The sequence below is a fragment of the Podarcis liolepis genome (assembly GCF_965112155.1).
Source record: "Podarcis liolepis genome assembly, chromosome: 7".
In the NCBI taxonomy this organism is placed as follows: domain Eukaryota; kingdom Metazoa; phylum Chordata; class Lepidosauria; order Squamata; family Lacertidae; genus Podarcis; species Podarcis liolepis.
Window position 1 is genome coordinate 64,478,889 of NC_139561.1, and position 71,102 is coordinate 64,549,990.

Genomic DNA, 71,102 nt, shown 5'->3' on the forward strand with positions numbered 1-71,102 from the left:
CAAATTTGGGAAGTGCTGGTGTAAGCGATCTGGCAAAGCCTGACGCTTTTAGCAGCAGGGGATACGGACGGGATTAGATCAGTTTAAGAATAATGTCTCAGGGACTTCGGAAAGCCGTGATCACAATGTAAAAACGGCAGGCAGGTGGAGGGGCTAAAATTAGGAGCCGGGATTGTCTGCTTCGGCGAGGAGGAGGCAGGCAGAAGGCGATGGGTAAATTGGGGGTGTTTGCGCCGGCGCAGCCGCTGATTGGCTCTCGCGTTATATTGGGTGGCGCCTCCAATTATGGGCACAGGAGCAAAAGACGATCAGGGCTGGTGGGTGTGCGCTGGGCAGCTGCCAGCCCCCACCCACCAGCCCTGGGGCGAGGGGAGGGGGCGTGTCTCACGAGTAAGAGGGCGGGGCTCCGCCTGCAAGCGTGCGAATGAAATTCAATCCGCCTCGAGCCGTTCATTCATTCAGTCACTTTTGGGCGGCTTCGAGCGGGACCTTCGCCTTGGGAAAAGCGAAAGGAAGCGCCACGCCGCTCTGTTCTGGCGAGCGCGCTTATCTGGCCATCAAATACGTGGTGCTGCTTTGTCGACGGGGTACTTTCACCTGCGAAAAGGCAACCAATCGAGCAACAAGAAGAAAAAAGCGAAGGAAGCAAGCAAGCAAAGAAGGAAAGGAAAGACCAGTGAAGGGGATCGGGTCAGGGTTTGGGGTTGGTTTTTTTCTTTTTCTTTTTGCCAAATGGCCAAAGGAGAAGGAGCGGAGAGCGTTGCAACTGCGGGTCTTTTGCAGCAAAGTATCTTGAAGCAAGAAGAACTGATACGTCCCAAGGTACGTAAGGAAAAATGTGAGCGGAGGGGGGGTTCCCCTTTGGGGGGTCGGGCCGGGGTGGGGAGTTTAGAAACCCCCAAGGGATTTGAAGCCGCGATCCTCGCGCGCTGGGCTCGGGAGGAGGGGAGTTCCATCGGGCGTTACTCCTGAGGAGGCATGGCTAGTAAGACCGGGGCTGCCACGTGAGTGGATCCGCATGGCTCGATCCGGATGGCCTTTGGGAGTTTCTTCTTCTTCAAAGGGCCGTGCATTGTGTGTGCAAGAGCGAGGCTTTGGAGCAGAAAGCGATTCGCCCCAACGCCGGAATGCGGATCGTGGCGTCAAAGCGATGTGGCAGATCCGAATCCCGTCGGGATTGGGGCGTGGGGGTGGTGACGGGAGGACTCCTTATAAGGTTTATCCGTCCAGATGAGAGGAGGGGAACGGCCCACATCTCGGATGATTACTGTGGCGGGTTGGAGGCGCTTTGTCCGGGCTGGCTTTTCTCGGGAGGCGCCGGGGCCATTAGTCTGGGCTGAGCTCTCTGCGCGGGACGCTGCGAAGTCTCGCACCGCCTGCTGCGCGAGGGGTGCTGCGCCCCCTGCCTTTCTTCCCCCACAACCTTCGAGTGGTAGTAAATCGGCTCCAAAGGCCTCCGAGCCGTTCAAGTTCATTCATTAGAGACAAGGGCAAACTTTCCTTAAAGGCGCCGCGTTCGCTTTACTCTCGATGGGTGGGGGTCGCTCGCGCTGTTTTAACTTCCTGGCAAATCAGACTTGTTCCCGCTTTCTCATATGCATTTAAAATATATACATAGCGGAGTGGGAGGTCCACGTGGAAGTAAAGAGGATAGGGAGCATAAAGTAATAACTGATTTATAGGGTGTTCGTACTAATGTACAAACTTATTACGTTTGTTTTTGTAAACTATATGGAAGGGGGGTGTCTATGTCTAGTTTTTAACTCTAAAGTTTAGAGTCTAAACTTTGGAGGAAAAGGCTATGTTCCTTCTCCCCCACTGTCAGAGGCAATATTCCTCTGAACACTGAGAATCACAAGTGGGGAGAGTTTTGCTGCTGGACTCTGGTCTTGGCTTTCCATCTGGTTGGTCCCTGAGAACAGGATTCTGGACTAAATGAGCCACTGACCTGATCCAGAATCTAACCATGACTTCCAAGGTGGGATTTTGACCTGTTGGCTTCCTCATGACTCTTGAAGACTCTAGAGAATCTGGGGCAGAGATGAGAGAAAGCTGGTCAAAAGATAATAGCCCTGGGCACTAAATAAAAACTGCCAGTACTGATAGTAGATGGTATTGATCCTTATTCCAGGACTCGAAAGGGTATAGTTGAACAGTTTGCAGTATGTTGAATGGGTGCAAAATGTGTTTGGAAAGTTCACCTACCCAAGTAGGTTCTTGTGTGAATGAATGGAGTAAGGAGGAGTGTAATTTAAGGGGTTTGGAACAGCACATGAACTGCATTACTAGGATTAGAGACAATGACTTTCAGCGAACCCTGGGTTAAAAGCAGAGAAGCACAACACTTCTTGAATGGGACCAGCCTCTTGTATAAAGCAGGGGTGCTATTTTGCAGTGTGTGTGTCTTCCCCCCTATAAGATTTGAAGGTCCATTCATTCAAGCTTGAATTGCAAAAAGTCAATATGCTACAAGAGCATGTGTGGTTGCTTCAGAGTTAGCAATGTTATCACTCAACATAGGTCAGAGTTATTAAAAGGGGTGGTGGGATTCTTGCCTTTGGCATGCACGCTTCATACCCATTTTAAAGTGCTCCTGAGGAGCAATTCTGTGGAGCCTGCCACACGGCTGGTGGCAGGGGCAAAAGCATCCCCCACCCCATGAAATGCTTTGCAGGCTTCTTCCAGTGTTAGTTGCAACATCCCTACTGAAGATGTTGACTCCTTGCAACAGAAAGGAAAGGCGAGAAGCACAGAGGTGCCTTGCTCAAGGTTGCCTGTTGTTGAATTAGTATCAGGATTGGCTTCTGATAGTGGAAAGCCTTACTCCTTGCAAAGGCTTTGGAGACTCATTGTTACAGCAGCCCCTTGTACTGTGCTTCATGGGGTGAGAGTAGCTCATAACTTCCCACAGGGCACTATTGATGGAGCCCGCCTCCTGGGGAAAGTGTACACCAGTGCCGTTGAAGTACGTGTCTCTTTCAGGGCCTCTCCCTTTCCAATTGCCAATTCCCGGGCTTGGGGGGTGGGGAGCTGCCCCAGCTGTTCTCCCTGCGAATGCAGCTGTGCCGCTAAACTTGGCAGCTGGATTACTTTGCAGAATTAGGCTTGTGTTAGTCCACTGGCTCCATTCAAAGCAGTTGGTTTTGCTGCTTTCTAGAGAAGTTTGCTTGTTATCTGTAAACCAATCGCCCGTTGTTAATCTTCTAGATTAAATATGGTCCAGTGGATCCAGGGAGCTGTGCGCATTGTTCTTTTTTCCTGCTTCCGAGTTTACTGTATAGATAGATGGAGCAGTTGCATTGCCAGGCAGCCACGTGGAGCTTATGCTGAATAATCTTACTGAAAGAGTAAGGCAGGAAATGTGTGTTTGTGTCTTCCCTGCCCACCAATTCAAATCTCACTTTCGCCATAGATTCAGAACGTAGGCTTTTGTGGGTTGCCATCTGTATTTCAGCTGTGTCTCCATCTGAAAAATGGTGATAGTAATACTGGCCTGCTTTATGGGGCTGCTCTGAAGCTTTTCTGAGGGAGCCCATGGCTTTTCAGTGCTCTGAAGCAAGCAGAGGGAACTTGAGTTGTTGGACTCCAGTTCACATCATCCCCAGCCAGAGATGAGGAATGGTGGGAGTTCAGCAACATCTGGAGGGCCACAGTTTCCCCATCCCAGCTGTAAAGTGCAATGTAGTGATTAAAAACAATTGTGGTGCAAACCTACTCAGAAGTATATGGAGATCAGTGGGGCTTACCTTCATGGAAGGAAGTGCATTTTAGGAGTGCAGCCTTAAAGAGAGCACCACCGCCAGGAAATGAGGACTTGGATCGCAGGTGGTACTTATGATGGAAACAAAGTGGTGCTTCTCTCCAGAAAAGGTTCATATGGCTAAATACTATATATTTGTGGTGGGAATCTTGGTTTAGACAGCCAGCACCTGCAGAGTGTGTGTCATCAGATGCTTCATGGAGAAGAGAACCCATTTTATGTGGGTTTTTAAAAATATCTTTAAGCACTTCATGTAACTGTTTAGAGTACTATTGCATTATCTGACCACAGACTGAACTGCAGCAGGTACATATCTGATCCCTTCTATGATATTCAGAAGGTTTAAGGCTGCACAGCTGTCCCAAACTCCATAGGAGTAAACCCCACTGAACTCAATGCATCTTCCTTCTGAGTAGATAGTGTGTGTGTGTGTGTGTGTGTGTGTGTGTGTGTGTGATTAACTGTAAGACCCTGATTCTTGAGAAAGGGAGGGAGCAAACATGATGGATCTCTCTGGATTCTACCTTTAAAGCTGCGTACACACTCTACATTCAAAGCTCATTCTTTTTCTCAAGGAATTCTGGGTACTGCATTTCACTAAGGGTTGCTGGGAATGGGAACACTGTGAGGGGTAAAACATTGTGCCCAGGATTCTTTGAAGGAAAGAATGTGATATGAGTGTGCTTTAAAGGTAATGGTGTGTACAGTGGTACCTCGAGTTACAAACACCTCAGGTTACAAACTCCGCTAACTTGGAAGAGTTACCTCGAGTCAAGAACTTTGCCCCGGGATGAGAACGGAAATCGTGTGCTGGCGGCGCAGCAGCAGCAAGAGGCCCCATTAGCGAAAGCACGCCTCTAGCTAAGAACAGTGTCAGGTTAAGAATGGACCTCTGAACGAATTAAGTTTGTAACTAGAGGTACCAATGTACACAGCCTTACTTGGGACTGCTGCTGCTGATTGGGTGTGGGGTAGGGTTTTTCAGTCTTCCAAAAGGCTCTGGGTAGCTTAACTGGTCTGGTCTGCATAAAAACTCTGTGAGGTAGGCTTAGTCTGAAAGACTGTGACTGGCCAAAGTTCAGCAGGTAGTCTTCCAAGTCCACTGCTCTACCTTTGGGGAGGGCTGCTGCATAGAGAGAGAGCACCTGCTTTTCCGTACAAAGGGTTCCAGGTAATCCCAAGTATCGCCTGGTAGGGCTGGCAAAGACTCCCCTCTGAAACCCTGGAGAGCCACTGGCAGTTGGGAAGGCTAAACTGTGGCTTCCCAGATGTTGCCGGGCTTCAGTCACCCCAACATTAAGAGAACCAGATATAGGCTAGCGGTGGGGAAGCAGTGGTCGTAGAGTCATAGAACTTGGAAGGGACCCTGAGAGTCATCTAGTCCAAGTCCCTCCAATGCAGGAATTTCAACATGCATTCCCCCATCCAATTTGAAATCATACCAGACCCTGCTTAGCTTTGCAAATGTGCTAGCATTTTAATGAATGAATGATGATGATATTGCTGCACCACTAGGAAATTGGTCGGTTCTGAAATTATTACCTGTTTAAGAAGTAGGCTTGTCATGGCCATAGTTTTGTATGCCATGATGAGCTTATTAAAAGTAAATGGCCTGTAAATGCCATATAAAATAAACATTTCACCCCACCCCCTGAATAGACAGGGAACAAAAAGACAGGGAGAGTTTTACTTGGTTAGCAGGAAATTAGTGTTGTGGTGTGGAATGCATTGCCACGCAGGCACAAGCAACACACCCACTCTGGGCAACTTCTGTTGTCTGTCCTTGATGCAACTCCATTGTCCGCTTGAGGCAGAGCTGTTTGCAAACGTTGAGTGAGCAATGTAAATCTTTGCTAGTAAGAGTGGGGAGTAGTAAAGCTCTCTACTCAAATATGCCTTGAGCTAATACAACCAGATATGACACATTGCTTGGAAGTCATTCAAGGCTCTGGACTGATAAATGCAAGAAAGTGATTAAAAAAAACACACACAACCTCAACTAGTTGCAAAGTTGTTAGGTTGTCATGCTGTTCCCACAAGAAGCTGAATATGCCCAGGAATGACGGTGGCTAATTTAGTACGTCCTGTCCTCTATTTTCCAGAGAGAAAGCAAAGGAAAGCTATCGATATGCAACAAAGTGTGTTATGCCATTGGCGGAGCGCCCTACCAGATCACTGGCTGCGCCTTGGGCTTCTTTCTGCAGATTTACTTGTTGGATGTGGCTCAGGTAAGTCTGACCAGCTTGTATGTTTGCTTTTTGAGGGGTGGCCCAAAGGTGATGGAATGCAGCACTCCACTGAGTAACCTGCAAATTGAAACAGAACGTTGGCAGGAGAAGGGTTTTGGCTATGCCTGACAGGCACTTGCATGAAGGCTGCCTTTGGATATGCTGTAGCTAACAATATAGCAGAAGAGAGCGGTAGAGTTCTGTTGGTGGAGGAAGGTCCATAGCTTAGTGATGGAGCAGCTGCATTGTATGCAGAAAGTCGCTGGTTCAATCCCTGGCAGGTAGGGCTGAGAAAGACTTCCTGTCTAAACACCCTGGGAACCACCTTCCATCAGAATAGACAACATTGAGCTAGATGGATCTATGTCCTGACTCGGTATAAGGCAGCTTTCTATATTCCTGTGTAAATTATGTTGTTCGCAGGAGTAACATTTCATGATACAAGTTCCTCTTCCAAGGAAAATGTGCCCTACTAGCCACCTGGGGCTTGAAAACCCTCCAGTTTTTTGATGCCTGCCTGAGGGGTTTTTCCAAGCACCTGACAGGCTGCACTTTGGAGCTGCTGGTTTTTGTGTTATGGTGTCATCTCTCCCTGCCTGCTGAGCTTCTGTAATGTGTGGCAGGTCACAAGTTGTTCAAGCTTAGTGGGGGCAGACAAAGACCACCTGAGATGACAAAGAAAAATGGTGCATTTGGAAAGCATAACTGATGGAACCTCACCTTGTACTCACGTGCTTCCACACCTTCAGTCATAAACTGCTCGAGCTGAACTGGATCTCTTCCTCTCCCGCATAGCTGGACCCTTTCTATGCATCCATCATCCTTTTTGTGGGCCGCGCATGGGATGCCATTACTGATCCACTGGTGGGTTTCTTCATCAGTAAAACGTCATGGAGTCGCCTTGGACGCCTGATGCCCTGGTAAGCTGGTTTTTGCCAAAATTTGGGGTTCGTAGAGCTAGTCAGTGCATAGTGCTTGTCCCTATGTTGAGAAGCACATGCATTTGTGAATGGAGTGGTGGCCTGTCTCGGGGCAGATCTTTCATAATACGGCTCCCCATGTGAAGCCAAAATTTGGTGATCTTCTCATATATCCTTTCAAGCTTCAAACTAAGCCCCCCTCAGCTTAGTCTCCTGTGTAGGGGAAACTCCTGAGGCAAGCAAGAGGCGTTGTTCGAGATAAGGACAAATGACCCTAAATCAGCGGCAGGGAGAAAAGGAGCCCACCAGCTGCAGGAATAGAAGTTTTTGGATTAACTATCTGCAGTCTGGATTCAGACTGTTCTTCCTAGATTGGAAAAATGGCTTTTTTCTTTCTTGGCCTCCCCTGCAAAATGAATGAGCTGTGTGTAGTTGTAGCTATGTTATTCTGTCTGATAACAAGGAAAAGAGAGGGCAGGCATTTGGTTTATGCCCAACAAAGGATTTAGCAGTGTTTTATTATTCACTCCCCACTTGGCTGAGGTTGAATGGGCTTTATTTAAATTACCTCAGGACTGAACCAGGAGTGTAAGGGAGCAATTCAGAGTAAGAAGATGAACGGTTGCTTATTCAGTCTGGCAAGAGATTGCATTTGTGAACAGGCTTTGATTTTTAAAAAACTGCATGCTGAGGAAGAACCCCAGAGTGGAATTTTAATGGCGGAGATGGGTCATTCTAGTCTCCTGTGTAGGGGAAACTCCTGAGGCAAGCAAGAGGCAGTCTCCCAGTGCAAGGACACATTGCAGCCAAATGGTGCAATGCAAGGGCAGTGAGGGGTGTGGTGAACGTCCTGAGGGCCAGATAGCTAAGTCTGGAGGGCTACATCTGGCTCCCAGGCCAGAGGCTCCCCACCCCTGGTATAGGTGAAAACTGGATAACAGATCCTTTTAATAATACTGTCATCACTGATAGTCAGAGGCTCCCTGTCAGGCAGGGTTGAAGCTCTTTCTGGAGATAGAACCTTCAAACTATAGCTTTTCCCATCTAGTACTGGAGAGTGTAAATGACTGGAAAGCTTTTGGTGCCCGGGCAAACAGCAGCCTTTCCCCCCCTTGAGGACTAGGAGAGTGTTGCCACCTCTTTCCTAACAGGCCTACGCCTCCACAATACTCTTCACACATTGGGCGCAGAAGAATCTGAAAGGCAGTATATTACCCAAATATTTCCTGTTTTCAGTACTTGGAGAAATTAGGGAAGAGAGAGGTTGTCTGAAGGGTGGAAATGTGCTTAAATTAGAACTTGCAGTGGGACCAGAAACCATTGTGGCTATTCGGATTCCTATGGATAAAGTGGAACTTCTTGATAAATCAAAGTTGCAGCAAAATAAATAAAAAAGGGCTAACTAGCACCCTGGGATTTATAAGGAAAAGCTTCCTAGGAGACAGCTGCTTGTGTCTCAACTCTCCCAATCCTCTTTTGGCTGACAGTCAGCAATAGCTAGTTATGGCTGAGGTATAGTGGCAGCCTCTGAATCTGGGAAGTATTTGCATGTGTTACTAGGACCGCATTGCTCACTGGCTGAAGGGCCTAACGGTGGATAACATACGGAAAAGGGTTGGGCGGGGAGGAGCTGCCCAGGGAGAAATTAGATATGCCTTTCCTTGGTAGGGCATGATTATACTCTCCACCCCACCCTTTGGGGTTCTTAAATTTGCTGGTGCAACTTGGTGCTTTCTGTTTTGCTTCTGTTGGCCTTAAACCCAGGCCCAAAATATCCCTCCCCCACTGCTCTTGCCTTTGCTGAGGTTCCAGGACTGGAATAAAGGGCGGGTGTCTGCCCAGCCAGCATGCAATGATGCTATTTGGGTTCAGTCCAGGAAGGCCAGTCAGAAGCCAGAAAAAACTCCTGTTGGCGTTTCACATAGATTGGAGGGGCCTACAACAAAATGTTGCTGTGTGGAATGTTGCTGTTCAGGGTACCTGTCAGTGAATTGGGCCCCCCTTCTTGTAATTCCATTTCATTCCCATCTCCTATCCCCTTCCCCGCTTTGCCTCCTCATTTTCTGGGTCAGCTTTCTGCTCAGTGCTTATTGTGTTGTTCTCTGGGTTGTCCTCGTGGTGGTGGTTTTGGTACTTCTGCAGGCCTTAGGGTCCATATGTCTATTCCCACCCCCCACTCCCCGAAGTATGCCATCTGTGGGGAGGGTGTACTTCTGTTTTTGCTGTATAGGGATTGGCTATTGGAGAAGCAGTTAGCCATTGACATACTGTTTTGCAGCGATGGAATTTGCAGTCGTACCTCGGAAGTCAAACAGAATCCGTTCCTGAAGTCCGTTCGACTTCCAAATCAAGGCTTCTGATTGGCTGCAGGAAGCTCCTGCAGCCAATTGGAAGCCCCATCGGATGTTCGGGTTCCAAAAGAACATTCAAAAACTGGAACACTCACTTCTGGTTTTCGATCGTTCAGAAGCTGGAACGTTTAACTCCCAAGGCGTTTGGGAGCCAAGGTATGACTGTAATGGGATTTATATCCCAACATACTCTGGAGTGCCCAGGCTCCCCATGTTTGCTGTATATAATATAGATTCTATATATAATGCTGTATATAATATAGATTGGCTTTTTATGATATGCTAATAAAATGCTGGCCAGGATGTCAGCAGGAAGTGGGTGGGGGCTAATTAAATTTGTTGGGAGTAGTGGACTAGTTTATTTTTGGGAAGCAAAAAAAAATTCTGCAGTTAGGAGAGTGGCTCAGCCAGATACCTTGTTGGCGTTAGTAAATATGACTCACAAAGACAAAAGGGTGCCAGTAGTGTCTGGAATGTGTTACGAATATGTAGAAACAAATGTGACTTCATCTTCACCTGTACATGATCTCATGGAAATCTTTTGTAAGCGGGCCCGTTGCAGAACAGAAAGCCTCCCCTAGCTGTGACATTGTCTAGGCCATTGTTAAGCTAGAGCTGATTCTTTTAAACCTATTTTAGTAATAACTTGCCTGGCAATTTATTGCAGCTGAGATATTTCTGGGCAAGGCTTCCTGCAGTTGAGCTGAAGTTTGTGTGAGTGGGCTTAACAGCTTCCATAGCACCAGTGCTTCTCCCTCACTTTTGCCTCTCGAATGGTGAGTTGCAAATACAGTATTGAAAGTCCAGAATAGCAACATGTCAGAGAGCAGTTAAGTTTAGTGATTTCTGATGCGGTAAGTGGGCTGAGGCAGATGGCTTATGAGGTCGTGTCCTTATCAATCTGAGTCGGCTTGCTTCTCTCTAAAATTGGCTCCCTCTCCATCGCACGTCTCTCCTGTCAGGCTTGCAGGGAACAGGGCTCGCTCCTGCGATGCAATCCTGTGCCCATCTCCTTAGAAGTAAGTCCCACTGTCTTTGATGGGGCTTAGCATGCGAAGGCTTGTAGCCTTATTCTAATATTGCCCACAACATCTTTAGCATGTTCTCTGCAGTGGCTTTTGGGCGTCTTCCCTCTCCCAGAAGTAGCCACGAGGAGAAACATGGGTGTGAGTGGGTGTTTCTGGAACACACGCTCAATTTGCGGACAATGACTGTGGGGACCATGAGTCCATGCACCCTAGAAGGTGCCCCAGTAAGATTTGCAGGGGTTCTGTGTGGTAGGTGATTGAGGACTTCTCTGTACAAGTGGTAAACCAAGAACAAACCTTGGTTACAGCTCATGGTTTGTCTACATGGTTTGTCTACATCATGGTTTGTCTGGCCCTAGTTTGGTTCTGGTAGCAGCAGCAGAAGCACTGTGGCTGCGATCTTTGCTTGGGAAACTTGCTCATTTGTGCTAAGCTGTGGTTTAGCACAGCATTTCATGAAAACTGAGCCAGGGTTTTACTACTCAATAATAATATTGGGCGGTATTATTATTGCTTGGTACCATGTTATGTATCTTTGTGTTTTTTACATTGTAAACTGCCCTGTGCTCCTAGGATGAAGGTTGCTATAGAAATTTAATAAATCTTAATAATAATAAATAAAACACTAATAATAATAATACAGTGAAAATTTTGCTTTTAAAAACTTCAGCATGGAAGCAAGGCTTACTTTTGAAAAATCTGCTTTTAATTTTTAAAAAATTAGTATCTCCTCTGCCCCCACCTCACACTTTCCATTCTGATTTGAAGCTGAAAATCAAACTTTTTCCCTTTCCCCAAGAGCAACGTGTGTGGAAGGAAGCTATTTCACACATGGCAGAGGAAACGGTTAAAGCCGGTGGGCGGGGAAGGAGAAGAGATTGCAGTGGAACACACCATCGGAGCTCAGCCAATGGAAAGCCAAGGGTGTGTGCCTGTCTAGCCTGTTTCATATATCTCTGCGGATCAGCGGGTGGGGGTTACTAGAAGTCAAACTGCTGGGAGACTCTGTCACTCTTAGAATGGGTTGGAGAGGAGGAAACGGATGAAGCTGGCCGTCCGGTCTTGAACTCTGTAGCAGTCATTCTTGCTAAAAAGGTGTTTTACAAGGGGATCTCCACAAGGGCATCCCCACTGTAGGGTGTGGACGCTCCTCCACTTTCCGCACCACTATCAAGCTATGTAGAGTTTATGGGGATTTTTTTTTAAAGCCCAGGGGCAAGAGGAAGGCTATGCAAATACTGAGTATTCTAGTTCAGAATATCAGGACGCTTGTGATTGTCTTAGTGTCCTACACACGTCCCCTTTCCTTTCCGCGTCATGGGAATTGGCGTGCTGTGGGGCAAAATGCCAATGAGTCACATTAAAATAATTTCTCTCTTCCGTCTGCTTCCCTTGCCAGATGGAGAAAAGTAGTCTTGCACACACCCTGAGGGATGAATTTAATTTTCGGCCACATGGCTACAGCCCCCAAAAGAGAAATGAGATTCCTAAGAATTCTACCAGGATTGCCCATGCCTGTTTATTATTATGCATAATATACGCACAGAAACCTTTTTTAAAAAAGAAAAGAAAAACTAATTCAGACTTGCTCTCCACAATAGCTCTTGTTACCCTTGCACTCACTTAACAGTGGGGCAGTTCCTGCCCCACATAGTCCTTACAATCCATGTGAAGCAAGACTGGTGGGCACAGCCCCCTAGCTATCGGTCACATGGCATCACAATGACATCAAGTGCAAAGAGCTTTGAAGTGCTAAAGCTGGGACTTCAAAGCCCCTTTCAAGGCGCTGCTAAAACTTGTTTTCCCAGGGGTTTCCATTCAAATCCATCCTTGAATCAGGAAGGGGTTTGTCTGGAATCTTGCTCATTTCAGCTATACTGCTATGTTCCTGCATGAGAAACATTCATGCCCGCACAGGATTTCTCCTCCCCCTCCTGCCCATCAGATAACTGAAGTCAGTTGAAGAATGGGTGGGCATTTTCTGGGGAAAGTTGCCTCTCAGACCAATTCAGACCCCCTGGAGAGCCAAGGTTGGCCTACAAGCTGGAGGTTTTGAGAATGCAGAAAGTCCAAATGACAGTACACACATTTCTAGCGTGTACAGTCCACAGAGAAGTCCTACACAAAGGCTTAGTGAACCAAATGAGAACTGCGCCGAGAGAACAGTAAATGTGTTCTTGCAAGGCTCCTCTTCATTTTAATGAGGCCTATGCAAGAGCACATTCCCATTATAGGTTGTGTCTTCTAGATCTCTCTTGGCAACCTTGAGTTTAGTTATCAAAGGGTGTGTACACGTGTTGAACCCGGTGCCACTTTTGATTTTTGCCTCTGTGCATTAGCTAGCAGGTGAAAGGCAAGAAAAAGCCAGCCAGTCCTCCCCCAACCCAACCCCACCTGGATTGAGCATCCACTCTTCTCATGTTAGCCTCTGCTTATGTGCTGGGAGGGGGGGGAGCTTTGCTTGGTTGGATCCCTATTCTCCATGCTTATTAGGTTGGAAAAGCTGGGGAAAAGTTGACGAGCATTGGGCCAACTTCACTTAGGAGGAATATGGTTCTTCCTCCCCTGTCGGAGGCACTGTGCCTCTGAATACCAGTTGCTGAAAACCACGGCAGAGGAGATGGGCTGTTGTGCTTGGGTCTGGCTGGCTTGCTTGCTTCCTGCAGACAACTGTGAGACCGGGATGCTCGATTACTGGCTTGATCTAGCCGGCTTCTCTTACGTTCACCAGGTCCTTTCCTGTAAAAGGCTTTAGCAGTTTCTCTCCTAGGGAATAAATGGATATCTTCCCCTTTGTCTCTTCACCCCAATCCCCGCCCTCCGTCTCTATGTACTCCTCTGTCCTGTTGATAACGTATCCTTGCTACAGAGAATGTGCATACAGCAACGCACTCCGGTTTCCTGGAGGACCAGTGACACAAGAGGCGTTGAATGATAAAGACCTAGGTTTCCAGTTAAGGGCGAAAGCTATAGCCCAAGTTGCCTATGTTGCAGGATACCCCACTGCTTTCCAGCATGCTGCCTGCATTTCCCCCCCTGGGCTTTTATTTGTTCTGGGGTGTATGTAGATCTTTAGCTTGTTTGGGGGAGGAATTCTGAGCATTGCCAGTTTTCCTTCTGTGAAATGTGTATCTTGTGGAAATAAACCCACCTGAGTTGACTAGCTTGCAGAAATATTTGGCCTTTCAAGCCACACTTATTTATGCTAGTTTTCTGTGGCTTACAATAAGCTGGCGACCTACACCTAATTCTTTGTCACTGGATGGCCAAGTGGCTGTTTAAAAGTCTGTCTTATCATGTGGTCCTGCGTGGGAAGTAGATACACAAAGAAAGCCAGTTCGCTTCTCTTTTCTGAGCGAGGGAGGTAGTGAATTCCTCTCTTTGGGTGGAGAAGGTGGCACTTTAGTTCCTTGGTTTAGCTTTCCTCGCCTCACACGCACAGCATGTAGACTTCCCCTGCCTCCCTTCCAGTCCTGCAAAATGCTTAGCTCCTCCTGAAGCAGACGGACCTTCTTGCCAAATCTCTGCTTTGTTGCTCACAACAGGTTCTAAAGCTCAGCAGGCCTGCTCCTGCTGCCTCATTGAGGGGGACTGTGTGATCAAAGCCCCACTGCACAAAACCTTACTCAGCTCTTTATGCTCTCTGGAACTTTGCCTCTTCTCTCTCTCTCTTGTTTCTCTCTCTCTCCTCCTACCCACCCAGTCCCGCCCAAGTACTGACAAGCCTGGAATTATAAGCTTGTAGGACTGCAAGCTGAATCTGAAGGTCATCTAATCCCTTGGAGCTGAACCAAGGGTTCTGACCATGAGGCGGGGCTCGCAGGGACACATACCGCAGCCATAGAGTGAAGAGAATGACAATTATACTTGGCTTTGTTTCCAGTTGTCTTAGCGTTTCCCAAGGATTGTGTCAGTATTTGCTTCCTAAAAGTAGGCCGGTATAATTATCCTTTATGATTCAGGTCAGGGACTTGGATTTGGTGGCTTTTCCAAGGCAGCCTAGTAAGTTCACGACTGACATCAGCTTTAACTCCTCCGTGGTAATGAGAACTGCTGTGGCCCCCAGCAGCCATTGAAAGGAACAGGAAGGTGAAAACCCTGTTAGGTCAAGACCAATAGAACTTCTACAGAGGTGGTCAATGGACTACGTCCCTTGCATTTGAAACCAGACGAATTCGTATCAAATTATACTTTTTCTCTTCCTTTTCCTCTCTCCGAACCCCAAACTATATCAGGTTTTTCTCATCTTGCTTCAATTTTCAACAGGATTATATTCTCCACTCCTTTTGCTGTGATCTCCTACTTCCTGATATGGTTTGTGCCCGACATCTCTCAAGGCCAAGTGATGTGGTATCTCTTCTTCTACTGCATCTTCCAGACCCTCGTGACAGTGAGTCCCTCATCTTCTTGTGCACAGCCTGCATTTTGCTTTTGAGCAAGGGTGGGAAACTTCCAGTCCACAGGCCAGATTTGGCCCACAAGGCCATTCCCCCCAAAACTGCACCTCATTTAGCTCACACCCGACATCATATGGGATGTGGCCAGACCAGCTGCGTAACTGAATTCCCCGTGGGGCAACTTGATCGTATATCACCAATGCCTGCAGAAAGTGGCTTTGCCAGTTCTCTGCTTAGTGTGCCTTGCGGAACGTAGGCCTGGCAGAGCCCTTGCAATGTACTTCCCGAGTGCAAGAGTTCCTTCCTTCAGTTGGCACTGCTAGCAGAGGGACTCGGGAGCGGTTTCACCAGCAACATGTCATTGAGTGAAACCGCCATCCCACTCTGCCCTCATACGATGGAGAGGGAGGAACAAGCTGTATTGGTGAGGAGCCAATACAGCTTGTTCCTTCCTCTGCATCTTTAAACTGCACAGCTGCCCTTGCCTCAGTTGAGCAGTTAAAGGAGCCCCCAGTTAAAGGCTCCCGCAAGCCAGTGGTGGCTTTGTGAAACTGCTCAGCTGAGGGGATCGTGGTTGCTGCTCCCCACAGCAAGCAGTTAAAGGAGCCCTGATGGTCTGGCCACTTGTGCGCGCGCCCCAGGGTTGTCTCAGCGGGGGGGGGGGGACCTTCTCTCCCCCCCAGCTGAGCAGTTCAAACAAGCTGCATTGTCCCAGACTGTGAGCCTGGGTGAAGCCGCCTTGGCTCCCGAGGTGAGAGCTGGGGCAGTTTCACCTAGTGTCTCTCAGGCAGAGTCAAATGCATCTTCTTTTTTCAACATCACAGTATATCGCCAAACCACAATGTTCAGTTGGTGATACACCGCGATGTTGAAAAGCTGATATCGCCCAGCCCTAATCTTAAATAATAAAACTGAACAAGTGTGCACCGTATGAAGGTGTGTGTATGTTGGTCTTGTTTGCCTCTAAGCACCAGGCCCTCAGCAGGTCCGTGAGCCATTGGCTGCCTGTCTGCAGTGACTGCACCACAGAGCAGGTTGGGGGGGGGGGCGGGATGCTTCAGAGACCGAATATGCTACTGGCCCCTGGCACACTGGGGGGGGGGGGGGGAGGAATGCCAGCCCACCACATCAGATAGTTTGAGAAATGCTGATGTAAAACTTTCTGTAAATGGGAAAAGTCTAGTCTAGTACCATTGAGAAGGATTTAAGGCCTTTTCTAGCTAGGCATGTGCTTGCCACATGTTGTTGTGTATCTTGGTCTGGTTTTCATATTTAAATGCCTGAGGAGGAGGGGTTCCTGCTTGCCACAAGATGGGATCCTGGTAAATCTAGACAATGGAAGTTGGGCAGATTTTGAGTTATGCTCTATTTTTGCAGGTTGAGCAGTCTCTAAAGTTACCCTATCTTATTTTGAGGGCTTGGCTTGTCCAGTAGGGGGTTTATCCTCTTCAGGTTGAGAAGCTTGGCACGCATCAGGCCCCGAAGCCTTGCTTACCTCTTCTTCTACATCACCCCATCCCCACCACACCCTTCTAAAATAGCATCCACTTCGCATTCGCTTCTCCTTTTGTATATTGTAATTGCAGGTTGGACAAGGGTATGTGTAGTCTGACTTCCTTATTTGCTTGTTCTCCTCTGCAGTGTTTCCATGTTCCGTACTCGGCCCTCACCATGTTCATTAGCAGGGAGCAGAGTGAGCGAGATTCTGCCACTGCCTACCGTAAGAACAGCCACTTCCTTGAATGTTGAAATGCTTGTGCTCCTTTCATTTGAGAGTCTGTCTACTTCTTCCCCCCCACCTCTGCTCTCTTGCCCCAGCTAATTGTGTTTTAACTGTGAATTGCTGGGACTTCAGCATGAAATTTGCTCATATGCCCCGCTCAGTTGCATGTGGAGGCTTGAAATTTTGGGTGTGTGCCTCTGGTTGCTATGGCTGGAGGTCTATACGTTTGCTGATGATGGAGCGTCATCGTTGTTACGTCCAGTAAGGTGTGCATTTGAGTGGAAGCAACTTGCTGAAAAGGGGACTTTTCAGGCTGTTCCTGTCTACTTTGGAGTGTTTACTTAAGACAGGAAGAACACACCTTTGCAAAGCTTGTGTTCAGTGCCTAGTGATCGTGGATGAATTGTGCAGGACAATTTGGAAAATGCAGGACAGGAGCATTCAAAATACTTTTTTTTTTCCAATGGAAATTGGACATTAAGATTCCCGGGTTGTGAATAATTACCTTTTCAGAAATCTCTCCTCTCAGCATATCTGTACAGGTGATCTATTTCTCCCACACTTCTGCTCTCTCCCAAATTTCAGGAAGTTCACCACTGTTAAGTTCCTTGGAATGGATGCAAATCAGCCTCTCATTACAAAAATAAATATTTGCATTGATCTGGGGCTGTTCTGCACATTAGTCAGAACAGCCCCAGATCAACAGAACTCTGGGGCAATAGAACTCTGGTTGTGCCACTTAGAAAGGTAGGGGGCATGTTATGGGGAGGGAATTCACATACCTCACTTGCAGTCTTCCAATATGCAATAAAGTAGGCCACTCAATTTTTCACATGGGGGAGCATTAAAAATTAAATTCTTTGCTCCCACTACAGTGGTAATGTCCAGATTTTACCTCTTGATATGTAGAAGAGTTATTTTCAACAATTTTAATATTTAGACCAGAGACCAAAATGTAACCTCACTCAAGAGGAGCTTTTGAGCAACTGCAAGAAAAGGCTGAGGCTCAGAGGCAGTTCACATTCCTCATGGATCCAATTTTCCTTCTACATTATGAAGGAATTCTATCTCTTGACTAGGAAATGAGGGGCTGAATTCTGTTCATGTTTATTTACTATATTTATTTATTGCCCATATTTGTTTCCTGCATTTCTTCCAAACTCAAGACAGCATACTTAATTCTTCTCTATTTTATCATCCCAACAACCCTGTGAGATAGGTTAGGTTAGACTGAGCAATGGTCACTGGCCCAAGTCATCTGGTTATCTTCGTGTCAAAGTGGGGTTTTGAACCTGAGTCGTCTTGGTCCAAACATCTACACCCCACCGGATATTTGGGAATATCCATTTTAAGTAGATGCTGACTTGGAAATAGCTTCCCAGGAGACTGTTGGGAGATGACTGAATACCTTTTGCAAAATAGGCTCCGTTGCTAAGTGGGTTAAACCAGAAATGGGCTTGTTTAGCCAACTTGTGATAGTTAAACTTGCTGGGCGAGCTAGGTTTTCATACACTGGCTCAACAGTACACTTATTAGCCCTAACCACCGCTTGTGCATCCCTTTCCTGCAGGCATGACAGTGGAAGTGCTTGGGACCGTCCTGGGAACAGCCATCCAAGGGCAAATTGTGGGCAAAGTGGGCACGCCTTGCATTCCAGACCCGCTCTTGTTGAACATTGGCAATACTTCTTCAGTGGCCATGGAAGAGGTCAACATCACCCATGACACTGGCTCACTCACGGACACGGTACAGATCCCTTTTGAGCATTCCCTAATCCCACTTGGTTGGGATAATATAGTAAGGGGTTTAGCGGAAGCCCGTGGCTGCAGAGCTGGGCTGGAGAGAGAACTCTTCCTCCTCCTGCTTCTTCGTCAAGAAGACCGTCTAGTAGCCAGGCTGAATACACACTGATCCTCCCGGTTCAGAGGAGGCAGCATGCCTCCAAATGCCAACTGCTAGGCAGCAGCAAAAGGAGAGAGATCTCTTGGCTACATGTCTTGTTTGTGGGCTTCCCAGAGACATTTGGCCACTGTGTGGAACAGGATGATGGACTACAAAAAGGATGGGAAATTTGCATCTCTCCAGCTTGTTGGACTTCATTTCCCATCAGCCCCAACCAAAACACTCAGTGATGGTGGTTGATGGGAGTTGTAGTCCAGTAACATCTGAAGGGCCACAGGTTCCCCATCCTTGGACCAGATGAACCTTTGGGTTCTTATGTTATTATGCTATCATCCCAGGTTTCTTTTGCCTTGATTACATTGAACTTTGCCATAGGACCATTCTTAACTAGAGGTGCAGCAATCAAACCTGATGTGGTTTCTTGATGCTTTAATACCGCCCTCCCATTGAATTCCAGGTCAGTTTATATGAAAGGAAAGCTACACTTTCATCTCAGCCTGTTCATAGTGCAAATTTAATGCTTACTGTGCTTTGGGCAAAGAGCTGAATGCAGATGTAATAATAATTAAAAGCTGTTGGGTTTTTCTGGAATGGTGCCTTTGGTTTTACTCCATTGTCAGGCAAGCATATGATGGCCTGTTTTGCACATCACACCATAGAGGCTTCAGGCGAACCAGAAGCTGTAACCAAGGTTTGCCCTATGGTTTACAGCTTAAGTTTTGTTTGGAAGACTGACTAAACCATAAGTCCAGACTTGGAGAAAGGTGCCAAGCCATGGCTTAGCTCAGCACTTCGCAACTCCCAGAGCAGCCAGGGAGAAGCAAAGCCACCACAATCTCCTCTCCTGACGCCCACATGTTCATGCATTTGTGCCAAGCCATTCTGGAAAACATCACCTCTCATCTGGATGTGCCATTTTTGTCTCCCCCCACCCCCCCAACCTTGTTTCCTATCCTTGTACAGAGAAATGCCTACATGATCGCAGCTGGTGTCATCGGTGGGATATATATTCTTTGTGCTATCGTCTTATCTGTGGGTGTTCGAGAAAGACGAGGTGAGCAAGGACAGCTTAAGTGACCTCTGCAAAGTGGGTGGAGGGGGTGGGCTCTAAAAGGAAAAGTCCAGGCATAATCTGCCAAGAAATCGACTTGCTTGTGACAAAGATGGATGCAAGTTGAGTAGTGCAGAATTCATACTGGCTCCCAAAGGAGTCCATCAAAACCTGCCTTTTACTTCATCTAGCTGAGTATTATTATTGTTTATTATTATTATTATTATTTTATTATTATTATTAAACTGCTTAACACCGTAGTGTCTACTCTGACTGCCAGCAGCGCTCCATTGTTTTTGACGGGGTGTTTTTCCCCAGCCCAAGCTGGAGATGCTAGGGATTGAACCTGCAACCTGTTTAATGCAAACTGTGTGCTCTGGCACTGAGCTAGGTCCCCCTCCCATTATTTACACAGACCTATTTTAAATATGTAACAACCAAACCATGGTTTGGCTTTCATAAGCGTATTTCCACTCACATGCATTCCTCTTCTGTTCCACCCACCTCATACTTCCAATTCATAGAGTTTTTTTCTGGTTTGAGAGAACTAGGATTATCCATGAAGCATTCTGTGCACTCCTATTGTGCTGTATAAGCATCTGATCTCTCCCCCCCCCCCCTAGAAAAAAGAGACATGCTTTGTCTTTTCTTCCCATTGGGCATGTAATCGGGCTGGTTTGATAGTTGCAAAGAATCTCCTCCTTGCCTCTTGGAGATGGATGTCCTTATTGTGCCTCTTTGTACATGGGCCAATCCCTTTTAATACATGGGCTGACTTCAAGGGAGCAAATGACACACAGGGCAAGAATTTCCATTGCAAGAATTTCCCGTTGCATAAACCAAGCGTCACCTATGCAACTCCAGCTCCTTGTGGAAAAGCCCCTGACTTTTGCTGGTTGAAACCAGCCATTGGGGAGGGAAGCTGGCTCTTGCGATCTTTGTTCTGCATTCTCAAAGGCCTCCTTGTCACTCAAGTTCCTCTTGAGGTTTTTAATCCACTCAGCCTCAAGGTGTGCTAGAGGCCAGATTTGCAGGGGGCTTATCAAAAGAATCACCCACATCTATGAAATATTGTCCCTCTTCTTAGGTAACTAAGCCTATCATCACCCAAACACTCCACATTCGTGAAATGATAGTTAGCTAGCTTTCAAGGGGAAGTCCTGCCAGTCTTGCAATCCATTTGTCAACAGTCCTAAACCTATGATGGAGAGGAGGTTTTACTGACAAGGAGATTTCCCTGATAGGTTTGTTTGTTTGTTTGCTTGCTTGTTTTTTCTTTCCCCTCACCGCCCCAACATGATGTAATAGAGTCCTGGACAAATTGTAAAATAGACTTGTTAGCCTAAATACAGTTGTACCTTGGTTTTCGAACAGCTTAGTTTTGGCTCTTGAATGCCGCAAACCCGAAAGTGACTGTTCCGGTTTGCGAACTATTTTTGGAAGCCGAACGTCCAAATGCCTGCAGCCAATCAGAAGCCGTGCTTTGGTTTCTGAACATTTTGGAAGTCAAACAGACTTCCGGAACAGATTCTGTTGAACTTCCAAGGTACGACTGTAGTGAGTAGGGCTGAGGGGGAATATATATCCAAAATATGCAAGTAATGGAAGTATCAAAGAGCAAGCGCCTTGGCCATCAGAATATATTGCAAAGGCATGGAAATTCCCTTTGCCGTATTCCACCCGAAAGGTTTCAAGCTCTGGTTTTAAGCTGCTAAACTGGAACATAATGGAAGGGTCATGAATCAGTTCCCAGGTTCAATCCCTGGCATCTCCATGCAGGGTTGGGAGGGAATCCTGAACCCCAGGAGAGCCCCTACCAGTCAGTGTGGACAATACTGATCTAGAAGGACCCCTGGTCTGACTCAGCAGTTTCCTGTGTTCCTAATTCATTTGCAGACTTGAGCTTATGGGAACTGGGAACAATTTGCTCACCGCAGAAAAGAAGTTGTCTTTCTCTATGCCTTTGCAAATTCATTACCGTTCTCTGTAGTACTGTGAGATACCTTATTTTCTAATCCACGTACATGGCATTCTGAGGGCTGCCACTTCTTGCTTTCTCTCTTTCGCTAAAATGCAGCAACGCATAAGCTACAATTCCACAGTAGGGTGGATATACGGTAGGATCTGATAGTGGGGGGTCAGTGTTTAGCTCTTAGGAGATGACAGCCACTAGCCCTTATACAGCATGATACTGTGGGAAGCATGTTAGGGAGGCGGCTGAGCAATCTTTTCCTTGGCTTGGCCTTGGGCTCCTTGCTCCTCACAGCCAGATCCTAAAACCAGGAGCAAAATGATGAAATGACACAAAACAAGTTAAATAATGAAGGCATTGTAAGGCATTCGTTCATAGCATTTTATTTTGCATTCAAATTTATTTATGGTACTTACGTATCTCCCAACTAACCAGTGTGTTCTAGACAATTCACTAAATCAAATAGGAATATAAGAATCAAAACAAAATTTGCACCAGCACAAGATTAGCATGAAAGTGGTGTAAGGCCTGTCTGAAGATGCTTTGATGGGAAATAACTTGACCTAGTGCTTCTGTTTTGCTCCCCGCAGAGTCTTCCGATCTCCAGCCAGAAGAGCCAGTTTCCTTCTTCCAAAGCTTAAAACTAGTGATGAACTATGGCCCCTACGTCAAGCTGATCGCTGGCTTACTCTTTACCTCTCTGGCCTTTATGGTAAGGAAACCATCTTTTACACACACACACACACACACACACACACACACACACACACACACCCTCCCAGTGATAAATGCACCGTTACTACCCAGCTTCAGAGGTGGGTTCCTTTCTCTCCTCAAACTGAGGTGAGGTCTGCCTGTTTGAGGCCTCCCTACCCCAACTTGGTGACTTTCTCTCCCTGAGAAGAACAGAAGTTCCCAGGTGAGCACAGAATTTCCATTTCCCCGAGTGCTTAGAACCTTGTTGTTTCCTTGATGGGGAAATCCTAATCCCGAAATCCACCACAACACCTAGCCAGGTGGCACTTGGGATTTGCATCGGTGAGCCCTGTGTGGAAGTTGCTTGTTCCTATGTCATGGGCTGCCTTGACCACCTCTATTTAAGATGATGATTTTATATGATATCTCCAGGCAGCCGGCTGGCTGGCTGGCTGAATTAATTAATTAATATACTGCCCTTCATGCAAAGATCACAGGCTGGTTTATTTCATTGCAGCCTTCAGACTTACTGTTTTTTTCTCCCTTGCCATGTGGATTCTTTCCAGGTTGGGAAAATAAAATGCAAGCCTTATAGTATTTGTCAACTTTGCTGGGACCCTTTGTTGGGATTGGTAGCTAAGAAGTCAAGACATATAGCTGGATTGCCTAGTATAGGTCATAACACGGGAGAGTAGTGTGCTGTTTTAGACAGAATAGATTGGTTCAGGAGTATTCTTGTTAAAAAGGGAATAAGTTATAATAACCATAGTCTGCCAGAAGGGTTTTTACGACAACTGTTGTTGGAACTCTTTCCAGAAATGGAGACAAAACACGCACAAAATCTGAGTTAAGAGTGCAACCTGGTGCATTTAGTTCAGTAATACCCTGGTTGCCTTTTGGAAACCTGAGTTGGTAATAGGAATGCCACAAATTGTTAAACTTGATCAGAGACCCACAGAGAAGCGTGTTGTGTGTCCTAGTGTGTCTCCTGTTTCCTTGAAAACAAGCGTGGTGTTAGAAGCCAGATTGCAAAAGAAGAATAACATTTTAGTTCCCATTGAGTTGATGGCACTTTTCTGACTAGCTTTGGGGAAGGACCACTCAGCTCTGTTTCTATCAGTAATACAAGATAGCATACTAAACTGAGCAAATGACAAGGTAAATTAGTTTGAAACAGGCAACTATCTGGCAGAACCCAGGGCAAGATGTCTGCTAGCTAGAATGTTAATACATACTAAGGCCTCATATTAAGGACTAAGGTTTAACAAAGAGTGCTGTGAAATGGGCTGCTCTCAAAAGGAGGAGCAGAGGAAAACAGCTGCGCTTAATGAATGAACTCAGACCTAGATCTATTTCTGGATTATAGACACATTGGTATAGAAGCAATCACCGGACAAAGCTGAAGAACTTTACCAGAATCTGGGCCCTTAATACCAGATTCTTGCTAAAGAGGCAAACTTCTTAACCTTTTCTGGAATCTGCCCTAGTAGCAACAAGCTGCAACAGCAGCAACGCTGAACTTGCTCCTTGGCTGAATACTTCTCATTTAGCTTTTTTTTTACTTCCAGCTCAATTGTGAATAGTGACTTTTCTTCTCTGGCCTTGGGGAATCTGCTGAATTCTTCCACTTTTGTTAGCCTTCCTTCCCCTTCACTGTGGCAGTCATCCAGTAGCCTTCTCGTCTTTTTCTCTCCCTCCTCCACACACACACACACACACACACACACTGCTCCAGCTTCTAATACAGAAGTTTATTTTAATACGCCTCTGTTTCTGGAGTTACCGTATGGGTCTGAATATAGGCTGCACTTCCCTGCTCCCCCCGCCCGCCCCCACCCAAAAATCTGGTTTGTATAAACCTCAGTGTATATGCACACTCTTAGAGGAGCTGTGATTTAAGATATCTTTAGGGGCAGTGTTAGAAACTCAGGTATATAATCCTAATTGCCAAATGCCACCCTTAAACCTAGGTTACGGTCACCACAATAGAATGTCTCCACACACACACACACACACACACACACACGATGAAGGTTGTTCTTGTTCTTTCATTTCTATACAGCTTTATATTTTAAAGTACAAATCTCAACGCGGTTTACAACACATTAAAAAAAAAAAACAATCCAGGATAAAACTAATTCATACTTCAAGGAAAATATTTCACATCCTTCTCTAAGTGACATTTTGCTTTCCCTAGTTGCTGACCTGGCATCCAGAGATCTCTGTGTGGCCCCAATTGAGCCCATGCCAGTTGCAAAACGCACCTGGCGCCTGGCTAATTTAGAACACTGTTTAGGGACAGCCTATAATTGGGGATGACTTATATTCATACCAATATGGTATGTTCAGGAGCTCTCTCTCCACCTGTCCCATAGGTGCACTTAACACTGCAGCTGAACCTCCACCCCTTATGGGATGTTGGCAAGTCAGTGAAGTATAGTGGTTAGGGGGTTAGACTAAGACTGGGGAGACCCAAGTTTACATCCCCACTTGGATTTGAAGCTCACTGGACAGCCTTTGACAGTCTCTCTCTCTCTCTCTCTCTCTCTCTCTCTCTCTCTCTGTCTAGCCTACCTCACTGGGTAGTTGTGAGAATAGATTGTATAAGGGGGAAAGAGCTAGATATGCTGCTGTGAGCTCCATAGAGGAAAAACAGGATAAAGAAGTTACTTCAGGCAGAAATCAAGAACCTCCCTTCCTTTCTAATGAGATTTAATGAGAGTTCCCAGGATCTCTTCCCTTAATGTCATCTGCTCCACTTCTTTTCAGCTGCTGGAAGGCAACTTTGCTTTGTTCTGTACGTACACCTTGGGCTTACGCAATGAGTTCCAGAACATTCTCCTGGCCATCATGGTATGTATATGGCAGTCAGCATGACTTCTACTCACATTTCTCTTGCTCTTTATCTGTTTCAAAAGGGAGCTCTTTTTTGGGGGGGGGTAGACCTCTGTCATGAACCTGCTTAAGTGGTTTTGGGAAATCCATTTCATCTTGACCTCTGCCCTCATTTTGTTCAGGTTATTGCAGAACAAATGCTTTTTACAAACTTTTAATGTTGTTCTCCTGCCCCCTGCCCCCACCTGCAACTTCCTTAGTAGTCATGTAAATGGCTGTACCAGCATAGTTTCATGGGAGGGGGAAGGCCCAAATTTCCAGCTGGAATCCAAGGTAATCAGTTTTTCCAGACAATAGGATACAGCAGCACAGAAGTGAAGGTCTGTAGCTGTTGGCCAGTGTGATGAGGGAGAAGACTCTCATGAATAGAATTCTTCTTTTTCTTTTCTTTATTTTATCTAACAACATTTATATACTGATCAGTTGTAACAAAGCCTCTAAAGTGGTTTAGCGGAAAAATTAATATGATCAATAAATAGATGAAAACAAGTAATTAAAGCATTTAGAAAACAATTAAAATCAGTAGTAAACTAAAAGATTAAAACAGTGGTGTGTCTGGATGGACTTGCGTAAACAAAAATGTTTTAAGCAGGTGTCAAAAAGAGTACAGCAAAGGCAGTGAATTCCACACTAAAAAAATCTGTTTTACACAAGTGCAGAATGAACATTGTGTGACATCCTATGTGTGGGTGTCCCAGGTTATTTTGCAAATACTCACGCACGCCAGTCTGTGTTGGGGAAAGCTGTAGCTTTCCAAGCTGACGAGAACTAATGGTAGGAGGAATCTAAAATCTTATTGAGGGCTGTAGGTCCCCATTGTTTTACTTAGCTAATACTCGCTTTGAATATTGGAAGGTAAAGGATGCTGCCCTTTGCAAAGGCTGCTCTTCTCCTGGACAGCTGTACTCTGTGACTATCCAGCTCTGTATCTGTTTAAGGCATTTTGGGGAAATGTTGAAGAACTTTGATGTGGTTTGCCCAGCAGCAACTGAACACCAAACTACCACTGAACTGCAAACCAATAGTAATTGAGGCACATCCGGCAATAAACCGGTCTTGAGCTGCCAGGGTGCAAAGAGTCCAAGGAGCACGTGGAACTTGGAGAACTGAGCCACACACTCCTTGGAGAGCCACCATAGAAGCATTTAAGCTGCCTGACGATTGTGCAGGAGTTGGAGGAAGCTAAAGGATGGGCAACCTTAGGGAAGGGAAGGGCAGTCACTTTACATGGTTCCTGGAACAGTGTGTTCTTTGTTAGGCATTTGAAGGAGGCCATGAAAAGGGATGGAGAATAAAAGCCATGTGAGCCTTTTGTCCCAACCCGGCCATTTTTTCTACCCTTAATCATGAGAAAAAAGGAGCCTTGAGTGTTTATCGGAGAGAGGCACTGAATGAAAGGAATGGAGCCGATTTGTCTGGGAAAGCCTTTCCAGGCTGATGGATGTGAGGAGGAGGGGTGGGGGTGGGGAGCAGGCAGTGGGGGGCATTGTGTTGTGCCAGGCTAGAAAGTAAGTGAAGTGAAGGGAGAGGGAAGAACCCCCTTCCTCTCTACGCCTTTAGGAAACACAGGGACTTGAAAGTAATTCAGGCAGTAATAGCATGGTGGGCAAAGAGGCTCTGTTCTGCTTCTCCAAGCTCACAAAGGAGTCAAACTGTGGCCTGATGCAGACACCGTAGCATAGTATAGCCCCACCAATAACTTGCTGTCTTCCTCTTCCTTCTCCTGTGTGTCGCATTTACAAAAAGGTTTGATTGCACTGGTTGCAGACAACTGTTTTGCCACATGCTTTCATCTGATGGTGTGGTAAAAAGAAAATTCCTTTGCAACCTGGCAGCCTAGTACTGACTACCATGCAATGGTGTTGCATTTAGCTCGGGGGGGGGGGCGGCTCTGTAAGCTTTCTCTGTGAAGCAGATTCAGGGTAGGCCAAATCCTGAGCGCAGTCTGGCTTTCTGTTTACCTCCTCCCAGCCCCCCGCCAATGGTCTCTGTTTTCTCATGGCTACAGAAAAACTCAAAACTTTGGGCAGGTAAAATGCCAACTTTTTTGATCTGTTACCAGATCCAGTGATTCACTCTTAAGCCATCCTAGAAATGCAAAACACACAAAAGGAAATGGTATGTTTTGAAGGTGCCATTGTTTCCCATATAAAATACTTCTGCACATTAATGGTGTAAGTGTTTGTAGAGGAGGTGCCATGGCTTGGACTATACCACTTCAAACAGGAGGACAGGAGATGATAGATCTAGATAGATAGATGATATAGATATTCACCACATTGCTAAAAAAAACAAGAAAGTTTCTTTTCTTTTAAAACGACACATTCAGGAACGTGCATTACTGAGGCCTCATCCATATTATACATTTAAGACAGTATTGCACCACTTTAAACAGTCATGGATTTCCCCAAAGAATCTTATAGGTGCAGAGAGTTGTTAAGCTCTGGGAGGGGAATGAGTCTTATTACTCCCACAGAGTTCCCAGAGCGGTTTAACAAGCAATCCCTCTTCCCAGGGAACTTTGGGAATTGCAGCTCTGTGAGGGAAATAAGAGTCTCTTAACAATTCTCAGCACCTATGAGAAACTAGTCCTCAGGATTCTGGGGGTGGGGTGGGGGGGGTTGTAACCATGACAATTTAAAGGAAATTGCTGGTTTTGAAGTTAAGCAGGGGCAGCATATGTAGCACACCCACCTGGAGCAGAACAGGATGAATTGGATGTTTTGGAGAGGTTGGAGATGAATGTTAGAGAAGTGAGTGGGAAAAACCTGATCTATTTGCATTCAAGGAGCCATTACGAACCCTGCATGGAATGCTGAGTGTGTGTCCGGGCCGTTGTGGGGGAATAAAATGAACAGGGCTCTGGACTATTTGGAGAAGAGCTCTGAATATTTTGGAGTGGAGGGAGGCGCTGGTAAGAAAGGGCCTTGATGTATCTGAATACCAGGTGGTGACTCAGTGCCGTGTGTGTGTGTGTGTGTGTGTGAGAGAGAGAGAGAGAGAGAGAGAGAGAGAGAGAGAGAGAGACGGACGGACATGTGGCCTCTGTAAGGCAGTCCTGGAAAGTATGGTGTTTGTTTTTGTGTTTCCAAAAAGCTTCTGCTTAATCGGTGTGTGGTCTCCTGCAGTTTTACTGTGTTAATTTGACTTGGCTAGCATATTCATTCCTATTCTTTCCTCCCCACCCAAAACATGTGGCCTGGGCATTTGCAGCAAATTCATAGTCTGCTTATCTAGTGAGAGTTTAGGCCACCCCCCCTTCCCCCCCCACCCTTTTTGGGACCTCGTGGCCAAGTCGAAATTGAGAAAGAAAATAAAAATTAGCTCCATATCTTATTTTAGAGCCATGCAAGTTTGGGAAATAGTGTGTGTTTCTAAACCTGGGAGGGGGTGTTCATGGGCTCCAGCCCAATGACCTGCAGCACTTCCCCATGCTCCCCCCCCCCCCATATGCCCCTTGCCCAGTGAGATCACACACAGCTGTCTTACAGAACAGCCTTTGCCGGCGTAGTGCCTTCCAGATGTTTTGGAGCACAAATCCCATAGAATGAGAGGTGTTGTAATCCAAAGCGTCTGAAGGGTGCCAGGCTGGCAAAGGCTGTTCCGTAATCACTCCACCAAACCCGCCTTTTTCCATTAAGCCTTTGGCTTAAACCCTTTAATCCTTTTGACTGTAACCAAACCCAAGTGCTGTCCTGGGAAAGGGAGGAGGACATGGACCTGTGTCACTTTTTTTGCTTATGGAACTCTGTATAAAGTTCAGCGTCCACAGGTGGAGCTGTATTATATAATAATAATTTGCAACACCATCTCCCTGTGGTGTTTTGGGACAGTGCTGCTGAGAGAGGATGAGAGAAGATGGATGAGGGGCTGTGCTTGTCCTCAGTAGCATATTCAAGCTTCCCTTAGTTCTAGCCACATGCTTAGCTTTGCTGGATGCCACCACCGGCTGTGACCTCAGCCCCTCATTGCGTGTCCCTAAGAGAGGGGTGTGGAGCATGTTCTGTCATCCTCATGGCCAGCTCTCTTGGCCAGACTCCATCCAGTTCACGCCCCCTTTGCAGAATCAAAACTTACGCCAATCCCTGTTATGTAACAGACCCTGCCACCCTTCATTTCTCCTCTCCTCTTCCCTTTCTGACTCCATAGGAACGTAGGGGCGTGTTCTTGACATGCCACCAACAATTCCTGTCCTGTCCTAAGAAGAGGCAAGGGCAGAGACGCTGCCCTGAGAGGAACTTTCATGAGGAAAAGGAACTTGACACTGGCTGAGTTCTTGTGGGGAAACTCAGTGCTTTATAAGCCTTGCAGAATTCTGGCATTATTGCTATAGAACGCAGAAATAAAGAAAATCAACAATCAAATCTAGTACACGGGGCCACTTTATCTGAATTCTGTAACTCGGTTTTTGAATGAATTGTGTTATAAATTGGTATTGTTATAATGAGTCTATTATTGGACTTTAATTGAAAACTAATAAACAGTTATTATAAAAAGAAAGGGGGTTTCAGGTGTAAGGGGGCAGTGAAGGAGACTGGACATGATTGTTTGAGAACAGGAGACTATGGTGGGACAGCTGAGGATAGAATTGGCATTTGCGCTGGCTATGAAAGAAGCCAAGGAGCTGGTGCAGCCATTTGTAAATGGGCATCATGTAACCTGAGCATGTTTTTTGCCCTGCCATTATGCAACTGCAGGCATTCCTAAAAAAAAAATCTCCCATGATCATAACCTGCCCCGGGGTCCTTAGCTATGGTTGCTGTCAGAACATTTCCCCTTCTTTCTGTTCATGCTTATGAACGAACTGTGGATTCCATATGCATGATTGTGTTTGGAATCGGGGTTTTAAGTCCAGGTTAATCAATGCCACATCCAAGCGTGTGATCTTGCATACATAGTGCCCGAGGCTCCCGCAGAGCTCCCTTGGAGAGGCTGTTGCGAAGACTGACTCTGGCTGACTCGAGTAACAACTCTTTCTCCCATTCCCTTCTTGTTGCTCTCTTGCAGCTCTCTGCCACGCTTACCATCCCCTTTTGGCAGTGGTTCCTCACTCGCTTTGGGAAGAAAACAGCCGTCTACATTGGAATCTCGGTGAGTGAAAAATCTCCAAGGGGAAGCACAAAGCCGACTTGAGGTTTTGTGCCTGTTGCCAAGCCATGCAGGGAAACGTAGCGCTCAGAGCAAGTCTTTCCACTTGGCGCTGCTAAGCCTACAACAGCGAGGAAACCACGCGGCCCAAGTGGTCTGCCAAGCAGCTTCTCAATGAGCTGGTCTAGATCTTGATAAAACTATTAAGTCCAAGAACTGAACATGCCATGGAGTTATGGGTAAACACTATGGGCCTCTTCAAAGGTTTTCTCTAGAGGGGCTGTTAGTGGTGCAGTGTTAGCTCTGTGTGTTTCCCTCTCTGAGATGGCTGTTCTGCAGCAGATCTAAGGCCTATTGACAGTACAAGACTTGGGACCTCATGGGGCTCCTTTACTTTTCCCCAAAACAAGGCTGTTCCAGTGTGGAAAGGCCTTGTCATGGAGGAACAGGCCTCATGTGCTTGAGGCCTACTGACATCATAGTGTTGGGCTGTACCTGCTACTTTCTTCCTGTAAGTTACTAAGTCTATTCACTGGGCTGGACTACATTGCAATTGGCCTACAAATCAAGAAATGCAGTCTTCTCACATCTTTTGTGGTGTTTATGTTCTGGGGATGGCGTGGATACCCACAAATGCATATAGACATACCACCTCCTTGGAACCCCAGTCTTGCTTTCCTGAACCAGCACACCACATGAGTCTTAAAAACGAGCAGAGAGCTTTTAAGTGTTCCGCTTTGCTTACCAGACGCTAGGAGGCTTTCTGAGATCTTGGGAGACCGTCCCAGAGCCCGAGAAAGAGCCTCCCAGAGGCTGGTAAGCAAGGCAGAGAGCTTAAAAGCTCTTTCTGCACCAGCAGAACTCTGTGCAAAAAGAACTTTTAAGCTCACCAGTTTTTGCGCATTTAATTTGTTCAGTTTTAACCAGTTGGCCATCAACCCTGTAAAGCTGAAATCGCATAAATTAAACACGTGCAAGTTGTGAGGTGACTGTGTTAATATTAGCCCACCTTGTCCCTTAAAAATAAAAATATATATTGCAGGTATATAAATGAATATTTGTATACTGTTTTCAAGGTGCAAACAATTAAAGCCTAAACTATCATGGTTTTTTAAAAAAATAAATCTTTATCCACTATGTCTTGAGCCAATGGAAACCTTCAAATGATTATCTTTTTGACCATTTCCTCTCTTGATTCCACAGTCTGCAACTCCTTTCCTCCTCTTGATCATAATAATGGAAAGTAACCTTATTATCACCTATATAGTGGCTGTTGCAGCAGGAATCAGTGTCGCTGCTGCTTTTCTTTTACCCTGGTAAGTGTGTGTGTGTGTGTGTGTGTGTGTGTGTGTATTTAGTAAACATAGTACTATGTTTTCAGTGCTGAAAGCAGATTATGCTTCCACACCCCCCCCCCAATAACTCCTATGTTATGTTGAAACTCCCAACTCTATGTTGAAATGTGGGTGGCAAATAATGGGGCAGCCCCAAAACATGTTTTTCTGGTTATCATTGAGTGAAAAAGTGTGATTTGTAATTTAGGGATGCCATATTTCAGAGAGTGAAAATCCAGTGACAAATGTTGTTGAGCTTTTTGCAAAATCTCAAAACAAATTAATTTTCTTGACCTATTTTTTAGGAAATTTGCTCAAAACAAGTCCACTTCCAACATGGGTTGCCATATGTCCAGGTTTCCCCAGACATTTTAGCAGTTTTCAGAAATTCCCCCCAGATGCTATTTTTGGCGACTGAATCCAGGATATGTCCAGGAGAACTCGGACGTATCGCTGCCCTTTGTAATTGGACATCTTACTTCTTTGTTGTAACCTCCAGTTTGGAAGCTGAGGACAATTGGGGAGAATGAAATGGTACTGACTGGTTTGCTTCTCTCTCCATTTAGGTCCATGTTGCCAGATGTCATTGATGACTTCAACCTGCAGCACCCAGATTCCACTGGCCATGAAGCGATTTTCTTCTCCTTCTACGTCTTCTTCATCAAGTTTGCATCTGGGGTGTCTCTGGGAATCTCCACACTCAGTTTAGAGTAAGTCTTTGCCTGCCTGCCTCTTTCTCCCCTCCCCTTTTTTAGATTTGGTGGTATATATAGCAGAACGCCATCATTTGAAGCATTATTATTTTTACCCTGCTCTTCAGCCAAAAAGGCTTCCAGACTGGCTTTGTTTGAATAAAAGCAAAGCCCAATCCCTGCCCTTACAATATAAAAAGATATGATGCAAGAGGAAATGGGGAGGAAGAGGAAGACTATCAGATGCCAACACCATTTCTTTAAAATTGCATGGTAGTTTTCGTCATGATGGCTGGAATGGAGACATTTTAGGGAGAGGAGGATCCTGATGGATCTACTGGCGAGCTAGTGAGATCCACTGACTGGAATGCATCACCTGGGAGCCCTGGAATACCTGGGCTTGAAGCTCTGTGTCACCATTAATTTTACATACCTGTGTGCTGCATTAGGCAGTTTGTTCTGTCTTAGTTGCAGTTCGCCTTCTCTAAAATAGTGACTTAACTCACTAGATTGTTCAAAGAAGTTACGGGGGCTGTAGCAGGAGTGTATGTTGTTAAAAAGAATGTTAAAATTCTGTGCCCAGGCAGCCCAAGAAAAGAGTTATGAAACCTGTTGTGTGTGTTGGCTTGTTTATTGCAATTTGAGCCAGTTTGTATAATTTATTATTTTGTTTAATTTATTCTGGTTTTGTTAACCTGGCGATGTGGTAAGGAGCGACGCAGGGCTACTGGACACTTTACTTGGCCATCATAACAGTTCTTTCCTTGGTGTGTAGCTTTGCTGGCTACAAGACCCGGGGGTGCTCCCAGCCAGAGGAGGTGAACTTGACCTTGAAGATACTGGTGTCGGCTGCTCCTGTGGCTTTGATCATCCTTGGCCTGCTCCTTTTCAAGCTGTACCCCATTGATGAGGAGAGGCGACGGAAAAACAAGAAAGCCCTGCAGGATTTAAGGTGAGACCCCAGATGGCCACTTGGGGCGGGGCGGGGGGGTGCATCTATAACTTGGCAGAGATGAGCAACTATCAGACTGGGACTTTTCTCATGGGATGGGCTATCATGCCCTAGCCAGTAGTTGCAGGAGAACATTCACTTGCAGGGATGCTGTTGGCTCAGGAGCGATTGCCACAGATGCTATGCCTCCTTGATCCCTTCTGAACAAAATCCTTACTGTAGTCTCATAGGTTGAGCATGGGAGGGGCTCCGGAGAAGGATGGTTTGCAAAGGATCCGGAATCCCGTGTCTGGGTGAAGCTGCAGTGAAGGGGGGAGTGTGATCTCATGTTCCATTCAGAATCAGGAAGAATCCCCCCACCCACGGAAAACACCACTCTTTCAAAATTCCCCGTGTGTGGCAACGGGTTCAAATCCTGCAAGGACAGGTGGCTCTTCCTCCAGATGACCCTTTCCGTTTATTGCCAAAACTTAAAATAGAGCAGGCGTTTGATGGCCCAGGGACAAATGGGTGTCTAGTTTCTCTGATGCAGCACTCCATGGCAGGGTGTAGAGAGCTAAATATAAAATGCTGAGTGATCCTGAATGTTGGCCCTTTATGCACAAATCACTGCTTGGCTTCCTGATAGTTCTGTCTTCACTTGCTGGGATTCCTGACTGTTTAGAGTTGCCTCGGGTACCTCTTTTACTCCAAGATTAGTGGTGGCACATAACTGCATGATAGTTCAGAAGTGGGGGTAGCTCTAGTTCAGGGATAGGCAACTGGTGACCTGTGAATCGCAGTGGCCCACCAACCAGACTGTTTTCCTCTTTTTCTGAGTCCTTTCCAATACTGCGAACCTCTTTCATTCCCCAGAGGGAGGGACATTTGTCACATAAGCAGCAGGCTGTGCCTGGCACTCCCTGTCGAGTCTGGAAGAGGGCACCAGGGGAGTCATGAGCTGCATCTTAACAAGCAACCTGCATCTTCATAATGGGACAGATTAAAGGTCACCTTTTAGGCAATAGTGGAGGGTCTGCTGAAGCAGTAGCAGTCCCTGGTGCTTCCTAGGAGGTAAGAGAGGAGGAATGAGGCGGGAGCAAGGTCAGCATAGTGCAAACACACAGGAGCTCTGGATTGGGTGCTGACCTCGCCTTGCCTGGTACACACCAAACCTTCAAAGCACCCCCAAAAAGAATCCTGGGAACTGTGGTTTACTCCTCACAAAAGCATAATTTCCAGCAACATTAATAAACTACATTTCCCAGGATTCCTGGGATAGGCTGTGTGCTTTAAATGTATGGTGTGTACACAGCTGAAGGACACTTTTGCCTCTGGCAGCAACACCTAATCCCTGTTTGGAAACTTAGGAATTCATCGTAGTTCTATGGCAATTGTTCCATCAGCGGAAGCATGTTGGCTTACCAGAGGGAACAATCTTCCCTCTCCACCCCTCCTGCACTGTTCTGGGTTTCCCCCCCAACACAACTCAAGCTGGGAGAGAGAGAGAGAGAGAGAGAGTTTGGATTTGATATCCCGCTTTATCACTCCCCTTCAGGAGTCTCAAAGCGGCTAACATTCTCCTTTCCCTTCCTCCCCCACAACAAACACTCTGTGAGGTGAGTGGGGCTGAGAGACTTCAGAGAAGTGTGACTGGCCCAAAGTCACCCAGCAGCTGCATGTGGAGGAGCGGAGACACGAACCCAGTTCCCCAGATTGCGAGTGTATCGCTCTTAACCACTACACCACACTGGCTCTCATGGGAGGATGGGGTGGAGCCCTATTGCAGAAGCAGAAGTCCTGGCATGGGCTTCCACTAGCAGGACTCATTAGTTGAATGCAGCCCTTACAGCTGCAGTCTGTGTGCCTACTGCAAACCTGTGTGTGTGTGTGTGTGTGTGTGTGTGATTAACATATATTTTCCTTCTTTTACTTCCCCAGAGATGAAGAAAACAACAGTAGCACCGAGTCAGACTCCACAGAGCTGGCCAGCATTGTTTGACCTCGGCTTGCCTTGGTTTGCTGTTTACACACTGGAACCCTTTGAAGGTGGGGAGGGGCTGCCACGGGGCCATCCGGTGTGCAGGAGGGATGCTGACTTACTTCCTTGAGGGAGTGCTCTATGACGTCCTTCCAGACTTCTCTGGAGAGCAAACACTGGTACATGCTACGTGGAATTGAAGGAGCACCAACTGCATCTGCATGCAGGGCAATGTGCAGTACTGCAGGAACATATCTCTTGATGGAATAAGTGCGCCACAATTGTTATTTATTTTTACATTTGTTTTTTTTTGAAAAACACCTTTTGAGCAGTCATTTTCTTTGGGTGTGGTTCGTGCTGCCTCTAATCCGCCTGATACCAATGGCATCAAGTGTGGTAAAGAAAATTTCAGTACTGTCAAGGGTCTCTCTCCCCCCCCCTTTTTTTTTAATTTTATCTTGCCACGGACCCGGATGGTGCTTGTTGGTGTACATTACACCATTGGCATGACCTTGCCAAACACAACCTCGTACTGTTCTCAACTGTAAATAAGACACAACTAATGTTGAAGCATCCTGTGCTGGTGCTATTTATGTACATGTGTATTTATATATTCAGAGAGCCTAATTAATAAAAATAACTTAATTATTTTGTAAATATAAAACTGCTATGTTTACCTATTTGTATATATCTGTACAGAAAGAAGACAATGGACCTATTAATATTAATTTACATTAAAATGCAAATGTGTCACCTGTACTTGTTATGTCTTTCTCTAAAGAACAACTGAAACTGGACAAATTGTTATTTAACTAGTATAGCTTTGGGTACTTTGATTGAATTGCATCTTTTGTTCTGGTTGCCCCAAGTGCGGGTGTTGCAGAAAACAGGACATCATTGACCAAGGGTGCCTTTAGGCAAATCCAAGATTATAGGGGAGGGAAATATAGTTGTTTGCCAGATGTCAACATCTGCTCTGAAGCTTCAGGTTCAAACTTTCCCTCAGCACGGCCAGAGTTTCTCAAGAGAAGAACTAAAATATTGCAGCAAAGAGCTGGGTCAAAGGGCCATGGAGAGGTTTTTGTATTTCCTCAGCCCCTACCCCACCCCAGTCAGACTCCATCCCTGAGGGACTAATCACTAGCAACTCCCCACCCCCCAAGTGTCACTTGGCTTTCTGGTTTAAAGATGATGAACCAGAAGAAAAAGCAGGGGCTTTGGAGTTGTGCATCAGCAGCAGTGAGTACCTGAACAGAAGACTGAGCTGGCAAATGGGATCATCTGTTTGCCACTTTATTCCTATTTAAAAGACAGTAAATATTTATACAGGAATGCTGGTGGCACTGTGGTCTAAACCATTGAGCCTCTTGGGCTTGCCGATCAGGAGGTCGGCGGTTCGAATCCCCACAACGGGGTGAGCTCCCATTGCTCAGTCCCAGCTCCTACCAACCTAGCAGTTCGAAAGCATGCTAAAAAGTGCAAGTAGATAAATAGGTACCGCTCCGGCGGGAAGGTAAACAGTGTTTCCATGTGCTGCTCTGGTTTCGCCAGAAGCAGCTTAGTCATGCTGGCCACATGACCAGAAAAAAACTTGTCTGCGGACAAACGCCAGCTCCCTCGGCCTGTAAAGCGAGATGAGCACCACAACCTCAGAGTCGTCTGCGACTGGACTTAACAGTCAGGGGTCCTTTACCTTTAACTTTTTAAATATACACTGGCATTTACACATATAAAGTTTGCATGTGCAAATTTGTGTCCTTTTGGGGGGGCAGGGTGTAAGTCACTCTTCCAGCAAAGCTACCTTTTCTATTGAACCATGCCTGGCTATCAAGTCCAGTTCTGGTATAGTGAGTGGCTGAATCTCTAAGTAGGACAGGGAATGTCTCCTGTCTGAAAGCTGCTTCCTTATGAACTGTGCAATTTTCACATGAGCCTACAATTCTTGCACGTGACCCTGACATCCATTTTAGGGTGTTTTGACACTGAGAGCTGGGTGTGTCCTAAAACTATCACATTAAAGATTTATGGAGTAAAAATAATACATTAAAAATTACCAATTAATCAAACAAGTAAAAGGGAATGGGCATCTTTATTTAAAATATGTGAAACAGAAGTGAAGTGGCATAGGCTTTCATAGTTTTAAAGGAATTAACATTCAAGATACCAACATAGAAACATGTAAACTTAGTAAGGGACTGAGAAGGGCAGAGCAAGAAAGAAACTAGGAATTGAGGCCGGGGGAATTGGCTGGAGGTAGTATCGAAAGGAACGCAGATGCTGACTTGGGCCACTTTAGATAAAGAAGAGGAGGTTTTTAGAGGAAGCAGGGAGTTTTGGTTGTGATTTTAAAGGGTGTTGGGGAAGTTTTTAAAGCAAGAATAAAACAAAAGCAATCAGAAGACTCGGCTAAAGGAGGTCCTTTAAGTGGAAGTACCTGAGATTGCATTTGGGACCGTCTGTATGCAGAGCAAGTCCTCTGCCAATGAACAATGGTCCCTTATCCAGTGTAGAAGTAAACTGACTATAAGACTGAGCAGGCCACCTCCTTCTGCCGGCCTCCAGTCTCTTACTTTGGAGTACTGGAATGTCTTAATCCAACCCCCCATTAATGTGCTGGTGTGTTCACTTAACCCTTTGACACTCTCTCAGCGCAGGCCTTCAGGTTTCCAACAAAGCTCCTATTCTTCGAGATGCTCGTAAAATACACACACACCCCAATGCCATTAAAGCTCCGGTTGCTGAGATTCCAGGCTGTGCCCTAGCTAGAAATGGGGGAGAGGCTGGGAAGAAATCCCATGAACCTGACCTTGCGCTGACACAAGACACTTCTACAACCCTTATCCAAACGAAACGAACGACTGATTGGATCCTGTGGAACAGCCTCTGGAGGCAGATTAGATTTATCACCCATGTTTTTATGGTTACTGAAGGGGTGAAGGTCAGGTCTTCTTCTTTTGATTGCAAAGCAGGAAGTTTGGGCTGTGGTTTTGAAATGGAGGCAAGTCATTTGTTAAATGCCTGTTAAGAACTGGGAGCGGGGGGGGGGGGTGTCGCTGAGAAGGATGAGATGGGACAGTTGACGTCATTAAGAAACACAGCGAGAGAGAGAGTCTTGCTCTTTCTCACAGCCTGAATGAGAGCTAGCCTGTGCATATTCTAAGCCTTTTATTTTTAAAAAATAAAATCCTAATGAGTCAACACCTTGCACCAACTCATTCAGCTGGCATCTCTGGGCAGTTGCCAAGGCTCCAGTGCCCATTGTGCGGGTTCATGGCCAGTCCCTGACCCACAAAGATGGAGAAGGAGGAACAGCAGTTGCTGCAGGGTCATCTCTGGGGTCAGTAGTGAGGACCGGATCTCCTCCAGTGGGTCCTTGGCACCTCACCCCCTTCTCCCCATCCATCACATGCGACTTTACACACCATGCATTTAAAGCACACACGCAAAAATCCTGGGAACTGTCGTTTGTTAAGGGTGTTGGGAATTGCAGCTCTGTGCAGAGTAAACTATAGTTCCCAGGATTTGGGGGGATTAGGAAAATGTGTTTTAAATGCATGCACCTGTAGAGCAGGGATGAAGAAGCTGTAGCCCTCCATTTGTTGTTGTTTAGTTTAGTTGTGTCTGACTCTTCGTGACCCCATGGACCAGAGCACGCCAGGCACTCTTGTCTTCCACTGCCTCCCGCATTTTGGTCAAACTCATGCTGGTAGCTTCAAGAACACTGTCCAACCATCATGTCCTCTGTTGTCCCCTTCTCCTTGTGCCCTCCATCTTTTCCAACATCAGGGTCTTTTCCAGGGAGTCTTCTCTTCTCATGAGGTGGCCAAAATATTGGAGCCTCAGCTTCAGGATCTGTCCTTCCAGTGAGCACTCAGGGCTGATTTCCTTAAGAATGGATAGGTTTGCTCTTCTTGCAGCCCATGGGACTCTCAAGAGTCTCCTCCAGCACCGTAATTCAAACGCATCAATTCTTTGGCAATCAGCCTTCTTTATGGTCCAGCTCTCACTTCCATACATCACTACTGGGAAAAATAGCTTTAACTATATGGACCTTTGTCGGCAAGGTGATGTCTCAGCTTTTTAAGATACTCTCTAGGTTTGTCATCACTTTTCTCCCAAGAAGCAGACGTCTTTTAATTTTGTGACTGCTGTCACCATCTGCAATGTGCTAGCTGTTCATGGGAAACTTCCATGGGCCATCCCTACTCTCCCTTTCTTAGGGTCTTTCTTTTTAAACCTGACAGCCCTTCAAACAGAGGACTCCTTCAAATATAGGCCTAATTTATTTTTTCCACTAGTGATGGAGATGGGCAAAACCCCTAAGCAAGACATAGACAGTGCAATATTTCACATGTCTGCCCAGAAGACCCAGTTCAGCAGGACTTACTCCCAGGTAAGTGTGTATAGGATTGTGGCTTGAAGCACTGCCTGCTTTCTGCTGAAGTCCTACTCAGCCAGCCTCTGAAGGCTCACCTGGCATCACCCATATCCTTTCAAATAACCATAGCGGCTAGAAACTTGTTCTTTACAGAAGGGAAAAAGAGAGAGATGATCAGGGTGCTAAGTTCCCTTCACTGTACTTAAATGTGACATATGTTTGCAGGGCAATAGTGGAATACATCAGAATCTCTTGACACTGAACCCAGGCAGTTTAATTAATGATTGGTCAGCTGGTCCTGTGCTTAGGCACTGCACTTGGGTGAGATGGTTTATCTGGTCCAGGGTTGCTAGTGATGGCTGCCTGGAGTCATGAAGGAACAGTCGTTCCCAGCCCTGTGTTTCGGGTGAGCGTCAGAGTGGATGGTGTCCCCCCAACGAGAGGCTGCTGAGGAGGCAGCAGAACCAGTCTCCAAGGAATGTGCCACAGCTGTTGCTGACACTGTGGTGGCGGCAGCAGCAGCAACAGCAGCAGCAGCAGCGTGTGGGTAGGTCTTGTAGGTCAGATCTGCTGCCCCTGTGGATCATGCCGCCTAAGGTGGTCACCTCACCTTGTCTCATGGGTGGGCTGGCCCTGCCTATGCCATACAGTTGTACCCCAGCTCCCAAACGTCTTGGGAGTCAAATGTTCCAGCTCCCAAACGATTGAAAACCGGAAGTGAGTATTCCGGTTTTTGAACTTTTTTTGGAAGTCGAATGTCCGCTGCAGCTTCCGCTATTGTTTCCGGCATGTCTGCACAATCAGGAACCAATTGGAAGCCGCGCCTTGGGTTCCGAACTTTTCGGAAGTCGAACGGACTTCCAGAATGGATTCCGTTCGACTTCCGAGGTTCTTCTTTAAAAGTTATCCAGCTGAACTTGATTTCTAGATATTTGGATAAGTTCTCCAATTGAACTTGGATTCTAGATATATTTTTCCCCAGTTGAACTTGAATCCTGGTCCTCTGTCCTCACAAGACAGTGGGGAAAGCTCTAAAGGCTGCATCCTTAGCCCCATTTTCTGCAACCCTTGAGGCAACATTTCCCATGGCCCAAAAGTTCAGAAGGGTAACATGAGCCTCAGCAGAGCACAATTCTTGGAGGTGGATGGGAAGGGTGCACAGATGATGACTCATGCGCTGTTTGAATGTCGAACAAAGCGAAGGGGCTGGAATGAGGAGTGGGTTAAAAGCGACAAAAGGGATTATCCCTCAGATGGAAATGCTGGACTGGCCTCCAGATAAAGAGTGAAAAGTAGCCCCGGCTGGGCCAAAAGGAACAGGGCAAAGCCATTGGCCTATGCTAATCAAGGAGCTGAGGCAAATCCTTCAAGACTGGGGTACATCGAGCAAGACGAGTTGACAGGCCAGGGGGCCATTGTGTGGGGTTGTGGCTGGCTCTTTTGCAATTGAAAGTGGCCTTGTTTTGCAGCCAAGGATGATAAGCGTCTCAGGACTTCTCTCTCTCTCTCTTTTTTTAAGTAGGAAAACTGGGGGTCTCTTCATCCATTAGGAGTGAGCTGATTGATGGCAGCAGATGCCGATGCGCTGGCAAGCCAGAGAAGGGCTAATTTCTCAAAACAAAGGCAAGTGGAAGTCAGGGAGCTGCTTTGAGAAGGGCTCCTGGCATGGGAAAAGAATCAAAAGGGAACTCCCTCCACACCAGTTGAGCGGCTGGGCGGAACGAGGGGACAAAGGCAGCGATGGAAATGCCTTGTTGAATAGGCCAAGGCAAGCCAGGGGTCTCAGAAAATAAATGCAAAGGCCTAAAATGAGCCACGACCTCTTCCCCCCTCCCCAAGGAAGGAAGGGATGCAGCAAATGGCCCCAGTCAAGCAGAGCTGAACAGGTTGGGGGAAGCAGGCTAGGAAGCAAATGCATGAAAACATACGGTAATTGGAGGCATGCATGAAAGTGATTGCTCAGGCACACAAATCATCTCGTTTCACCAATTATTTACAAGCTGGGAGTGGATCATGCTCTCTCACACACTTTGGATATTTTACCAATTTCACTTGAGCGCTCTGTATGTTTTGGCGGGAGGGGATTTCTATGAGAGCTTATGCTACAACCCATTAATTTCTTAGGCTTTACAAAAGGCGTTACAAGACTTTTGCTGCCAGAAACTAACATGGCTATATAAAGTGGGCTCAGTTTTTTAAAAACCAAAACAGAAAGGAGGTGCTGAGACTATCTGCATATTTGGCAAACTTAGGGATGCCATGTATCCAGAATTTCCCGGACATAGCCGGTATTCAGCCCTCATAAACAGCATCTGGGTGGAAATCGCGGAAATGTCCAACAGCCCATGTCGATTTTGACGAATTTCACTAAAAATAGCTCAAAAATTCTTTTCTTTTTTTGAGATTTCTCTAAAAAATAGAGATCACAGTTTTTACAATTTTCTGGATTTTCACTTTTAGAAATATTACAACTCTAGACAAACTGAGATCTGAATGTACAGTGTTAATTCTGTCTTGCAACAGCAAGCTATCACTCTGCTTTGAAACTCATTTTTAAAAGAAAAGCGTGGCTAGCTTATCAGAAATCTTTTAATTGAATAAAAGAAATGCCTGAAGTAACTGATATTATCGTTTGAAGTTTTGTTTCTTCTGTTATATTTTATTCCAAGGCCCATTTATCCTAAATAGAACCCAATAAGGAAGACATGTATGGTAAAAAAAATTAAAAAATTAATGTGATCCCATTAAGATCCTGAGGTGAATATTTGCAGGTAGCTCTTAGAAATATGAACTAATCTATACATTTTGGGGTGTTTTTTTAAAAATATTTTTTTAAAAAATTAAATTTTGTAACTTAACTTTCAAATTTAAAATAAGTCCGTCATGTACTATATCATATTAAAGCCCATGAGGTTCTGAAGAGATTTGTATTTTTAGTTTTCAAATATCTCAATTCTGGGCTGAACTTTTAAGGTTTTTATAATTGGCAAGGCCAAAACTGTCATTTTTTTGAAATTTCAAACCCTTATAACTCAAAAGCGGGATGAGATAAAAAAATTAAATTTTTAGATTTAAACTTAGTTTTTATCATTCAGTAAGTGTACAATTTTTTTTAGAAAATTGGATGACATGAAGTAAAACATTAATTAAAGATTGGATCACTTGGTATGAGATAACCCTTGAATTTTGCCCAGAAATACAACAATGATCAGTGATGTTTTGACACAGGTGAAATAGGTTAAAACTCATACGCCCAAGTTAGTATTCTGACTGCTGTGTTCTAAACAAACTGAAGTTTCCAAATGGTTTTTAAGGGGAGCTCCACGTTGCTATAGTCTAACCTAGATATTATGAGAGCATGAATGAACTTTGTATAATATGAATACAGGATATATTGACAGCCCAAATACACCACATTTACTCATTAGTCCCACTGATTTCTGCATAGATCACAAGGGAGTATAGATAAGTTTGCTGTTATAGTTTGTCATTAGAGCGATACTATATATTATGACTCAAGGGCAACCTATAAGGGAGAATCAGAGATGGGATGGGGGTTTTATAAGGAAGCTCTTAGGTGCCAAAGGCTCTTGTCATAACTCTGGGCTCTGGCATTTCTTCAGGCATATTACCCACACCCAGCATGAATAGGAAGATGAGATGGGCATCAAAGTGGAGAATTGGAATGGAGACAAGATTAAGCTGTCCAACCCAGAAAAACTCATAATTTTTAAAATTCTGAACTGAGCCACCTGCAAGTTTTGAACAGCAATACAAGGGTAAATGTCTTTTCAGCTTATGCTGCAAAGCATTTTCTTTCTGCAAAATCCCAATTTGACATTAAGACAGCAATTACACTCAAAGTGTTTTATTTAAATATGACATTCACAATGCATGAGAAGCGCAAAATTCAGAAGCTACAGGCAGCTTTAATTCATACAAGCTTTTGTACAGTTCCAAAAGAGATCCAGAAGAGATCCTTTGTGTGTGTCTTTTAAAAAACAGCTAGCAATTAAGCTAATATAAGTAGAAGATTAATTTAAATCAAAGAAATTACTTATTTATACAGTGCATAACTAAAATATTGAATGAAGAACTAACACAAATTATAAAGGATAATGGATGAAACCTATGATTCTTAGTACAGAATTCTGTTTAGAATTATTAAAACCTAATTTTCTCTTAATTAAAGCTATGACGTTCTGCAATAACTGAGGACTGTAGGTAGGGTAATTGCTGCTTAAATTGCTCTTAAATTTTAGCTCAATGTTTTATTTCCCTTATAAGGGGAATTCAAATTAGAATAGGTGTAGATATTGACAGACATGTACTATCATTATTATTAAATTTGCTTAACTATGGAATTCCTCACTTCCCAAAGTGAAGTGCAGGCAGCTTTGCAGTTGACAGGGAACTTGCACAGCATAAGCCCCACCAAAATGAATGAGCTGTTCTCTTAATTCTTGATGCAGTAGAGCTAGCACAACGGAAATTTCCAATAGATTGGGCTCCTTGTAAGTAGACAGGCAACCAGGTTTCAGGTGGTAGTGCTTATTTCCCAGGAACTCAAACCAAAACTATTTCATAAATATATATTCATCCAGTATAGTCGTACCTTGGAAGCCGAACGGAAGCCGTTCCAGAAGTCTGTTCGACTTCCAAAACGTTTGTAAAACCAAGGCACAACGGACGTTCGACTTCCAAAGAACATTTGCAAACTGAAACACTCACCTCTGGGCTTGCGGCATTTGGGAGCCAAACGTACGAGTGCCAAGGCGTTTGGCTTCCAAGGTATGACTGTATCTCTAACGTAAATAGCATATGACTGCTTATATTGCACAAAACCTCCCCCCTCCCCGCTCCCAAATTGCAAAAGGACACTTTTTGGTTATAATGACCACCGCTCCTCTCTCACTTTCGTATTGCCAACTGCAAATATTTGGGATTTTAACCATCCACCCTTAAAAAGTTTATATCTGACTCTTTTTTTCTCTTTTTTGCTGTATTTTCTGTAGAGAAATTATGTCAGCTGGTTTTTTTTTAATGAACTAGTTCCATTCTGGCTCTTTTAGCTGGATTTCCCAATCCTATATTTAAAGCCAATTAAAGGTTAAAAAAGAAAAAAGAAAAGAAAAGGTAAAGGACCCCTGGATGGTTACATCCCACCAAAGGCGCTCATCTTGCTTCAGGCCAAGGGAACTGGCGTTTGTCCACAGACAGCTTTCTGGGTCATGTGGCCAGCAGGACTAAACTGCTTCGGGTGCAATGGAAACTCATTTTCCCACCCGTCACGGGGATTTGAACCGCCAACCTTCTGATCAGCAAGCCCCAGAGGCTCAGTGGTTTAGACCAGAGTGCCACCCGCATCTCACTTTAAGCCAGCCACTAGATGGAGCACTAGCTTGTGAAATGCTGATAGGATCAGTTGCTATGATGCTTTACTTCTAAATTTTGTGGAAAGATGGGATTTCTGGTTGATGTGACTTGGGTTGCTAATCCCTATGAAACTGAACAACAATAACCGCAACAGCGATTTGAACACAACAATAAACAGTTCCCTTTGAATAGGAATCTCTTCCACCATCAGGGGAGTTTGGAGCAGTTCCCAAAGTTGCAGAGGAGAACTTAGGGGCCAGCGGAGATCCTGCTGTATTTACAAGATCTTCTACTTCCCCAGGGTTTACAATGAACATGAGAATAAGTCTGGTTGCAGAAGCATCTGATAGGAAAATTCTGTTGAAATATTAGGTTAGACGGCCTTAAGGATCACTCACTTTTTCACTTTCATTCTGTTTCACTTGGTTTGCAGGCTGGATGGTTTTTTACTTTTTCTTTTTGCAGTTCACTACATTCCAAGAATTATCCACTGCTGCTGGATGGGCATCTGAGTCCGATTCTGCTGATTTCAGTGGAGGAGGTACTCCTAGGTTTTGGGAGCGTTTGTTCTGATTGAGTTACATTTGATGTGGACAGTGATTTTCCATTATGCTGAACAATTAGTGCAATTGTTGCAGACTCTTCTCCTTTATCCCTCTGCTTCTCCTTCCTCCGAGTTACCTCTGTATTATATGTTAGCCTGAAAGAATAATAATGATAGTTAATAATAATAATAATAACAACAACAACAATAATACCCCACCCATCTGGCTGGGTTTCTCATCAGGTCAGGGATCTGTCTTTTGTACTCATAGAACTGTAGAGTTGGAAGGGGCCATGAAGGTCATCTAGTTCATTTTGTCCAGCATGGGGCTTGAATCCACAACCCTGAGATTAAGAGTCTCATGCTCTACCAGCTATCATGAGCATACTCTGCAATGCAGTGGTGGGAAGCCTCAGGCCCAGGAGCTAAATGCTTCTCTGTCCCTCTGGACTCTACCCTGGCTGCCTGAGATGCAGCTGCAAATGATGTGTCCCAACCCCAAAGTGTTGGAAAGGACCTCAGTTTAGTCCAACCCCACTATTGATGCAGGAAATCCACTGCTGCAGCATCCCTGCTAGGTGGCCTTCCAGCCTCTGCTTAAAAACCTCTAAGGAAGATAGCAGAGTCCACTACCTTCCAAGGCAGCCTGCTCCACTCTCAAACAGGTCGTGCCACCAGGAAGTTATTCTTCCTAATGCTTAGTCAAAATCCCCTTGATTGTAATCGGAACCCATTGCTTCCTGGTCCTCCTGTCCTCTAGAGCAGTGTTTCCCAAACGTTTTTGGGCAACGGCACACCTGTTTACCGGAAAAAAATCTCGCGGCACACCACCATTAAAGCCCCGCCCCGTGACGTCAGCGCGCAGCGTCACGCCGGGAGGGACGCACAAAAGTGAAAGTTTTTTCCCTTCCCCTTGCCGGGGTGGGAGGAGGCAGCAGAGCGAGGGCGCGTTGCGGGCTCTGCGTGGCTTCAGGCGGAGCCTAGGAGCCACTTCCCAGCCTGGAGGGCAGGCTGTGCGCGGACCCCGCCACTCTCGGGGCGCGACCCAGACCCGGCTGCCTTCCACAGCCAGCAGAGGTAGGCCGCCGGCTTCTAACCCGGCGGAACTGGGGCGTCCCGGGCGCAGCGCCGCGCTCCCCGCTCCTCCCGCCCCGCCCCCTTCTCCCGGGTGCCCCCTCCCTCCTTTGTTCTCCGGAGCCCCGCCTCCCCCTCTGCCCCAGCTCGCCTATTGGCTCACGCAGCCGCCACTCAGGTGGGGGCCCGCTTTGGCCCCGCTCCCCGGCCGCCGAGAGAGAGTGGGAGCGTGCGGGGCTGGGCTGGGCGGCCGGGCGTCTCCTTCCCTGCGCTGCTTCGGCCGCGTCTGCAGCCGCCGCGGGACCAGGCGGGAGGCCAGTCATGCCCAGACACTGCCAGCCGCTCGGAAGGAGCCGTCGCTCCGCCGGGCAGCGCCTGCCTGCGCGCCCCTCGCTCCCTGCGCCGAGGATGGCGGGGGCGCCGGGCGCAAGGCAGTGCCGGGGCTGCTGGGCAAGCGGCAGGTGCTGATGCAGTTTTGGGAATTCCTGTCACAGGGAGCAAGGCAGAAGCGGATGACGGGGCACGTTCCCCGGGGGAGCGGGGCCGGAGGATTAGCCCGACTCGCCCGCCTCCCTCCCACGGCACACTAGGCAACGTCCGGCGGCACACTAGTGTGCCGCGGAACACCGGTTGGGAAACACTGCTCTAGAGCAACAGAAAAGAATTCCACTTCATCATCTACATGTGACAGCCCTTCAGATAGTTGAAGATGGCTATCATATTGCCTCTTAATCATCTCCCCACCTAAACATACTGAACTCATTTAACCTACAGAATGCCCTGCTTTTGCGAGTCAATGCAATGCTAATTTGTTTTCATGGTTTGGTATTTAACGAAACTCAACATGATGTCAAACCTAGATGGAATTTGGAGAAATTATATACATGTGGGAAGGGAGTTTCAAGTGGTGGAAAGGAATTAACACATTATGGGATTAAAGTGGAGCAAACCCATGAGGAACTTGAAAGGTTAGGAAATGGAGGTTAGAAAGTCAGTGTTGGGATTTGTGGGCTGATGTTATAAGGTTGATCAACAGGAGAGGCGAATGATAATCGGTGCCTCCAGACTGCCAATGTTTTGCAGAAATGTTGGTTTGCACAATGAAGGTGGATTAAAGTACTCTGTTAAAAAAAAAACATGCCTTTTTGCAAGTAGGAAATTGACAGGGATATGCATTGAAAAGTGTGGGATGAACAATTAATGGAAAGATGTGCAAACATTCCACAAGCAAATCAGGATGAATATGCATTTGTTATTTTGTTCATTTATTAAACTTGTATCCTGCCCAAAGGAGCCTGTTGCCCTATAGCTAGCTTTCAAAATTGATGTGGAAATAAATCAGAATGTAATGTTATAAGTTCTAGAGGTCAGAGTCTGTGGGTGCAAGTCCCCCATAAATCCTGGAATTAGTAAAAATTAGAATTAATCAAGGTTTGATTAAACTGTGCCAAACACAGAACCCCCCTGGATTTAGTTATGCTAACAAGCCAAGCCACCAGCAGAGCTAGCTGAATATGGGTCCCCCACATTTGGCCATTTCCTGTGGTATTACTGCTCATATATTGAATGTTAACAATGCATTCCACAGGAGAGGAGCTCTCTGTTCTAGCACAGCAATCCAAGCACCAGACGTTCAGTTCTCTGCTCATGGCTATTATTACAGATCAGGTTCTGCTTTCAATCCATGTACCACTTCGGTTCTTTCTCAATGCAGCAGTAAATTGCAGCCTGTCAGGCAGAAATCCAGAGCTGCAAATTAGAAAGTTCACTTCAAATGCTGGATGAAGGGTGCCCTCTCCTGGACTGCAGGAGGGATAGCATCTCTGTACAGTATACTCAGGCACACACAACCAATTAAAAGGCACTTTTAAGATTTGCCTTCACGCTGTAATTTCTGTATATACTGTATATACAGATGCAATAAATAAAAGTGACCACCCATTTTCATCTTCATTTTCAAGGCCATCTTTAATAACTTCTCTCTCCCCCCCCCTCTCTCTTTTATAAAGGTAAAGGGACCCCTGACCGTTAGGTCCAGTCGCGGACGACTCTGGGGTTGCAGCGCTCATCTCGCTTTATTGGCCATGGGAGCCAGCATACAGCTTCTGGGTCATGTGGCCAGCATGACTAAGCCGCTTCTGGCGAGCCAGAGCAGCGCATGGAAACACTGTTTACCTTCCCGCCGGAGCGGTACCTATTTATCTACTTTCACTTCATGCTTTCAAACTGCTAGGTGGGCAGGAGCAAGGACCAAGCAACGGGAGCCCACTGCAGGGATTCGAACCGCTGACCTTCTGATCGGCAAGCCCAAGAGGCTCTGTGGTTTAACCCACAGCACCACCTGTGTCCCTCTCTCTTTCATAGTATAACCAAAAATAGCCTCCAAAACAAAGCAGGTGTAGCCTGACCTCGCAGAACCACTGATTAAAACTGACAAACAGGCAGGAATGATGGTGATGCCAGGTTTTGTGTCAGGCAGAGGGGTGCTTGGAAAAGACACTCAGAATGGACCCACTCCTTTGGTGAGTCTGCCATTGCTGCCAGCTGCTCCTGCTCCTCTGCCCTCCTAGCTGCTGCCACCTGCTTGCTTGCCAGACAGATCCAATGTGCAAGCAGGGGGCGGCAACCACATCTCTTAACCTTCTCACCACTGTTGTTGTTTGCCTGTTGGAAAAGGAGGCGGGTGCAGAAGCAGGTTGCAATGGGGAAGAGAAGAAGTAGCTGTTCCAGGGTGCTCCTGCCAGGAGCCTTGCTGCTGCGTCCCTGTGGGCCCTTGGCAAGTACTCAGCCATGTTGACTGCTAATGCTGGCCCTGGTTCACAGATACACATAAGCCATAGAGTCTGCACCTTCCAGTTGCCAGATAAAACAGGAAAGCAAGAGCCAGCCAGCCCTCACCGATGGAGAAAGAGGCTCTGACAGTCACTCTTCCTCCTTCTCACCACTTCTGTAGTTTGCTTACTCCCTTACGCTTTTGGCCAGAGCAAGAGGCAGGTGAACAAGCAGGTTAGGAACCTAGAAAGCTGCCTTTTACTGAGTCAGGCCCACTGGTCTATCCAGCTCAGCATTGTCTGCACTGACTGGCAGTGGCTCTCCAGGGTTTCAGACAGGGAGGAGACGTTGGGGATGAACAAGGGATATTCTGCATGCATGGGTGTAGCCAGAATTTATGTTGGGGAGGGAGGCTTCATGTTAGGGGGGCAGAATCTCAGTTAGTTAAGTATGTTTATTGATTTACTTGATTTAGAGGGACAGTTGCCCCCCACCCCCAACCCCCGTGGCTACGCCCATGTCTACATGCAAAATACAGATGCTGTACCCCTGAGCCCCACCACGAAGGGGAAGAGCAGGGCCAGGGAGTGGGGGTCCTGGGCGAGCACCTGGCCAGGTCAGCCCTTGATGCAAGCCCTGAAAGTGAGCATAGAATCATAGAACTGTAGAGTTGGAAGGGACCCCGAGGGTCATCTAGTCCAACCCCCTGCAATGCAGGGAAGTTCTTTCTGATGTTTAGTCAGACTCTCTTTTCTTTTAACTTGAAGCCATTGGTTCAAGTCCTACCCACCGGAGCAGGAGTAAAGAAGTTTGCTCCATCTTCCATGTGACAGCCCTTGAGATATTTAAAGATGACTATCGTATCTCCTCTCTTTCCCAGGCTAAACATACACAGCTCCTCAGTGCCGTAGCATGGGTTGCCAGCACCCGGGGCCACACAGAGAGGGGTGGAAGGGAGGAAAATGGTACACCTGCACATTCAGTGGGTCTGCATCACCCAAACTGCAGCTGCAGAGATAAGAAAAGAAGAGTTGATCGTGGTCTGGAGAGGTCACTTTCTGGTTCGCATGGAGAAGCTGTTTTCAATGGAGCCCATCAACAGAAGTGCACAGCTGCAATAAGGCAGCACCAGGTGTTGAAATTTTGCACCCCAAACAATTTTGCACCTGGGGCAACTGCCCCTGTGCCTCCTCTCACACTATGCCACTGCAGCTCCTTCAACCATTCCCCATAAGGCTTGTTTTCCAGATCCTTTATCTTCTTGTTCGCCCTCCTCTGTACACATTCCAGCTTGTCAATATCCTTTCTAAATTGTGGGGCCCAGAACTGGACACAGTGCTCCAGTTCAGTGGTGGAGCATCTACTTTGCATGCAAAACGTCTCAGATTCAATCCCCGATATCTCCAGATGGGGCTCTGCAAACTGGTGTGATAACAATTACTGTTCTTATCAGCCCTCTGAAGTCAGGTTGCTCAGCTGCTGTTGCAAAGCAGACTGACAGGCACAGCTTTATTTTCCGCTGCTAGGATTTCCAAGCAATGAGCAACTGATAACTCCAGGGCAGATCGTCCCAAAAGGAAATACCAGGATGTGGAACAGCAAATGTCCAAAGAACAATCATGACTACAAGTGAGACTCCATGTGAGGCGAACTGATAAAGGTTACGAGTGTTTAGCTTCCAAAAGAGACTCTGAAAAGCAGATCTGATAGAAAGCAAATGTGTACAGTAGTCAGTGACAGAGAAAGCTTCTATATACTGCATTGCACAGAATCGTAGGGTGCCAGATGAAATTTAAAAGCAATCACTTGAAAGCAAAACAGTAAAATGAAACAGAAGGCCCCTTTCAATCAAGATTTGGAGCAATAAAATAAAACAGAAAGCCCTTTTCAATTTGGTGAAATCTCACTTGTTGCGAGGTACTGATTGATGACAACAGCCTAGGAACTGACAAATAAGGCATGGATGATTCAAGACTTGGTCCTAGGTTTCTTGGCTTAATATTTATGCTTTAAACTGGAGTGGGGAGCCTTTACCAAGCCAAGGGCCGCATTTCCTTGTTGGCAACCTCTCTAGGGCATGTCAGTGGTAGGCAGAGCCAGAGGCTAAAGTGGACTGGGCCAAAGGCAAAATGGGCAGAGCAACCATTGTGGTTCTTAAGCCAGTGTGGTGTAGTGGTTAAGAGCGGTCGTCTCGTAATCTGGGGAACCGGGTTCGCTTCCCCGCTCCTCCACATGCAGCTGCTGGGTGACCTTGGGCCAGTCACACTTCTCTGAAGTCTCTTAGCCCCACTCACCTCACAGAGTGTTTGTTGTGGGGGAGGAAGGGAAAGGAGAATGTTAGCCGCTTTGAGACTCCTTCGGGTAGTGATAAAGCGGGATATCAAATCCAAACTCCTCCTCCTCCTCCTCTTCTTCTTCTTCTTCTTCTTCTTCTTCTTCTTCTTCTTCAATTTGTATGGTAGGTTACATTCCAACCACACAAAAGTCAGGGGTTTACCTATATCCCCGTCTCTACATTTTCCATCCAGGCAAGCCAGAGGCATTCTCACAAGTTCAGCCAGGCAAAAGCACTCGAGGAAAGCACAGAGCAGGGCTTTCTAGGGTGTGTTATTTGGAGAAGGTTTAGCCTGGGAAGAGTCTCAAGGGCTAAATAGAGAGTCGGAGGGCAGTACTTAGTCCCCGAGCCTGACGTTCCCCACCCCTGCCTTAAATAAGCTCAGAGAGCAAGGAACGGCGGAACACCTCTGCCTGACACTCAGGAGAACTCCATCCAGTCAGGCTGCATCTCTGCAGGTGCAATCACAAAGTGAGACTACAGAGTCCCATTCAATGTGAAACATAGGGTGGATGGGTGGGTGCCTGGTACAATCCAATACTGCTTTTAAGAGGCAGTGTAGTATTGTGGGCAGATTTGGACTCTAGAGACCTGGGTTCAAATCCTTGCCCAGTGGCTCTGGACCAGTCACTGCTACTTAACTGTCAGTGTCTGCCTAGCGCATGGGAAAGCTATAGATTAGTTTGCGCCAGGAGTGGGGATCCTCATACCCAGGGGCTGAATGTGGCCTTCCAGCCCTCTGTATTTGGCCCTCAAGGAAGTCCCTAGGCTTGACCTGTCACTCTCCCTGCTCTCAGCCCTCCTGGAATGCTGTGACTTGTCTTTGAACTGGAATAATCTCTTGTGCTTGCCTGGATGGAGAGAGATGTGCATCAAAACCTCTGACCTTTGTGTGCCTGTAATGTAGCCAAGAGTACAAAGATGGAAGTCACCTCTGCTGCCCCACTTTTGCCCTTGGCCACACCCACCGCCAGATATGCAGCCCCTGAAGACTGTCTTGGGCAGAAAGGTTTCCCACCTTTCTTTTACATGGACCATTGTGGTGACTTTGGGTATTGGTAATGGTAACCATCTAAATTAGTTACTTCTGCAACAGACAGAAAGCTGCAATTGAATATGTGGCTCGAACTTTTAGTGCTAGCCTGGACTTTGATGATAAGAGTGTCTAATCTCTCTCTGTTTTCTGCCCAGTTTCTTCCAGTTTGTTTGTGATTGCTGGGAGGTGCTGCAATAGCATGCGCACCTGCTCTTCTAAGTTTTTCTCCTCTTTGAAACTGTCTCCTTCTACACACTTGCATGAGAGCAGATCAGCTTTGGGAATGTCTTTCCCAGACTTGTATGTTGCTTTTAAATTGTACTGTTGTGCTTTTAGCATCATCTGCTGAAGTCTTGGTGGAGCCAGAGGTCAGAGGTTTGTTTAGTATTCTTTCCAGGGTGCTGTGATTGGATTCTACAGTTACAAAGCACCTATAAATGTACAGATCCCACTTCTGACACCATGTGTTGTCTTCAGCTATTTAGGTAAAAATTCACTACCAGCTAAGCTAATGGCTAACAAACTTTATCTCTGTTGAGGCCAGGGGGTTGCATAGAGTAATAACAGATTCCTCCAGCCAGACCATGATCCACACTTATGGTACCTTTTGCCCTGTACTTTCTAGGTATAGGTCTGCACTTTTAAGTGCCCTGTCCAAGCACTCCCCTCCCTGCTTTCCCCAGGAAATCCCTCTCTTTAATGCTGAATTGGAACACACAATAATTCAGGTTTTCAATGGATTGCCATTTGCTCCAATTCAGCAGTAAAGAGTGGGTTTCCATGGGGCATATGCCAGGGCAAAAATAAAAGGCAGAAGCAGAGTATGATGTTTGATGTCTGTTTCAATCAAAGGCTGTGGCTATGGGAGAAACAAGACCATCTGGGAGTGCTAATGCTGCAAAGCCCTCCTTTATAGACTCAGGTTGTATATATGTGTGAATAAACTAGATAATATAGACACTACAGTCTGCTGTGCCTCATTTACAAAAGGAAACACAAACCCTGTATAAGTGCCTGGAACCCCTGGAATCTGCAGCACTCGGAGATCGGGGTGGCATGCAACAATATGTTTCCTTTCCCCCTGGAATAGTCCTCATAATACAACTGTAAAGGCAACAGGAAAACCGAGCCATCCAAAGCTAGCTCAGCACAACAGCACAGTAATTAAAATTAGTACGCTCTGAGAACCTAGAAAGCTTGGCAAAAACCTGCTTTTCACTTAAAGCCAGGTCCAATATACCTCTCTAGGGAAGGATTTCTACAATGTTGGATTCACCACAGAAATGACTTTGTTAGATGAAAATCAGGTGTTGTTGTGATCTCCAGCTGATCTTTATCTAGGGGTCAGCTCCTACTGTGGAACTTGGGTGGCAGTCTTGAAGACCTTCTGATCCCCTTGAGAGTCCAATGATTTCTAAACCATCAATTCATACACAACCTATTTGAAAAGCAAGACACTAGGTGTCAGCAATTCCATATCCTTGGCATGTATGCACACACACACACACAACCAGGAATCCACTGTGTCCTGTTCCCTCCTAGCAACAAATCCCTTCCCCCCCCCTTTCTGAATGCAAAGAATCCGAGAAATAAAGCAGCCGTCTCTACAAAGCAATGTAAGAGCTCCAGGCCAGCATTATGCCTGTTTGTTTCCAGTTTCCACATGCCTGGTGTGTGACTGTCGATGTTACCATCTATGGTAAAAAAAAAGACGAGGGCAGGAAATGGTGGTGAAAACAGCCAACCTCACTGCGGTGTCCCCTCCTTCCCTTCTCAACATGTCCCAGAGCATCATGGCTTTTATGGGCAAGTCTCCCTTGCAAACAAACAGGCTTATTTTTATTTCATTTGTAAGCTGTTCTTGCCTCCTGAGGCTGGTAGTTTAGGACTGAAAGGAATAGCTGGGAATGCAGCCAATGTTCAGAATGAGGAAGGAATGCGGATGTCACGAATGGAATAAAATGCTCTAAATCGGGGTTTTCAGAACTTGTTTGGGAAACATGGTACAGGCGCCTTTCTTCTGCCTGATAGGATTGGAATCTATCACTCCGTCCTTTAGTGGACTCTGTAAGAATCTGAATCCAGATCTACTCAAAGCCTCTGGGTCAAATCCACTACCTGCACACTTCCCCCTTCTCTCTAGAATGCTAATATAGGGTGAGGAAGGAAACAAAAGTTGTGAGATGAAGGTGAGTGGTGGGAGCTTCAAAGCTGACAAAATAAAACACATCTTCACACAACACACAGTTAGATTCTGATATTTACCACGACAAGATGTGGAGATGACCACAACAGCTTTGAAAAGTGATTAGACAAATCCACAGGAGGGGGGGTGGGAATCATCAATGTCTATTAGTCACGATATCTGAGCCAGCATATCTCTGAATTCCAGGTGCTGTGGAATAGCAGTGGGAGAGGGCATTTGTCCTCATGTCCTACTTTTGGGTTTTCTAGAGGAATCTAATTGACCACTGTGGTAGCTGGATGCTCAAGAAGATAGGGCTTTGGTTGATCCAAGCTGCTATGTCTTTGTGAGTGTCTCCTTCAGGAACAGAACTTGCTGCAATGACTTCATGGGGTGAGAGTTGTAGCACCATGTTCATTTTGGTGAGGAAAGCAGCCCTTCAAAGAATATTTTTGCTGACCAAGGGTTTATGGGATTGGTGGTGTCTATGTTTATGTAGACCCCACCCACTTACTTTCAGACATGGATGTGGTGGCACAACAAGGGCTAGCAGTGATTCTCTCTGTCCTGTTCCTGCCCACCCACCTCTCACCATGAGACTTCTAGTGTCCCCTCAGGGCTACACTAAGCAATCAATAGCTAGAGCCCATCCCTGAAGTATTCAGCCTTATGGATGGCATAGGCTAAGTGGGGATGAAAGAAGAAAGGGAGGCATTTCCCAGAACAGAAGTAAACCTCAATCTGCTACCAGATTCTACAGTCTTACACAGATTTGATGTCAATGGGACCTGAGTGATTCTACTGAATAAACCTGTTTAGAGGATCAGGTTCTTAACCGATAAAGTGTGTTTTATATTGCTTATCCTCACGATAATCCTGAGAGGATTTTTTTAAAAAAATGATAAAATAGGTTCTGAAAGAGGATGTCTTACCAGAGTTCCCCAAGGAATTAAGTATTTTTGCTTTTAACTTTTGCTTCAGATGTTTCAGCATTTTCAAAGCGTGATTTTTATTATCGTTTGCATCAGTTTTATTTCATTTCACACCCCAAGCCTGCAAAACACACACAGATTGCCAGCGCGTGCCTGGCTGGCAGAAATCCAACAGGTAAAGCTCTTTCCGTGTCTGAGCCAGGGAAGGCTGCAACACCTAAATTTCTGCCAACCTTGCTATGCCTACTCCTTCCTTCACCCCTCCCTTGCTTACTGTCCATCATAATTTCAAACCCCGCCCCTTCCTTCACGGGAACCTCCCTATCCAGAAAGCCACGCCCCTTGTCTTGTCCCGCTCCTTTTCGTTCACCGCGCCTTGTCCAATCGCCAGCCTCCCTCCCGTCCGACCCGAACGAGAGAGGCGTGGCTGCTCTTCTCCCCGCCTCCTCCCGCTCCCGCCCCCTCCTTCACTCTGGCCGTCTCGCGCGCCTTCTTCTAGTTGCAGACAAGCCCTCGCGAGCGTATTTCCGGTAAGGCCGGAAGTGCTGCGGGTAGGGTTACTGGGCGTCTCCAGGCGGAAGTGGAGCAGCCGGGAAGAGGCGAGCTGGGCAGAGGTGAGTGGGTGGGAGAGGGAGAGAGACACACCCTGCGTGGCTGAGCGAGGTAAGGCAGCGGCGGCTGAGGCTCCCGAGGGTAGCCTGTACTTGACTGAGGTGTTTGGGGAGGAGAATAAGGAGGGGACGGGGGTTGAGTGGTCAATATCATGTACGTCTGAAAGGGTTGGGGGGGGGGAGGCTGAAGCAACGAGTGTCTGAGGTGCTACTTCGGGGACAGGGAGGAGGGGCGGCGAGTGTTTGCATGGATGGAGTCAAGAATAATCCCAATTTTTGCGCTAATTTTCTGGGGAAGGGACGCTTTTCTGCCACATGCTTGACAGTCCGGTTTATCCTGGCGAGGAACGACCCTGGGATTCAGGTCGGTGTCACCTCTGGTATTTGCCTATTGTAAGGGAGGATTTTGAACATGTTAAGTTGCATTGCAGTCATGTGTGTGTTTACTCCGGAGAAAGTTGCGTTGGGTGGAGAGGGCTTAACGCTCGGGAGCGCATGGGAATTACAGCCTTAGGAACTGCTGTGTCAAGTGGCTAAGGTGGCAAGGCGAGCTGTTAAGTTGTTCAGGACTATTATTTGGCTCTGTGTAGCTGGAGGTCTGGTCACCCTTGTAAGGTTTTGGGGGGGATATTTTTTTTAAGTTATTTAAATGTTTCGCCAGGAGTTAAAGGGTCTGGATATTTGAATTTGAAAACCTCTGAAAGCTGTGGAAACAGCGGTTATTTTCTAGTATGCATTGTGCTTTCTGATTTGTCTTTAGAACTTTAGCAAGCCACAGTCAATTATGACAAATTGGCTAGCGAAGTGTTTCTGTGTGTGCGCGCGCTAGGTTGAGTAGTACGGATGCTCAATTTCAACACATCCTGTTTGATTTTGGCGGCCTGAACCCTTGGCAGTGAGGAGGGTGATGGCCTACCAGAGACCCTTCTCTGTAATGATCCCGAAACTGCAACTTCCTCTCTATAGAAGTGTGTCATACACTACCTATTTACAGCTGTAGGCTGTTATTGAGGGCATATCTCTTTTCTGCCTTTGGCAGTTGAATTTTTATTGTTAGTGTTCCCCTATCTGTAGTCTGGCATGTCATATTCAACTAAATTGTTGCACTAGTGAAAAGTAGCACAGCGGTTCTAGTGCAACAGGACTCCCCTGACTTCTACTCTGTTTTTTTTAATAGAATAATAGAATTGTAGAGTTAGAAGAAGCCACAAGGGTCGTTTAGTCCAACCCCTTGTAGTGCAGGAATTTTTTGCCTAACGTGGAACTCTAACCAACCTTTTCACCCTCTTCATATCTGCAGAGGAGGGTTGGGAGAACCTTAGAACAGCGTGTTGGGGGCGGAAAAAGAGACAATCTCCTTAGCACTATGTTGAATTCAACCCATTGTATCTGGTGTCTTGTGTTGTATAGTATCGCACTTAAGGGCAGGTTTGTTTTATTTGTTTTATTGTACTGTGTTATCTTTTTAGACGTAACCCACCCTTGGACCTTATAGTGAAGAGTGTGCAATATTAATTATTAGTAGTAGGAAGTATGCTTTTGTGTGTGTGATTCTGAAAAGAGAGAAGTCTATATACTGTCTGAAAAGCACCTTCTGATGGAAAGAGTATAGCTGGAATTCAGGTTAGGAGCCCATATACTAGGTACGGTGGGAAGGTTTGTAACTGTATTGGGGGTTAAAAGGAGCCATAAAATGGTTTGCTGTGCCTGATCCTGAAAGAAGGAAGCAGATTTACAGCAGGAATTAATTTATACTACATAACCAACTGCCAACCAGTTGTGGATAGGCTACAGTAAACATAAATAATTCTTCTGGGTATCTTGTCTGTCATGTTGTGGATTGAAGAGGTGATGGATGAGAGAACTAGCTGGGCATGAAAATAACAGGAGGCGGTGGTTTGCAGATGAGTGGTGGAATGCAAAAGTGTATTTTGGTTCCATGAAAGATTTGGGTTGGTTTTGGAGGCATAGTGCGAATTGGAGTAAGGTTTTATCTTGGTAGGAGGAGCTTGGGGATTGAATTGGGAGTCAGTATCTTGTCTTATTGATGGTGGCTAGGCATAAGCTGACTTTAAGCTGTCAGTTGCACCTTCACAATGTGGTTTCCATGGTATGCTGAAGGTGTGCCTTTTTGCCCTGGTCTTTGATGCCTGAGATAAAATAATTTTGAACCTGCCCTATTCTCCTTGTAGTCATGTGCTTTAACTGTTTTTAACACCTGTTTTTAAAATGTTATAACGTATCTAAAAAAACAATGCAGGCATAAATATGTCTGGCTGGCTGTAGGCTCTGGACAAACACAAGGAAGTGCTAATTCTCACAAAACATATTTACCGTATTTTTTGCTCTAGAAGACTCACTTTTTCCCTCCTAAAAAGTAAGGGGAAATGTGTGTGCGTCTTTTGGAGCGAATGCAGGCTGCGCAGCTATCACAGAAGCCAGAACAGCAAGAGGGATTGCTGCTTTCACTGCGCAACAATCCCTCTTGCTGTTCTGGCTTCTGAGATTCAGAATATTTTTTTTCTTGTTTTCCTTCTCCAAAAATTAGGTGTGTCTTGTGGTCTGGTGCATCTTATAGAGTGAAAAATACAGTACCTTACAGAATTTATGATGGGGTGGTGGCCACTAGCTTAGCTATTTGGGATATTTGGGTTGGCTCAGAAATGGTGCACTTGGATATCAGAAACTGGGGATAAAGAGGGGAAGATATCTCCATACATTGCTTTTGAACTTCCCATAGGCATGTGGTTTGATGAAACAAAATGATGGATTAGCCGACCCTTGGTCTAATTGAGCAGGGCAGCTATGCTAAATGTAATTGCTATTGAATTGCCTCCCCCTCCCTTTGGGGCAGGGGCTACATGCCAGCAGATGCATATTTAGTGTCCTCAATCCAAGCTTCAGAAGAGCTCTGACATTGTAAAATAGAAGCCTTTGCCCTGTGGTCTAAGGAAGCTGCAGACTTCTGCCCATTTCTCTGCAGCACGCTGGCACTAGAGACACTTTGCTTCCCAACTGCTGTGTTTCCCAGTTAGTCAGGAACTCTTGGCCAAGGATCCTCCTCCACTGAGTCATCAGTTGCGTGAGATGCATGCTTCCAAGGGTAAGCACAAATGTGAGAGTGAGAGAGGAGGAAGCTAGTACTGTTTGTTTCTGCTTCTTAACTAGACATAACAGAGCCAAGTGAAAACCAGTTGCATACTTGTATGAGAAGAAATAATGATTCCCAGGTGCACTTATCTACCAAACTTAGTTTAATATAAAGAGATTTACTTACAGATGTCCTCCATTAAGGCAGGACATAGACCCAGATTGCTTTATGACAACTTCCTGGATTAATATTTGGTAGCAGCCTATAATTCGTTCAGTGAAAGGCTCTTGTAATGTGTTGGAATGGAAGGTTTTGCTGTTGGTGGATTTGGGCTCTCTCTTCAAAGGAGTTGTTTAGAGGAGTGTGAATTGAACTTTGGACTGGAAAAGCCTGGGTTTAGTTGTCCTGCTGCATAATGAGAGAGACTGAGGGTTTGCTTAATCCTCTTCTTCGGCTTAAGTACAAAAGATGGCCGGACGGTGGGCCTTTCCTGTAGTGGCACCATCTCATTGGCGCTCCCCTCTCAGGCAGGTGCATCTGCATGACGCTTTCCTAAACTGTAAGAAACATCAGACTTTCTAGAGTAACAGAAATGTTTCATATCGAAACTTGCTTGCAAGATTCTCTTGACTGGTCTTGTAACCTGTATGTAAAAAATTGTGTTTAATCTTGCAGGCACAGCAAGAGCTTATAATTATATACACTGATTTTGCATGATAGAAATGTAAAAATAAGCATGAAGCTCACTGGATGATCCTGTGCTCATTATTATGTCTCAGACTGGCGTACTTTGCAGGGTTGTTGGAATAAAATGAGAGAGACTTCTGTATGCGGTGCTGACTTCTTTGGAGAAGGGATGCAGTAAAAAAAATACCAGTATTGGTGACTCATTTGTGCATCTCTGGTAAAATTCTGTGAGCTCAATTTGCTAGGAACTTTTCCTGCCAACGCCTCCTTGAAATTTGGCCATTTTCTTGCTGCTCCTTATACAGTCAAACCTTGGTTCCTGAAAGGCTCCATTTTGGAACGTTTCAGCTCCCGGACACCAAAAACCCAGAAGTAAATGCTCCAGTTTTCAAACGTTTTTTGGAAGCCAAACATCGGACGCGGCTTCCACTTGAGTGCAGGAAGCTGTTGCAGCCAGTCGGAAGCCACGCCTCGGTTGTCGAATGTTTCGAAAGCTAAACGGGCTTCCGGAACAGATTATGTTCGACAACTGAGGTTTGACTGTAGCTTTCTCCTACAAAAGGGTACATCCCACCATCTTGCTCTTCAAATCTGTAAGACCCTTCTTTTCCCCTGAACCCTTGACTCTCTCAAGGGTTTTTAGTGATTTTATCTACAAAGGATTAGGAATGAATGACTGTGTGAATATTGACTTTTACTTAACTGCCTGAGTGACAGATATCTACATTAATAACTATAGTATGTTGTCTTTAGAAAGAAATGGCCAACACACTTATCCCCAACTGAAACTAAGGCTAAGTATTTGCAGCTGGAACAAAGTCTATGCCTGCAAAACCATACATGCTCAGATCATCCCACATTACAGGAACATCTCTTTCTCTCCCATTGCAAACTTTTCGACTGCAGACTACTTGGGGCAGAGAAGTATCTTACTTTGTAAATAAACATTGCTTTGTATAGCACCATATATACCCATGAAGGTAAATAAATGAGATTTGCTCATTCGAATGTCAGGTCAACAGGGTTTGCTCTGGGGAATTTTAGATGCATTCTGGTGTGAAATGTGTTCAGTGGGCATTTCAAGCTTTCTGCAAGTATCGGCTAGCATGACTCTGAATCCTGCTGCCAGCTCTAGTAAACATATGGCTTTGGCACAAATGGGGAAAGAGTACTCAAGTTAGGTGCATTAATGCAATTCAGGGGTGGTGCCCTCTTTCTGCATATTGGCTTCGTGTTACACTCCTTTTGTTTCTCCACTGTTGCTGCTCACTGCCTATCACAGCTTTGGCAATAAAATGTGGTTTAGTTTCTCTTTCTGGAACAAAGCATGTCTGGTGGTTTTTGCTTATGCGGTTGATAACGGAAGCAAGGCAAGCTGTAGGGTTGGGCAAGGTGTGTGAGGCCCCATGTCAAGAATTTATACTTGGGAGAAGAGGAGTGTAGTCGTTGCATTTGTGTTTTGGAATGGTAATGAATTCTCATCTGATATTAAGATGTGGAATACTGGTGAGCATCTTTTGCATGCATCAATTACACACTTGAGATATTAAGCAATGCAGCTTGGAAGATTTTAAAGTGTGTCTTCTTAAAAACTATGCTGTGACAAAAAAACAAAATCCAGTTGGCTTTATTCTCCACTACCCCACCTCCCACTGCACATACTAAAGTTCTTGAAGGCAACATTACTATACCAGTTTGAGCTACAGCACTTGTTGCAACAGAAGCATTCAAAGGCCGAAGCCTTTCCAGGGGTCCTTTACCTTTTACATACATACATACATACATACATACATACATACATACATAATTTTATTTGTATGCCATCGTTCCATAGTTCAAACCATGCTCAAGGTGGCATACAAAATGAAAAAATGCCTAATTACAACATAACAAAAGAATTCACCAACATTAAATAAAACAATGCGTGCACCCCAGGCAACAAATCCCTCTAAACCATGCCCTAGCCTCAGAACATATTTGTTTTTCAGGCACTTTTAGTGAATCAGGAGTACTTAAGGGGCATATTAGTATTTGAGTAACACTTGTGTAAGAGCTCCTTGGCAGTAGATGTAGGGGTTGAAATAATTACTCTGTTACAGTGAAGAGACATGTTATGGTAGAATAAAACCAGATATGAATGATATGTTGAACCGCTTGATCTATATGCAGTCATGATGTTTAATGTGGCTTGTTTTCTGTTAGCAGTGGGTCTCAGTATCTAAAGTTTCAGTAATTAAGGGCTAGCCACAATTTTGGGCATGAAACCATGCTTTGAAGTAAAAACAGCAGTCCTTGGGCAGTTTAGAGGTTAACAACTATATTACATGCTTTGAAGTATGTTTGCAAACCATAGTTTGCATTGGCTAATCATTGTTGCGTGTGCGCTGACAAAACCACAGCTTAGGTATTTTCCATGGCTTTCTGTTTGCAGGTCTCACTGGACTTCCTTTAGATGCCCTTGGAAGACATGGTTTCTTTTTGTACCCTTGGAATTTTAACCATGGTTTGTTTCCTTAATGCTGACTTGCAGTATCCATGCTTTTCCTAAATTTCATGTAGAGATGCTTGGATATGTGCGTCTATAAATTCATTATCTTTCTTGTATCACTAGCTGTTAAGCTGAGTCCAGGACCAATGCCTTTATAAACAATGCCAAGAATATAAATATATCCAAGAGTTTTAGTTTGAGAACCGGCTTCAGATACGTTTGGTCTGCATGTTGCAAAATCTCTTGGAAGACCACAAGGGAGAACTAGGGAAGTCTGACATTCTGGAGGTAGGCGTTAGCTTCTTGATGATCAGGAACTTATTTTCTTAGTGGTCCACTTCAAGGAGGCCTCATGTTCCACTGCAGACAGACCTGCAACAGCTTGTCAAATTCCTCTGGGTTAGAAGCCACTCTGCTTCTAAGCTTTCAAGGAGCAAGTAATCCCTATATCTGAAATGCAATCAGAGAGAGGGTAATGGGGCTCTAATCCGATCAGACCCATATGGAATGCAGCAGAACGGCACCTCTGTCTGTTCCATTAACCATTAATCACTTACAAACAATTTCTTCTATTGAAATGTCTATAAAGCCTCAGCATATTCAGACAGCGCAGAGAAAGGCCCGTAGCAAAGATGTTCAGCTGCATTTTCATTTTCGTACTCTCTTCAAATGGATGCATACAAAGAAACAGAACCAATTATTACCCTAATCCCACTCCACCCCCTTCCTGCATTCTTTTATAGAATTATTCATGAAATGGAAAAACTAGGAATGTAGGAGATTTAGCCTGTGGTTGTTAGACTGGAAATTTTTAAGAGTCTGTGTCATGAATCTTAGTGTAATAGATGGGCCTGTTACAGCTAGGGTGGCCTTGTGTGACTTACATCTGTATTCTGCGCAGCCTCGCAAACAGATTGACCACTGCATTAAAGTTTATGGGCGAGCAAAAAAGCTTTCACCTACTGAAGTTGACAAGGTACTGGGCCTATGAAAATCTTACTAGACTGCCCGCCCACACATAACCTAATTTAGATGCTTGTGGCCTAAAAGAATCAATTTTAGGAACTTCTGTGGCCGACTTACCACAGGCAAACCAGATCAGGCTTTTTTGCAAGCCTGACCCTTTGTTTCGAGTAAGTTTATTTGGAGTTGCCCCATTTCATCCTTCCAGCACTTGCACAAGTAAGTGATTCTGGGATCAAATGATTGGCACAGGTTATGCAGTGAACTTAGGGGCTGAATAGGGGGTCAAATCTGGGTCTCCCCAGTTCAAGTCCAGCACTTAACATCAACCTGTTGATGTCTGTGCCTGTGGACAAGATGACTGTTCATGTTGACCCATTTACAGCTGCTTTAGAATTGGCTGCTCTCAACTTTAACCATATAATTCAGCAGATGGAAGCACATATCCCACCTTTCTGATGATGATGCTATAGAGTAGTGGTGGGGAGCCTGGTGTTGCTGGGCTGTAACTCCCATTTTCCGTGACTTGTTGATGCAGAGTTTGAGCTGGCTGGGCTTAGCATGACAGCTTGGAATTCCGTCATTGAAAGTAATACAGCATAAAGCAGAAGAGGCAGTGGAAGGTCCTACGTTTTGTTAGATGGGTTGTCATCATAAAGTGGAGTAAAATGTGTGTGTGTCTCCAGAAGGAGTATGAATGGGTCTGAGATCCTATCACTGCTGGCATGGGCTTTTAAAGATCCACTCATGGTACCTCCAGATTGCTTTTGGGTAAACAGGCAAGAAGGCCTGTTTTCTAGTAAGTTGGTTCTTTGCCTCGTTGAGGCCATCCAAGCATAGGTATGTTAGTATGAATGTCTGGCCAGGCCCACATAAAAGCTACTGAGTTGTGAGCCGAGTTGTCAGAAAAGTCCTATAGCTCTTTACATAAAAGAAAGCTAGTATGGATGTAGGTTGCATCATTTCCAGATGTGGGCAGCTGTATGCAGCTACACACAAGTCAGTACTGCTTTGCAGTTGTTTCCCAACTTCAAAAGACATCTAACCCTCCTTCCAGCACCTGAGATGTGTGTGTGGTGACAGTTCCAGGCTTATCTCAGGCCATGGTTGCATCTGACCAAGTATTTGTCTCCACTGAGTGGTAGTGGCTCACTGTTGTTTCTGACAGGAGTCTCTCTCACCAATTTCTGGAGGTGCTGGGAATTGAACCTACAACCTTCTGCAAGCAAAGCAGCTGTTCTACCACTGAGCTGTGGCACATCTCCCAGGAGTGCTCAGCTGCCAAAGTTCTGAACAAATCAGAGTAAAACTGTTCCTCCACCTTCGCCCCTCTTTAGCAAAGCACTTAATGAGGTTCCTTCTGCTGGGGAGAATGGACTGTGGTTAGTATCCTTGTTTTCTATCCTAGTGTCCAGTAAGTTTGGATGGAAAATCTAGAAGGGCACTTGGGGCTGGATTCAACCCAGTACTCTGGTGGAAGTCAGTGCAAGGACTTCCACTAGTGCAGTAGGGTTTCCCCCACCAGGTCTGCTTGAGGAGGGGCATTAGGAAAACCCACCTAGAACAGCTCCTGGGGAGGAGACGGGAGATCATTCTATCAAGCAAACAGAAATGTTTGTGCTAATGGAGCAACCTCCTTGGTGCTACTTCACATTCCACCTTTAATCTTCTGGCTCCTCCCTCAACAGCAGTGATCTGTTGAATTCGTTGGTGTCAAAGAGGTATGTCTCTGTTCATTCTTGCACTCTGAGAGGCAGCTTGCCCTCTGCTGTGTGAACAAGTGTCTGGGGTTGCGTGCAAATGAGAGCTAGTTGAAGTGGGGGGGTTGAGATGGAGCCTTTGAGGAGCTGCTATTGCCCCTCTGTAAAGGGGAAGTCAAGAAGAGCAGTCTGTTCCAGGAAGGAAGCTGTCCTCTTCCTCTTTTTTGAGGCCAACGTGTGTGGGGAGAAGGATAACATTGCATCGGACTTCAGTTGTGCCTTTAGTGGGTCTTTTGATGATTCTTAAAAGTATCTTGAGTCGTGAGTGTGCGTAAAACAACTTTGCTTTTCTCTCTCTTTCAGCAGAACTTGCAAACAGAAATACAATATTGATATAAACCACGGTTAAGTTTCCAGGCGTTCTAGTTATAATTGACGTACTTCTTGTTTGCTGTGCTCTGTTGGCCCTGCCTCTGTCGCTTCCCATGGCAGTTATGAACTGCAGCACAGCACAAACTGCTCCACTGACAGCTGCTGTGAAATATGGGTCATCCCTAACCGCAGACACTCTTTTGTTAAGCTGCTGGCTTCTCCAGGCTTTGCTTGGGTTTCTTGACTGGACCCTGAAAGGGCAGCTGCACAACCCCCATGAGTACTGCACAGACACACTGCAAAGTTGCTGTACAGCTAATTGCATCCGCCCGGAATTTAAGGTGCAAAGAAGCCTGGAGTATAGCTGAGCAAGTGTTTTCCCCTCCTTTATGCCCTGCGCCACAGCCAGTGATTGCAAAGTGAAACGTTTTGCCTGGCTTCGTTCTGAGCTCTAAAGGCATATAAGGGAATTCTGCTCTTGGCCTGGGGTGGTGATTCATGCTCCAAATGATGGCTGTGATTCATTGTGCAAATGACCTAAGCGATTAAAAAAAAGTAGCTGCCAGTTCCTCCAGGCTTTCCCATCACACTAGGGAGGGAGGAAGGCAGGCTTGAAATGGTCTCCCATTTAGAAGGCTACAGACAGACTTTGTGCTCCTGTAACAGGAGGCAGCTAGCAAAACTCGCGTGCCAAAATCCATTCTCCTTCGGCATTTCTTGGAAAACAAGGTCCTGTGCAAAAGCATGAACAGGGATGCCATTGTTCATTATCTTGGGCAGCTGGCTTGTCTTGGCCTGTGTAGTAGGCCTGCTATGCTAATTTGTCCGCCATGGTTGGGACTGGGTGGCTTCGATGGTTTTGCGATTGCTTTAAAATAGTGTCTGCCTCAGGTAAGCTTTATGACTCTGTCCCTCTATTGATTGGAGAAGAGAGGAGCCACTGCAACCCTTGACAAGCCCTTAGGATTTGCCAGAAATGTTAGGTTTCTCTATGATACTCATTTAGGCCTGCTCCCCTCCTCTTGGCTCTAAACAGGTCCTATACTGTACATTTAGATGAAAAGAGCGAGGAAGCTTGGGTTGCTTACCTCTTATGTGGGTTTGAAAGCACTCTGTGACTGTCTAACTCACCCTTTGCCAACCAGGTGCTCTCCAGACCTTTCAGACCGCAACTCTCAGGCCTAATCAGCACGGGAATTGTAGTCAAACACAAATGGAGGGTACCAGTTTTGATAAAAGTGCCTCATTACCTGGAAGTCAAGGAGACGAGAGAATCTAATAGGGAAGACAAAAAGCTATTTCACATGATGCATAATAAACTTATGGGAACTGTTTCATAATGTGGTGGGCATTTAGATGCCCCTTAGAAATGGATTGGGGAAATTCATTGAGGACAGGTCTGCCTTTGGCTGTTAGCTTGGGTAGCTAAATGGGACATCCAGAGGTAGGGTACCTCTGAATATCGGGTGCAAGGGCTGTTGCTTTCAGGCTCTGCAGGGGTCCTGAAAGGATCAGGCTGGCTGCATCCAGAAACAGGCTGCTGCATTACTTTTCTTCCCATTTATATCCCATCCATCTTCTGTCATGGGACCCAAGGTGGCATTCATGTGGTTTCCAGATGGACCCCCATACAGGCACTGACAGACCAGGCCTACTTAACCCCAGCAAGGTGGTGGCCTCATGTGCCTTCACATCATATCCTGAATCTAGACCATATCCTGCTCTAGATGAAACTTGGGGTGGTCTTGTGTTCACTGTAGCCTTGGGTCTGTATTGCTATCACCAGCCCAGGCCCATGGCCTAGGCTCATCTTGAGCCCTTTTTCCATACTAGAGGGCACAAAAGCACAGCTTGGCTGTGATCTTTCAACCAAGATAGCCAGTGGCTGTTGGAGGTTAGAGAGTTGTGTGTCTGCCTGTTGCACAGCTCCTTATAATGTAGGTGTTGCGACACACATGCAGTGGCTGGGGCTCATTAAAATACTTGCGTACCTCACCCCTGTGTCAGCACAGATACAACTTGAATACAACTCAGAGCCTGTGGGATAGCTCAGTCATGAGACTCTTAATCTCAGTGGGTTTGAGCACCATTTTGGGCAAAACGATTCTTGCCTTGCAAGGGGTTGGACTAGACGACCCTCTTGGTCCTTTCCAACTTTAAAATTCTATGATTCTTTGAAACTGAGTCATGCTTGGAGTTGACCCATTGAAATGAATGGACTCAGGTTAGTCATGATTTAAGGGGGACTATTCTGAGTATGACTTGGTCAGAGACAGGCAACTGTTTTTTCAAGCTCAGGATCTTTTGGAACAGAATACTGTACTCATTTGGGGGCACTAGTTACAGGGTGGCACCTGCAATTAAATAAGTGCACCAAAAAAGGTAAAATGGGACGTTATCTTTGTTTACAATTGTTGGGTGTTGGACCCAGAGCTTCTGGCCAGGACCTTGTTTGTTTTCAGCAGGGAGTTGTTCCCAAAAAAGGTATGGTAAGCAAGAGTAAGTAAATAGTCTTCAATTGCCATTTCTTCACTTCAGTCTGAGATTGGTACAAGATTGCCCTTTGATTAAATCTATAAATAATATTGGCTCCGTCAAGCTTTCCTCTGAATGTATGGTCTAACTTTGCAGGTGCTGAGAGATGACAGAGCTGCACGGTCTTGTGGAACGATTGGAGAGAGCTGTGGGCCGCTTGGAGATGATGTCCCATGGCCCTGGCATGCAGGGCAGCTGTGGAGATGGCCTTTCCAAAGGTGAGAGGCCCTGACTTGACCAGTGTATTCAGGATGAATTACTTCAACTTCTCTCACTTAGTAGGAAAGTCAGGGCATGCAGCTGACTTTGTGTAAACCAGATTGGGATATACAAGGAAGAGGAAGTGAACTGCCCTAATTGTCAACCCTCAGCAGCTAAACGTTGGCGTCACATTATTCTGGTGTCAGCAATGATACTGGCATTTTACTTAGAGTCCAGCTGCTTCCTTTTAGAAGTGAAAAATCTAATTAGAGCCAAGACTTGGGTGCTAACAGGCAAGGATTTTAATAAACCTAGAGTGCTCTGCCAAAGTTTTGTGCATTGCGGCCGGGAAAGGAGGGGCTGGAGTGGAGGACAGATGCTTACTGCAAAACATGACTTGCAAATGTTTCAAACCAAATCCATCTGCTGTCTCTCGGTTCTCATGATTGACTTGCTTGCATTCCTCTACAGACATAGCTGAGTATGTACAGGCTTTTGACACACTCTTGGCGGGTCCAGTAGCTGAATACATGAAGATCAGCAGAGAAATTGGCGGTGATGTCCAAAAACACGTAAGGCTCAGGCTTCCTTCCTATTTGGGGAGAACATTTGCTTGCTGCACTCAAAATTTAGGTTTTGGAAAGTAGCTGGCTAATGTTCCATTCCACCCCCCCCCCCGGGAGTTGGAAGTGGTGCGGTAAATGTTTTATCTGTGGTTTGCCCATCCATCCCCCCCATAGTCTATGTGTACACATTTGCAGGGAGTTATTTTCGGCAGTGTCTCAAAACCATGTGGATATTTTTTGCCAGAGACTGTAGTGCACAAGGAGAGTTACGTTCACACCACAGGCTACAGTGGCTCTAACAAAAGTCTACAAATTGTCGGTCTATTTAAAAACACCAGCAATGCCCCAAATCACTCTTACTTCTCCGTAAACAACCAATACCAGCAGCTGTTAAAAGGGCAGTGCATCCGACACGTGGCTACAGTCAGGGCTTTTTTTCACCTGGAACTCACTGGAACTCAGTTCTGGCACCTCTCAGGTGGGCACCATTGCCATTATAATAGAACAAGAGAGGTGTGCATGGTGAGTTCAGGCACCTCTCTTTCTAGAAAAGTTGCCCTGGCTACAGTGTTGAACTAGGATCACAAAGACTTGGGTTGAAATATCCCCCTTGCCATGAAACACATGGGTTGACTTTGGGCAATCACATTCTCTCTGATGTGCTAAGGATGAACCGGGTTGAGATAGAGGGAGACATGTGCCCCACTCTACACACTTGGAAGAAGATTAAAACAAAGTAATAAAACTGCCTGAATAAACGGGGGCTGATCAAATTGATTGGCGTTATGGAAGAGGGATTTTGGAGTATCAAGTATACAGTATAGGGAGGGAACTAAAAAAGGCACACTCTTATCCATATTCCAGGTGTCCCAAACTCAAACAGAAGAAAGTCGGTCTTACTGTGAAGCTGCTGCAGTTCATACTTCAGAGCTTTTGGCTCTTAATGTGAAATTGACCATCACATGTGCAACACAGTCCTCCTTGGATACAGCTGGTGCTCTTTTTGTCAGTGTATTACCACCCCATGAGCAATATATATGCAACTAATTCCCCCCTTTTGCCTCTTGGTATCCTCTCCTCCTCCAAGGCTGACATGGTCCATGCAGGGTTGATGACAGAGAGGGCTCTCCTGGTGACAGCATCTCAGTGCCAGCAACCCACAGCGGTAAGTCTGGGGAAACCCCTTGTATTTCAGCAGTGAAGCTCAAGGGTAGGTGCAGCTGGAAACTAGATTCCTTTTTCCAAAGGATATAAAAAGTGGTCTTCTGAATGGGGATTCCCAGCTGCTTTCAGCCTGGGATTGTTGAAAAGGGTTGTGGGCATGGTCAGCTGTGGGGGGGTGGTCACTCACCACATTTTTGAAGCACCCCCACTTTGTGGTGCATGCTCTGTATTTTCTGTTTTTTCTCTCTCACACACAGCTCCTTCCCAATACAAAAATTGCTCCATTGACTTGCGTGGGAGGAAAAAGACACACACACAGAGAGAGAGAGAGAGAGTAGCTGGTGAGGTGGAAAGAGTCTGCTACTGCCAAAAACTTGTTTACTGTCAGGGAGTGGGCTACCCTCTCCCACTAGACATTTTTGGTAATAAAGCTTTCTACCCCATCCCCTTAATTGCACAGGGCAAGGATGGCTGGCCTGTGTCCTTCCTGATATTGCTGGACTAGAACTCCCATTGTCCTTGACTACTGGCTCCCTTGTTTGCTTGGGCTGGTGGGAGTTCGAATCTAACAAGATACGGAGGACCACAGATCAGAAACCTCAGGGATAGGATGAAAGTTGCAGGACCTCCAGATGGCAGGACACAGTGAGACCATTTGCAGGCAGCATGGCATGGCTTCATGGGTGCTGGGGTATTGCAAGTGCCTGTTCCAAGACAAGGACTCATTTTCCGGGAAGCCAACATCTATAAATTTTGAGTGACTCCAATGTAACAGGTGTGTACATTGGTAGGATTATCCCATAACACCTTCCTGTCCAGGAGAAGGAATTAGGGTTTGGTAGGAAAGTGGTACCCTCCTTTCTTGTGTGACTACATAATGTACAGAACCTGGCCTATCTGCTACTTTGTTCCTCCTTCCCCAGAACTGCCTACTATGGATCAGTCAAGTAACTTATATATCACAGTGAAACAATTGCTACCTGGCACTTGCTTATTTTCCTCTTCCCTCCTTGCTCAATTTTCCTCTTGTGTCTTGCCATTTTGAATTACAAAAAATGCTTAATTGCTTTGACAAAGGTGGTAGATAAATGTATTTATTACATTTATATTTTGCTTTTCCTCCAAGGAGCTCAAGGTGGTGTA

General features: G+C 45.8%; 2 protein-coding genes across 5 annotated transcripts in view; both read left to right on the forward strand.

Moving 5' to 3' along the window:
• The first annotated feature begins 425 nt into the window (after positions 1–425).
• MFSD2A (MFSD2 lysolipid transporter A, lysophospholipid) lies at positions 426–35,706 on the forward strand. Its single transcript, XM_083511815.1, has 14 exons — positions 426–822; positions 5,863–5,988; positions 6,784–6,908; positions 14,554–14,677; positions 16,326–16,404; positions 17,978–18,153; positions 19,273–19,363; positions 21,923–22,044; positions 24,798–24,881; positions 29,931–30,014; positions 31,215–31,327; positions 31,912–32,055; positions 32,813–32,989; positions 34,910–35,706. Exons 1-14 carry the CDS (start codon positions 733–735, stop codon positions 34,968–34,970), a joined length of 1,596 nt encoding a protein of 531 aa, XP_083367941.1. The 5' UTR covers positions 426–732; the 3' UTR covers positions 34,971–35,706.
• A 20,336-nt stretch (positions 35,707–56,042) lies between these two features.
• The window catches only part of CAP1 (cyclase associated actin cytoskeleton regulatory protein 1), a 25,371-nt gene continuing 10,311 nt past the window's right edge, over positions 56,043–71,102 (forward strand). Inside the window, exons 1-4 of one of the 4 annotated variants that reach the window (XM_083511848.1) lie at positions 56,043–56,195; positions 68,125–68,246; positions 68,701–68,801; positions 69,883–69,960. In XM_083511848.1, coding sequence (XP_083367974.1) covers positions 68,135–68,246; positions 68,701–68,801; positions 69,883–69,960 — 291 coding nt within the window. In that variant the 5' untranslated portion in view covers positions 56,043–56,195; positions 68,125–68,134. The other 3 variants (XM_083511849.1, XM_083511850.1, XM_083511851.1) reach the window with 3 other exon arrangements.

Coding starts and splice junctions, on each gene's coding strand:
- MFSD2A (XM_083511815.1), top strand. CDS start 733: ATGGCCAAAGGAGAAGGAGCGGAGAGCGTTGCAACTGCGGGTCTTTTG. Junction 16,405..17,977: donor AGATTCTGCCACTGCCTACC/GTAAGAACAGCC, acceptor CCTTTCCTGCAG/GCATGACAGTGGAAGTGCTT. Junction 32,056..32,812: donor ATCTCCACACTCAGTTTAGA/GTAAGTCTTTGC, acceptor CTTGGTGTGTAG/CTTTGCTGGCTACAAGACCC.